The sequence below is a fragment of the Fundulus heteroclitus genome, chromosome 18 (assembly GCF_011125445.2).
Source record: "Fundulus heteroclitus isolate FHET01 chromosome 18, MU-UCD_Fhet_4.1, whole genome shotgun sequence".
Classification (NCBI taxonomy): Eukaryota; Metazoa; Chordata; class Actinopteri; order Cyprinodontiformes; family Fundulidae; genus Fundulus; species Fundulus heteroclitus.
In genome coordinates this window covers 23,981,331-24,045,267 of record NC_046378.1, presented here as the reverse complement: position 1 = coordinate 24,045,267, position 63,937 = coordinate 23,981,331, and the positions used below count along the sequence as shown (strand labels likewise).

The 63,937-nt window shown below is 38.6% G+C and overlaps 3 protein-coding genes across 4 annotated transcripts; 2 read left to right on the top strand and 1 right to left on the bottom strand.

Moving 5' to 3' along the window:
• Positions 1-3,932: 3,932 nt before the first annotated feature.
• Positions 3,933-10,015, top strand: LOC118566724 (schwannomin-interacting protein 1-like). Its single transcript, XM_036149956.1, has 3 exons — positions 3,933-4,176; positions 5,867-5,960; positions 9,077-10,015. The coding sequence occupies exons 1-3, from the start codon at positions 4,062-4,064 to the stop codon at positions 9,126-9,128; spliced, it is 261 nt and encodes an 86-aa protein (XP_036005849.1). The 5' UTR covers positions 3,933-4,061; the 3' UTR covers positions 9,129-10,015.
• A 3,134-nt stretch (positions 10,016-13,149) lies between these two features.
• Positions 13,150-16,175, top strand: LOC118566767 (interleukin-12 subunit alpha-like). Its single transcript, XM_036150156.1, has 7 exons — positions 13,150-13,158; positions 13,954-14,226; positions 14,345-14,434; positions 15,101-15,142; positions 15,242-15,385; positions 15,494-15,535; positions 15,724-16,175. The coding sequence occupies exons 1-7, from the start codon at positions 13,150-13,152 to the stop codon at positions 15,859-15,861; spliced, it is 738 nt and encodes a 245-aa protein (XP_036006049.1). The 3' UTR covers positions 15,862-16,175.
• Positions 16,176-28,455: 12,280 nt separating this feature from the next.
• Positions 28,456-63,507, bottom strand: si:dkeyp-97b10.3. 2 transcript variants are annotated; one of them, XM_012871818.3, is made up of 17 exons: positions 62,939-63,507; positions 50,559-50,590; positions 44,120-44,152; positions 43,956-44,027; positions 41,805-41,840; positions 41,663-41,698; positions 41,035-41,094; positions 40,895-40,941; positions 40,294-40,346; positions 39,988-40,214; positions 39,636-39,889; positions 36,051-36,176; positions 33,950-34,085; positions 33,404-33,451; positions 33,231-33,305; positions 30,929-31,216; positions 28,456-30,130 (listed from the first exon to the last, which is right to left on the bottom strand). In XM_012871818.3, the coding sequence occupies exons 1-17, from the start codon at positions 62,986-62,988 to the stop codon at positions 30,102-30,104; spliced, it is 1,602 nt and encodes a 533-aa protein (XP_012727272.3). In that variant the 5' UTR covers positions 62,989-63,507; the 3' UTR covers positions 28,456-30,101. The 2 variants fall into 2 exon arrangements, with proteins under 2 accessions (XP_012727272.3, XP_021176793.2); XM_021321118.2 differs by having other exon boundaries at positions 41,805-41,837.
• Positions 63,508-63,937: the final 430 nt, after the last annotated feature.

Below are 63,937 nucleotides of genomic sequence, written 5' to 3'. Positions count from 1 at the left end.
GCTGCAAGGGTGCTAAATCTGAACGACAGCATTTTAGATGGGGGACATATGGGACTGAACAAAATGATAGTTAAAAGAACTGCTGCTTACGCTGATCCACCTTCTGATATGGAAATTGTAATATGGTCAAATGGTTTAAAAGGTCACTCCATCTCGCAACAAAAATGTTTAATAATAATTTCCTGATCACTTATCATTTATTCAGAAACAGAGACGACAATAAGCTGTGTCCATGAGAGGTTCAGAGAAAAAAAAAAACTTGTGAAGTTGGACTGACTAATCATATATGAAGGTGTTAACCAAATGAAGACGTCATTCTCTGAATCGTGTTAAGCATATTTTGTTAGCACTATTAAGCTAACTATAACAAAGGGCTACTTACCTAAATGTAAATATGTGTAAATATTCTTACATTTTGTTAAAATCCTTCCAATATTTCCTGTTGGTTCTACATATAACATCTGAGATAGAGATTGAAAGATCAAAAGTTAAACAACATTTTAGTATCCAGTTAGCCTTCCTGTTGTCTACTAGAACACCTTAAAGTGCAGAACATTCCCAGGATGTAGTTCTCTCCCCAGTTATTTTTACTGTAACAATTCAGCACAACTTTTAAGATTGTAATAGTTTACATTCATCAATTAGCAGAGAAGTATGACTTGTATTTTCCTAACTCTTGTCATTAAAATATCTCCAGAGATGTCGATACCAAGAAGGTTGATGACTCACTCTGACGAGCAGATTGTCATCTGACATTTGAAATAAGTTGGCTAATCTGACATGTAGAATAATTCGACTGCAGTATCTTGTTTAATTAGAACTCTTGACATTGCTTTGTATATTTCAATATCTAAGTGGGCAGCAACTTTTTAGCTAAAAGCTTAAATGTAAAGTAAAACACCGAATTCTGTCCAAATATGACCCGCAGCAGCACAGTACTGTGGAGTCTGAATCATGAATCATGCTGGCTTAGCCTGATATCAGACCGATAATGATGTTATCGCTCTGATATTGCACCGGCTCAGTCCCATATCTAGCATTCTGGCCTCACATGAAAAAAAAAGTCTTTAACACATATGGATCACATTAGATTCTTTAATTGTCCTAATCCAAATGAGCAGATCAATGAAAAGCTAAGGTTTTCTGAAGGACTTTACTCATTTCCTGAGCCATCGACTATCATTAAATCTAAACAACTTTTAAGTAATATTTTAATGAAAAAGGTACCTTTTTATAATTTGCAGTTTGTTTAAAGAAGAGGCGAACACCCAAGCACACAATTTGATTATTAAACCTCTGCAACTTTATTAAAGGAACCTGATTGCACAAAAACAACATAATTAGCTTTTGGACCCAGATTTAGTCTTGTTTCTAAACTCATCTTTGAGATAATGGTTTCAAGTTTGTTTCTTAGAAAAGCATGTTTTATTGACCTTATCACTTGTTTTGACTTTTATTTTGATGGATAAAGCCTTCAACCTAAATTATGTCTCAGTATCTTTGTCTAAGATTTTAAAAAGCTTTGTAGCTCCTCAAAGTGGCTTTCTGTGTTATATTCAGTCAGCCTCATGACACCAGATTTTACTGACGCATTCCGCTCACATTTTACCTTGTTACCAAGGTGTTGGAAATACGTGTATCATGCAGTCGAAGTCATCCTCCCGCTCTTTTATTCCTTATTCATCCAGCTCCATTTAGAGTAAGGAAGGTGACTACGACCCTGCTCGTCATTATTCCTCCATTTTTATCTTCCCCCCACTGCCTCCTGCTCTGGAGCACATTTACCAAGAGACGCCCCACATACGCTTCGCCCCCGCGGTGTCACACCGGGGCACGCAATATTTCCAGAACCGATTTACTTATTCAGAGGAGAGCAGGGCAGCTCGACCAGGTCCATCTATAATTCATGCGCCGGAAAGCAATGGTTCTGGTGTTCAGGGACGTTAACTGGGCTCCGCAGTCGGAGGACATCACTGTCACATCTGAACGCGTCACGGAGTGAATGCTGTTTTTTTTTTTTGTTTTTTTTAGCAGCAAGAGAGATTTGTTAAATTGATGCTTTTGAGTACATCTGCAGACGCTGGGGTGATCTGAGAAAAAAGAAAAACTAAATTTGAAAAAAATCCAGCTGGTGATCCTATTGGGGGTGTTTTTTTTTGTTGTTGTTGTTGTTATTGTTTTTATACGGAAAGCTTTTGTGGAAAATTGGTGGATGTTTTACATTACATAAATAAGGGTTTGGGAGCCTTCGTTTAGCTTTCTGTTCTAATTTTCCCAGTTTAATGACAACACACCTGGATTTTCCAATCTTCTTTTCAGTGACAAAAAATGAGAATGTCTCCAACAGGTTCAACTTTAACCTATGTGGTCAGAATTTGGGTTTCCCTAAAAATAAAAAAAATAAATCACTGATAGAAAATGAGAGGATATAACATACAAAGAGCATTGCTAAAACCTCTTGCGCCAGCTTCATTCAGATATGAGCAAGCTTCCTCAATCTGATATCTGCTGTTTATCTTTGTAGTATCGAGTGCTAAAAGGGTGGTTTTGATTATGATTTGTCCACCACAGAAACTAACACTGCAGTCAGCGGCGAGTCAACGCTAATCGCTCTGCCGTGTTTCCCATAACCCACTCACTCTGGGCTCTGATGTCCCAGCTCTTCCGATGTCACCCTCCCACGGCCAGTTCCCCGAAACTGAAACTAAGACATAGTGGCCTTGCGCTAAAGTGCCTTTAACAATACTTGTGAAACTGAAAGAGCTCAGAAAAATATGCCTGTGTAAATTTTCAGTGATCCGGGTCATCGCAACAGCAAACAGGCATAAATCACAGGCGACAGGTCTTTCGCTCAGTCCTTTCTGAAAATGTTCCGACACCTCTCCAGGAGTCTTTGCCCAGTTTTATCCAGTTCGGGGCAAAATTCAGCAGTCCACTTGCACCGATAGAATGAATGGCACACTTTTGACGACAATGACGTCCAGATTTTGGACAGGGAGAACAGATGGTTTGAAGGAGAGGTGAAAGAAGTCATCTTGGTCAAAAGAGAAAAGCCATCACTAAGCAGAGGGAGAGGATTGCGCTTCCAACTCCTCAGTGTTTACAGCTCGGTCTTCCAACAGCAGCAGTCTCATCATGATTCAGGTGACCAAGTACTCCGCTCACACCAAGCAATAGCTTCTAATGACCCAGGATGGTGGTGGGTGGGTCGCTGATTTGTATCCGGTTTAGAAGGTGCTGAGGAGGATGGCCCTCCATGTCCTTTAAAAACTGCAGGTTGCTCAAGTGCGAGCCACCAGAATTGACAAAGACTCCTGGATAGGCGTCGAACCGTTTCCAGAGAGAACTGAGCGAAAGTCCGGTTGCCTCCGATTTAAGCCTGTTTGCTCATAGAGAAATGCTTATGCACAAAGGAAAACTGAAGACATGTTTTCCCGCTCGCTCTTTGTGTTTGTCCAGACTGTAGGTTGAATGAAAAGTGAGAGACTTTCAGCCCGTTTTGTGAGAGCGACGACAGCAACAGGGTTCAAAGATGAATTATTTTTTCATGAATTTCTGAGATAACGCTGTCATTTTGGTAAATGTTTATTCCATATGTCCTTTCACTCTGGACATGACTCCAAACATGAGACAAACTGTTAGACGCACACAAAGCCGCCTTCAGAAGCCCTTTTGGAATATTTTTGACCATAAAACCAAGAAGTTAATACTTTGTTTCTTTACTCGGGCCACTTTTATTTTTGCTCAACTGTATTTTCTAGCCATGTTTACTTTAGTACTGTCAAAAGAAATAACAAATTTGTCAGCAATGTACAAGAAAAGCTAGAAATTAATTACAAAGGCATCACAGATTGACAGTTTTCCTGTCTTTTTCTGCTTTTTCATCCAATATTGTTCATGTAATAAGTGTCCTTTTCATCTATTTAACTTTTCATTTGGTTTATTTTCGGTTTACATTTTTGCTTTATTTTTTATTTGTATTTGTATCAAATGTCCTATGGTCTACTGCATAAAGGAATAGCCTAACAAGTGTTTTTTCCCCCCCCTATCAGCTTCCCCACATGCCTCATATCAGCGAGTGTCTAATGAAACGAAATCTGAAACCTACCGACTTGAGAGACATGACGCTGGGCCAGCTTCAAGTTATAGTCAACGACCTGCACTCCCAGATTGAGAGTAAGTCAAACGGACAAGGGCTCGCTGACCTCTCCTTTCACTAGCAGAAATGAGCAAGAGAGCAAATGGGGGAAACACACGTACATACATTCTGACCCCTGTGCCTTCCTCAGTGGATGTGAAAGTACAGTCACTTTGGAGCTGTACAGTACCAGTCAGCAGCTTCCCCTGAGTATTTACTGTTACCGCTCTGTGCAGCTTATTGATCCTGGTACTCATAGATGAATAATCTTGCGTTTTAAAGTCAAGACATTTGAAAAAACCCCATGAGTCCTAAATCACAAAAAAGGTTTTTGTGTGCTAAATCAGCGTTCCCCTTTTAAGAACTGTTCGGGGGGGAGGGGGGAGGAGGGGAGGAGGGGTGCAGCTGAGGTATGTGATGTGAAGATGAGGGCATGGCACTGATGCATCAACAGTTTGTTTCCGTGGCTCATGGGTTGTTTAAAAGTAACGCAAATGTCACAGGGTTTCTGCGAAGCCTTGAAAGGCTTAAAAAGCCTTTAAAGGTGTTATATACACCCAAGTGTTACATTCTAAAACCTAAATTACATTTAAATACTTCTGGTGTATAAATTGGCATTTTCATTTTGGGATTTTTCCATTGCTTTGAGAAATTAGCTTACTTTGCAATTTGGGTATTATTGCTTTATTTTTATTTTATTTTTTAACTACAAACCCCATGATGCACAGCAGCAGACAGACCTCTCATCAGGAATTATCCTTGGACACTTAGGTTTCTGTATAACCATTTAAAAACAGTTCTGCTCCTAAAAACGACTTATTGCAAAAATAAGTACAAACTGATTCATAACCCCCCACCCCGGCAGATTTGGGTTTAAAGTAATCTTTTAATTTTGCCAACATGTTTCTTTTGACAAGTCATAATAGTCAAGGCTTGGACCTGACAGAGTATCAGTGAAGAAAGCCAGGGGTTAGGGTGATGGCATGGAGGCATTCCAAACCTCAAACATTTGGAGCTCATTACTAAAGATGAATGGAAACAAGCAAATGCTGGTGAGAAATTATAAGATTGTAAATAAAATTGTATTGCTTTTTTTACAGTAGTGATTTTTAAAATCACTACTTGTTTTATTATCTTTTGAGTGATGCTTGTCTTATTTCGAATCAGAAACAAATTTCTTGGTTAGATGAAAAACATTTTAAATCTAAACCGGCCGGAGGGTATGAATAGTTTTGGCACTTAAGTGTATATTTAGGTGATTTTGTTCATAACAGCTTTGTCGCTTTATCTGTCACCAACTCCATCTTTGAAAATTGCATTTTTAAAGAGGCTTTGCCTGAAAACTGGTTCTTCAATAGTCACCTGTTACCTGTTATGAAGCTTGCAAAATACTATAGAACGTCTTATAATGTAGGAGACCTATGCTCAAAAGCAATGGAGTCCCCAGTCAAACTCAAACTTGCATATTTAAGTGAACATATTTACATGTACTGGTAATTAAGTTATAAAATAAGGTAAATGAGAACATTTAGTGAATAAGTACACTCATTCATGAAGATCTTAAGTCATAAATGCCATAAAGAGTCTTGAAAGTAACACTAATCCTTGCATCCACACCATTTCATCCACATTGTTAACTAATTCAGAGGATTTTTGACTATTTCCAAATCATACAATTTGGAGTTACTGCTTTATCACACGCGTACATCTCTCTATATATCACTGCAGGTCTGAATGAGGAGCTTGTACAATTGCTACTGATTCGGGATGAACTACACATGGAGCAAGACGCCATGCTGGTTGACATTGAGGACCTCACCAGGTAAGGAAATTATATACTGGACTTTTTCACAGTTCACACCCAGATCTGACTACCCAAAAAGCCCATTAAAAAGAACCTACACGAAGTAGGAAAACGATTTGAATACGGAACCAATCCAAAGGACCGTTATAACATTTGAAAAACAAAGTGAAGGAAATCCGTCAGCCTGAAAAGGAGGTTAAAAAGAACCCAGAGCAACATCTAAATCACTGCAGGCTAGTTATAATCAGATAGAGACTAGACAAAAATGGTATCCATGGAAGGGTTTCAGTGTGATATAAACAGCTGAACAAAAAGGAGAACATAGGTCTGTCACATTTGAGAAAAAATACTTTGGGGAAAATACTCTCTGAACTGCAGACCCAAAAGTGGAACTTTTTGTCCTTAACATCTGGCATTAAATGAACAGTCTTGTGACGCTTTAGGGCTGCTATGCTTGCTCCGGACCTGGACAACTTGGCGTAAATTATGGAACCATGATTTTTACTCTCTGGCAGATAATCCTGAAGGAGAATGTCCACCCATCAATTTGAGACATTAAAATGAAGCATACTTGGATTATGCAAGAGGGCAATTATTGCAAAGCCCACCAGCACATCAACATCTTAACTGGTTCAAAGAAAATGAAGGTTTTGGAGTGGCCTATTCAAAGTCTGGCAGCAGACAGCCTAAATGCTGTAGTGTGTCCTTGAATACGCCATTTATGCTCAAAAATCCCCCAATATGGAAATTCAATTGCCAGTTAGTGCAGTCGTTTCTTCAATCAATTTCTCATTATTGCTAAAAAGAAAAAAAAACTGTCAGTTTTAAGAAAGACATAAATATCTTTTTGCGAGATTTCTCACATATGCGTTAAGCGTCCCCAAACTTGTAAAACTCTCATTAAGTCTGACTGGTAAGTCTGTGGACTTCCCCTAAATATGATATGTGGTCGTTACAACTGTCACCAAACAGACCAACTGCACCAGCCTGCTGCTTATTAGACTTAATCAAAACAAAATCCACTTTCCACATGATCTAGGTTGTTTCCAGACTCTGGTGTTTCCCAGTTAAAGCCCATTGAGCTGCCTATTGCGTTGGTGCAGGTTGTTGGATACCTTAGATCTGGTACTCTATTGCATAATTTAGTTTAGTTTAGTTTTTTAATAATAAATTGTAGCTAATGTCAACTCAAGACAGTTTGCATAAAGACAATAAACAGCCACTTTAAGTCCAGTTACATTATTTTCAGTCAAAGGTTAGTTGATTTTCCGTTTAAAGGTTCCAGTTGAAATTATTTTTCACAGAGTGCTATTCAGGAAATGGGAAAAAAAAAAAACGTTGCAAGATCTGTCATAAACCAATTAGTCTTTTTTATGCAGACAGAGTTGGTATATTCTGTTTGGGTCATCTTTTTCAATCTGTTCAGTTTTCTCTATTCCCTATTGCAATTTTTGAACAGTTACATCACAGTATTTGGTGCAGAGCTGCTAAACAAGGTCATGAACTTCCATCTTACCAGTTTTGCAAATCCGCAATTTTTTATGCTTTTCACTGTGATTTTGTAGTTCAAACGCAGGGATGCCAAAGATACAAATGGATAAGTGAAAACGTTCGTTTTTTGGGAGCATTTACCCACATGCTTTCATTACACTGTCCCCCAGCATACTAAAAAAATGGCCGAACGGGGCGGAATGGACTGCAACGTGGAAGGGGGCAAGGTGTGAAGCACCTCATTTGCATTAAGAAAGGCTGCACCAAAACGCTTTGCTCTCAGATGCGCCTCAGAACTGCAGCAAAATAGGCTGCAACAATAACGAGGAATTCAGACCAAATCATTGCAGTTCCGCTTTATATAGACCACAATTGAATGATTTCAATGCTTGTAATATCAAAAATTTGTCACATTCTTGTTAAATTTCAATTGCGTGTCTGCAGTTGCATAATATCAACTGAAGCATCCCCAGTTCTCGAACAGTGACCTTTTTTTAGTTCCTTGACCTAACCCTACAAACACAATAAACAAGTTAATAAAAAAACGCATTCAATGAAAAGAACATTGTTGACCAGGTTTAATTGAAAATTGTAAGTTAAAAAAACACATTACACAGTATCATACTGTCATGATTAGAAAAAAACTGAAGGAACCCACGAAAACAAGAGGTAGGGATAAGTGTTGAGTCGGCAAATTCTGTTAAAAACAATTATTTCTTAAAATGGGATATTTTAATCCAACTGGATAAATGTGCTCAGATTAAAGGTTTGACTTTAATAAATCTTTAAGAGAGAGGTAACTCTCTAAAAGTAAAAGGTGAAACTATTTTAACAGGGTTTTTTTTTACGCAGCTCTCCTAAGGAGCTAATGAATTTGAAAAGTGCTGTACTGTATGATTTTCAAACCATACCATTTTTTTATTTTTGGGTTTTATAATTCTGGGGAACCTAATCTGAGAAGATAGGAATGTTTCTCACGTATATACTGTCCATGACTATATAAATCAACATCCATCTGTTATTTTTTTGTATGTTATGTTTATGTTTAGATTTGAATTTATTTTTCATTCAGCCGAGAAGTTTCTCTGTGATTGGAAATGACACAGGTTTCTTCCAAAAGAAAATATAAATAATGTACAGAGGGAGCCATTTTTGAAAAACATAAAGGTTTTAATTGCTTTTTAACAAAATAATGTCATGTCAAAATGATTTAGACCCATCTCAACAATCAGTGGAAAAGTCTTTATTGGCATTACAGTGATCAAACCCTCCCTGAACGAGCTGGCCAGGTTTGTGTTCATTTCCAGCGGTTTTTCTGATGCTCAATCTGTTCTGATGAGCTCAAATCGTTGAGTTTGGAAGGACTCCTTTCCGCCGCCCTCTTTAGCTTTGAGAAGGGCTTAAAAGCGTTTGGGTTTAATTTTCTAATTATTTCGCTTATGATGTTATGTCCAAACCTTGGATAGTGCTTTGTGACTACCTCTGTGAAAAGTGCTGTATAAAAAAACAACAATTTTTAACATTGTTAATTTGATAGGTTTAAGTTTCTGCATGTTTAGCTATTTCTAGATGCTTTTCAGAAACCAGGAGAGTATGCATTGCAGCCTGCAGAAAATCATTTATTTCTACTTTCTTGTTCCCAGGCATGCCGAGAGCCAGCAGAAACATTTGGCTGAGAGGACCCTATCCAAATAAGATGCCCGTCCCATCCAGTCCCTGCTCAGATCTGTTGCCCCTCTGCAAACTTTAACCCCTGCTCCAAGACAAACTTTTCCTCTCCGGATCATTTCCTCTGCTCCCCGTGTCTATCCGAAACTTCCCCGCTTGTCCCAAGTATTTTTGCTCCCACCCCACTTCCCCCACCCCTGTTTCCTGCCGTTTCCCACCCTGCCAACTCACTGACTTCACCGGTAGCAACAGCACAGAAGAAAAGACACTCTCTCAAACTGCTTCTCCCAGCACCGAAGGACGGAGCAGCGCTTCCTACTTCCCGGGAGAAGAGGGAAGCTGATTGTGTGTCGTCATAGATTCTGTCCCCCAGGCTTCCTGTGCAGTAATCGGCCTTGCTTTGCTGCTGTTTCTTTTCAACTTTCTACATTTGCCACTAAATTATAACTGTTCAAATGCAAAAAAATAAAAAAAAAATGTGGAAAAGAATAAAATAATAGTTAAAACTTTAGTAGAAAGTCAGTCATGAGAAGAAGAAAAAAAGAAAAAAAAACTGTATGACAAGAAAACTTCAAACTAACTTCTTCAGATCATTTTAAGTTGGACTCAACGATGAACCGTTTTTATTCTGCACAAAAGGTAGTTTTCAACTGAGAAATGTTTGTCCGAAGGTGTTAAAACGAGTGTAAAAGGAAACATGCCTGCTTTGTAGTGGAGTTGTAGACTTTGGTAATACGTTCACTCTGAACTGCTCTCTCAGCATTTTGTGAATGTTGAATCTTTCTGACACGAGTCATTTCAAATGAATAAGTGTGTTAATATAATTTTCATCCTGCTGTATTCAGATGCTTTATTTGAGGGAAGAAATGTTTATGTACAGATATGTAAAATAAAGAATAAACTTGGTTTCGTAATTGTTGGCTTGTGCAGTTCATTCCCTAATCAGCCGAGCTAAGATGCTTCCTCTTTCTAAGAAGCGTAGGAAGTGTAATCTTGCGTACTGTGACTCAGCTGCTATTTTCAACTTGCTTCATCATGTCATTTCTTGAGGTAGCCTGTTTTTTTCATCTTTGTCATCTTAAGGGGACTGCAAATTAATTTGGGCAACCCCTTTAAAGTCATAATCAGGAAATTTTCTTTCAACAAAATGACAAGCAGTGAGCAGAGAACTAATAATAAGGTTCACGTGTGGTGAGGGGCAAAGACATAACGAGACGACTCTATGACTAAGAGTTGAATGTTTTAAGCTGAATAAAAAAAGATTTCTCAGGTAACCCGGTATCTCCTGGTGGGACATACTCCTGAACCAATTCTGTAACTCGCACAGGGACAGTGAGTTTCGTTTTTTGACGGTGCTGTGGTCAATGTGCACAAAGAGCAGGAAACTCCTGCAGCCACACAGCTACTGCTACAGTTTCAAAGAAATGCACTTCCCTTCAAATACGGTGTGTGACACAGAACGGAAACATGTGTGAAGAGAGCCACCCAAGTCTAATTTTCATATATATATATATATATATATATATATATATATATATATATATATATATATATATATATATATATATATATATATATATAGACAGTGCCTTGCGAAAGTATTCCGCCCCTAAAACTTTTCGACCTTTTGCCACATTTCAGGCTTCATAAAATAAAGATATAAAAGTAATTTCTTTTTGAAGAATTAACAACAACAAGTGGGACAAAATCATGAAGTGGAACGAAATGTATTGGATATTTCAAACTCTTTTAACAAATAAAAAACTGAAAAATTGGGCATGCAAAATTATCCATCCCCCTTTAGTTAATACTTTGTAGAACTCCTTTTCAGCTGCAAGTCGCTTGGGGTATGCCTCTATCAGTGTTGCACATCGAGAGACTGAAATTTTTACCCATTCCTTAGACTTAGACTTAGACCTTCTTTATTGTCATTTTGTATGCACAGAGTGCATACAGAACGAAATTTCGTTTTCATACAGCTCAAAAAAATTGCAGTAACTCTACAGGATTCCTTGCAGTGAATTACAGTACAGGATAAAAATGCAGTAATAAATCGCAGTTCAGTTACAGGATAAGTTCCAATTGACTTCCGGGTAAAGTGCAGCAGTGAACAGTAGGCAGTTGAAATGTAAACAAATGTGAACATGCAGTAACTTTCCAATAAAGTGCAGGAGTGATTCAACAGTTGCATTGTAAACAATTATGTAGTAATTCCGGATAAAGTGCAGCAGTGATATTGGAGACTAAGAGTTGAGCAGCATTTATAATGCTGGATAAGGATACGATACACATGTGCAAATCAGCGAGTGTGGTACACAGTCCATTTTATACTTCAGCAGTTCAACAGTCTGATGGCAAAAAATTCCTCCTTTCAAAACCGCTCGAGCTCAGTGAGGTTGGATGCAGAGCGTTTGTGAACCACAGTTTTCAGTTCTTTCCACAGATTCTCGATTGGATTCAGGTCTGGACTTAAACTTGGCCATTCTAACATCTGGATATGTTTATTTGTGAACCATTCCATAGCTGATTTTGCTTTATGTTTTGGATCATTGTCTTGGTGGAAGATAAATCTTCGTCCCAGTCACAGGTCTTTTGTAGACTCCAACAGGTTTTCTTCCAGAATGGTCCTGTATTAAGCTCCATTCATATTCCCATCAATTTTAATCATCTTCTCTGTCCCTGTTGAAGAAAAGCAGGCCCACACCGTGTTGCTTTTACACCAATCATAACGTTTTGCATTGTTGCCAAAAAGTTTGATTTTGGTTTCATGTGACCAGAGCACCTTCTTCCACATGTCTCCCAGATGGCTTGTGGAAAACATTAAATGAGACTTTTTATGGATATCTTTAAGAAATGGCTTTCTTCTTGCCACTCTTCCATAAAGGCCATATTTGTGCAGTTTACTGATTGTTGTCCTATGGATAGAGTCTCACACCTCAGCTGTAGATCTCTGCAGTTCATCCAGAATGATCTTGGGCCTCTTGGCTGCAGCTGTGATCAGTCTTCTCCTTGTATGAGCTGAAAGTTTAGAGGTACAGCTGGGTGCAATTATAGTTGTTGTTGATTGTTCACAAAACAATTACAGTCTTATAAGCTAGATAGATAGATAGATAGATAGATAGATAGATAGATAGATAGATAGATAGATAGATAGATAGATGTGTGTGTAATTAAGAAGTTTACAATGTGTATTTTAATAATTGCTGTTTTGGAAGTGAACCTTTTGATACTGAACTAAAATAGCGTCTGACAGCGAGTTGTTTTTTTTTTTATTTAAAGCTGTATTTGTTTGTCTGATTGTATGTAGGGATAAATATATTGGCAAAAAAGTTTTAAATACTTTTTAATCACGTTTATCTTTAGTCTGTATTACAAAGCACTGGAACCGCCTTGATGGAAAATCCCTGTCAGGTTATTGTTGGCTCCCCCATCTGGCCATCTCTGAGAAGACGTAATTAAGGAGCCTGTTGCTCCCCTCTGACGTCTTCTAGGAAAGCCTGGGAATTCTCCAGAACAAGTTTGGGGAGAAAGATGCTGGATTTCCGTCCTGGATATAACTCCCCATCATGGATGGATTTTTTTTTATTATTATTTTTTTATTTCAACACTTTTTCAGATATGTAAAGCACCATTCCAAGACGAATTAATTAATGAATTTATTATTTGTTCTGTCTGATTAGTTCCATGTTTATTAAATAAGTCCTGCTGTTAAAAACAAGTGTGAGATGATTTGTGTACTACGTCATAATCTACAGGGGTGCGTGAGGTGAGAACATGCTGCTAAAACGGGACATTTTTTTTTTTTTGATCTCTATTAACCATTTGGTTTGCTCATCGATTTCCGTTCCCGATTTTGACATCTTTGAAATGAGCAAATAATGATAACGGTTCCCTCCTGCTTTGGTGGGGCCCACGCAGACCTCGGCTGACCCCAGCTGGAACCTTGATGCAGTTATTGTTACTCTGATTCATTTCACTATCAAAGTTATCCCACCTAACTTTTCCTGGCATCGTGGATTTTTACCGTGTTGCATTACTCATAGCGCCGATGACCGCGGTGTGGGTCTAGGCAGACTTTCCAATTACCGCACAAGAGATCGCGTCACAATTAGAACAATTAGTTGCAGCGATTTAATGTGTCTCTAATTAGAAGTGCGACCCAGGTCCCTCCCTGGTTGAATGGCTGCTGCTATATTTTGCTTTGAGTTCAGAGTGAAGACTCTTCGTTGATCCCTGGATCATGGTCCTAGGAACAAAATACATCTCAGGTCTCCAAGTCCACTCTGAAACAACCAGAACCCCTGAGGTCGTTGGTACCCTGAGTTAGAACCAAACACGGCGAGGCAGAGTTTTGCTTCTCCACTGTGGAACAAGCTCCCTGATTGCATCAGTCGTTTCAAGACTGAAGTCATTTTATTTACTGCTGCCTATCAGCGATCTACCAACGAGCACTGCAACCTTTGTTTTTTGTATATGTGTTTTAATGTCTGTTTTTACACTTTTATCATTTTACATAAAGAACTGTCGTGTCGCGTGCGTGAGATGTCCTTTGGACCTGCCTTTCCTTCATCCCCGCACGCCTGCTAATTAGAGTGCGGTCAGAGTTGTAACACTCTATATATTAAATCTCTTTTGACATTTATTGACAGGTGGATTTACAAGGAGTGCGACCAAGAAAGTGGAATTTACGACATTACGTTTCAGTGTTTTTCGCCTTGCATGGGAATCCCCCGCTTACTTGTATAAAACCCAGAGATGGACGCAGAATAGTAGTGTTACCGTTTCACCAAGTGCTATAACAGATCTCCATCAGACAAAAAAAAAATGCGACTCGTTCATCTCTGTAAGTTAGTGTGAATCAAGTGATCAAATAAGAGGTTTTATTGTTCCTTTTCGGCTGACAGCTGGGAGGGTGTCGGAGGCGTCTTTTGTAGAAGCGTGTGCTGACGTTTGTGGTTCTCCTGCAGGCTTCTCCAGCTGCGCGACGCTGCTGCTGCTGCAGCTGCTCGCCCTGAACTGGCGCACATCTGTGGCGCTGCCGCTGCCGGGGAGCGCAGACAAGAGCGCACAGTGCGCGTCGCTCTTCAAGAACCTCCTGCTGAACATCAAGGACCTTCTTAAAAGTGTGAGTTAACGTAAATAATCTTCTTCTTTTTTTATACCGTCTATGTAATGCTCATAAACATTTCCTCTAGGACAAAAAAAAAATGACCAAAAAGAAAATGTCCATGTTTGTGTTGCAGGAATTTATGTGTTATCGCTTGATGAAATCCATGGAAGTGACAGTGAGGAGCCCTGAAACAGTGCAGGCCTGCGCACCCACTTCACCTCAGGTAAAAACATGAACTGTATATATATATATATATATATATATATATATATATATATATATATATATATATATATATATATATATATATATATATATATATATACAGACAGACAGACAGACAGACAGACAGACAGATAGATAGATAGATAGATAGATAGATAGATAGATAGATAGATAGATAGATAGATAGATAGATAGATAGATAGATAGATAGATAGATAGATAGATAGATAGATAGATAGATAGATAGATAGATAGATAGATAGATAGATAGATAAGATGATCAGGGTTAGAAGGTAGCATTTGCCCTGGACGTAAATCCTGCCACAGGCTTGTACATTTTCTATTTAAAAGAACCGTAAAACACACTTTTAAGGTGTTAATAAAAGAGCCTATACAATTTACTAAACAATAAAACAGAAAAGTAACCATGTGTTACTTGAAAATATCTGGTAAAAAAATGTCGAAAAAAAGAAGACAGTTTTTTTGTCAGAATCAATTATGTCTTAAACGATTTTCAGTGGTATTGCTTTAAAATAAGGACAGAAAATGAAACTGTGAGCTCGGCTTACAGTTTCATTTGATTAACTGTGGTATCTGTTATGACCAGAAATGCAAACGCCACCAAAACAACAGCAAATACCTCATGTGTGTACTTTCCCCGCAGAACTCCGGCTGTGCGATACTGGTCAATTCGTCCTTCAGCGAGGTATGTCGGTGCTGCAATTTGATTTCCAACTGTCATTTGTTTGGACACAGTAAAGTAAAGGTGAGTCACGTTTTCTGTCTTTGGTTTTTGCCCTGGCAGAGTGAGTGTGTGACGAACATCATGAAGGATTTGGCCTACTATGATGCTGCTTTGGAATCCTACCTCGAGTCCCCACTCCACATGCCTGAGAAGGAAGTTCCACTTCTGAGACCAACTCTGGGAATCATTCAGAACCTGAGGAAGGTGAGGAAAAATTGTAGGGCGTGTAGTGAGAGAAACATGTGATGTTCAGGAAATCTGTGGGGAAATTTGGACCTTGCATGACAAAATCCTTTTTCTTGGTTTGGACAGAATTGCTCCTCGGTGGCAAATGAAGGGCAATACTCCTTTGAGGTAATTTTCAAGTCCTGCTTTTGTCTTTGTTCCCTATTTACACCACCGTTTTTGGTCAGGGTTTTGTTTCCCCGATCCTTGTAAGGAATCGTTTTTTGTTTTGTTTTGTTGTTTGATTATCATTTCTGAGGAAATTACTGTCGTTAAAAATGATCACGATTCACGATTCTACCTGTGCTGCATTTAAGGACGCAGCCAACCTGTGGAAAAACAACTCCTACGCAAACCGACAGAAGATGTGCAAGATGATGAGAGGCTTCCATGTCCGCGCCATCACCATCAACCGGGCCATGGGCTACATCTCCTCCGGGGAGCACAGGAAGTAAACCCAACCGGAGCTTCAACAACATCACCATCAACATCACTGTCAATATCGCAGTATTTCCCCCCCTCATCAAGATTTACCACAGCAAATCCGTAACAGTCGTTCACTACCCTTGGAAGCTATTTAAAATGTGGTGCTTCACACCAAACAAAGCTGCTCAGGCATAAGCTAGCTGTGTGGACCCTCTTCTCTTTGTGAGAGCAAAAGGTCCGTCAATCTTTTTTTAAGGTTGGTCAAAAGTAAAGGTCACGTTGGCCTGTTTCAGTATTTGAATGTATCCCACTATAATGGATATTTATTTATTTATTTATTTATTTGATATTTATTTATTGAATAATAATATTTATTTGATGGCCTGTGATGTTATTTGTTCTTATTTATAATAAACGTGTTTTTCTCAGCAAAATCCAAAGCGGTGTTTTGTGAGGCTGTTGCTTTAGATACACAGAAAACATATAATCTGATATGTACATTTAAAAATAAGAAATTCCCACCTGTTTTTAACTCCAGACTTTTCCAGACACAAAATTCTCCGGTTCCTTGGCTCATTTTAATGTCTGCAGTACTATGAAAAATTATTTGCCCATTTATATTTGTCCTCATTTTGCCTACAATATGCAAAATTTCACCAATACATACTCTACAAGTATATAAAACAGATTTCTGAGTGGAATACTAGACCACAAAACCTGCTGGAAACTATTATGGACCACAGAGTAATGAACATGCTGTGTAATTAAATTGTGCCACACTTTCTCCCTTATTGTATAAATGTCTGGGGTAATAATTATTCAGCAAGCCTTCAACTGTTATACAAATCAGACGCAAAACAAACAAACAAACAAAACAAAAAAACAGGAAGGTAAATAATGCGGGAAAGACGGAATGCAGAAACTCACTGTTTCCAAAGTCACAAACATTGAAACTGGCCAATTACATCAAATGTTTGAAACCCTGAATGTGGAAAAGCCCCAGTCTTGAGATAGATATTTTATCTACAGAGATGGTTTGTTGACATTTTTGGTGTCTCTTCAGCCTAAAGAGTGAAACTTCCAGAAATTACAGAATCCACATTTTCTTGGCTTTGCAACACGATATCCTACTGATTGGTTAATTACCAGCCAAACTGATAATGTTTAGCACTCCAGTTCTGCACATTATGTGTTTGTGAACACAGGAATTCATCTTGCAGACAAAGTTAATAGAGAGTGCTCAGTCGATCAGAACAGAAATCCTCCTTCAGATTGTTTACCACAAGATTAAAAAACTGATTTATTTATGAACGATGACGTAGTTTACCACATCTCTATTGCGGCTACTCTCGGTGCCCACAAAACCTTGACTGCTGTTTGGTGTCCTCAATCACGCTATCACCCATTTAAAAAAGCGATGCTTTATACTGGCAATGCAGAATCAAAGCAAAGGTAGCACCCGTTTTCTAGTTCTTGCGCCAGTGTTTTAGGTTGTCATTATATTATTTTTTGTTGCTTGTTGTTTGTTTCCAAATTAGTGAAAAAACAGCCCAGATTTGCAGAGCTATGAGCATACATTCTTGCACAACTCTACAGTCAGTGATCTGCAGATAACCTAACATATTTACCTGCTTTGGACAGAGAAAATTATATATTTTCAAAGATGAGTATAACATCTGCAGGATGAGTAAGAAAGATTCTTAATCTCAACTAGATTTTTCTGGTGGAATAAAGGTTAGTAATAAATGAATGAGTGGAGTCAAGTATTACTAATTTTACTACATCACTGATGTATAAAGGCTGAACCACGGCTCTGTTGCCTTGCAGCACAAAGGTCCTGGGGTCTTTCTCAATAGAGTTTGCATGTTCTCACCGTGCGTGTGTAGGTTCTCTCAGTCCAAAAACATGGTTGTCAGGTTAAATGGTTTCTCTAGATTGCTAATTTGTGTGTGTGTGTGTGTGTGTGTGTGTGTGTGTGTGTGTGTGTGTGTGTGTGTGTGTGTGTGTGTGTGTGTGTGTGTGTGTGTGTGTGTGTTTTATGATAGGTGAATTTGGACTTCCTCTGTGTATCTCTGTTACAGTAATCATAAGGAAAGTCAAAGATTAAGTGTTTTGGGGTTTGCTTGTCAGTGTGTACACTGTAACAAGATGTGTGACTGACATGACAGAATGCATTTTTATGTACAAAATTGTTTGCTTTACGTTTTACTTTTGCAGTCAACTGGGGTATTCTGGTAACTGGGTGTCTAGTTCTGTTAATTGTATATGTGTGAAAAAAGTCTTGTTTTTTTTTTTTAAATTGCAAGTAAGTAAAGCAAACAAAACTTAAATGTCTGAAAATGAAATAGAATAAGTTTGGCAATAGAATAAGTTTGAGCCTTTTCAGCTCTTTTATACCAGGGCGTACATATGAGAGAAAAGCATTATTTCATGAAATGTAACAAAAAAATTCTGCAGTGTTTACAGTAAAGTCTATTTTTCTAATTGATAGTTCCTCCACAACAGATTTCTCAATTTAAATTTCTCCAGATTTGAGCTGCACCGACAGACAAACAAAACGTTCACGTTAAGCCTTAAATTAAAACTTGTCAAACATTATTTTTACACAGTAAGATATGAAATACACAAAAATGGTTTATATTTTGCACAATACAAGAGTTTATTGTCTGGTCCATATTTTAGAAACATAAAATAAAATGTTTTCCGAAAAAATCTTTTGCTTGTAACTCTTTAGTTCTTCCAGTCATACATTAATAGGTGTAGAGTTAAAACACGTAGAAAAATAGACAAGTTAAAAAAAATGTTTGTAATAAAATATATAAATTATACATACAGAAGAGGGTGCACTGTCCCTTTAAGATCATTTTAAGAGCCATCCTGATCATCTGGGAATGTCTGAAGGGGAAGATCTGGGCACAAACAAAAGTAGCAGAGGTGTAAATGACTTTCAAGCCTGGACCACCTTGAAAAGGTTCAGTCAAGTCTTTCTATTTGGGAGATAAATGTCAAGAAATTAAGAGTTGATGAAATTGTAGACTGTACCCATCAGCATCTCCCGAACCTCAAATGACAAGTCCTATATACGTAACTGTCTAACTACCAACAGGTAGTGCACCGTAGCTTCTCCTTGCTTACTTCCATTCTTCCACTTAACTAGCATTCAATGTTTCTGCATGATTCCATCCTTCTCTATCTCCTGGATATCATCCAGATCTTTGGACAATAATCCCAAGATAATGGCCGCTTGTTTCCACTGTGACCCAAACTTCTGGGCAACCTGCAGGAGCTGCCTCTCCGACAGGTCCTGGCCCTGAGAGATTCTTGCTCTCCCTCCATTTGTTGAAAAGAACAAGGTTGCTAAAAAAGTTTAACTTAGTAACTCAATGCAACCATGCTTAACAGACTTCCAATAAGTAGCCAGAAAATCAGCAAATTCACAAAACAATTGCAATTTTTTTACAGTCATCTTCCTCATCTGTGCTGCTTCTGCTCCTCACTCTCCTACCTGCAGGACAGAGATCGACATGATGTTAGTTGAATTTAAGCTTAAAATAAGAGTTTCTGCCAGGTCTGAATTGAATTGAAAAACATTTGTTTAGGATTGCCTTTGACTGTTCTAGTTAAACTTTTACTGAAACATCATTATGTCAAGTTTGTTGTCCAACTGTTTTTAATATTTGCTGTTAGTTTCCATTTTGCCATGTTTTATATTGTTTAAGTTTTTCTACATTTTATTCCAACTTGCTTTTATTATGTTTTTATTTTCCTGTGTTTTAATCATGTAAAGCACTTTGCATTGACCTTGTACTGAAACTGCTGTACAAATAAATTAGCCCCGCCCTCTTAGCTTAATTACACCATTGTTTACTCATCTAAGTACAGTGCGTGTCTGTGATTCAGTGGGAAATGTAGCCATTTTGCAAATTGAATGCTAAGGGTTTGGTTCTTGCTGCCTCCTGTCGCAGGTTGAGCCCTGAGCAATGCACTTAACCCCAAGTTTACTACCCATCAGTGTATGAATGTGTGACTTTTGTGAGCGCAATGGGTGAATTTGGCTCCAGTGTAAAGCGCTCTGAGGGATTGGTTGGTATGATTTGAAAGGGCTATAGAAATGTGTCTACATTGTTTACAATTTATATGCACCCTCTTCTGTATGTATAATTTATATATTTTATTACAAACATTTTTTTTAACTTGTCTATTTTTCTACCTGTTTTAACTCTACACCTATTAATGTATGACTGGAAGAACTAAAGAGTTACAAGCAAAAGATTTTTTCGGAAAACATTTTATTTTATGTTTCTAAAATATGGACCAGACAATAAACTCTTGTATTGTGCAAAATATAAACCAAGAGTATATTTGTATCCAACTAAAACCTAAAGAAGAAACATACACTTTTTTTCCTTTCTCTGGCTTTGTTTTTAAATTGACCAGCCAGTCATCTAGAAAAAAAGCAAAAGATGGACATTAACCAAACACAAAATCCAAGTGGACAGTTTGTTTGATTTCCCTGAATGATGGCAGTTAAACTAACAAGATGAGTAGCCCCTATCAGCCACAATGAAACATAAATTTAAAAAAGGTCAATTTCAGAAGACAGTTTTTAGGGGGAAAAATTATTCTTCAGATGTAAAGCGTCAAAGTGGGTTAAAAGAAGGGATGTAATTTATCTAGTGATTAAATTAAAACTTGATCTATGGATCAGTATGAACATAAGACTGATTTCAGCAAGGCTTCACAGCTTTAAATTTACCATTCCTGCCAGAAAACACTCCAATAGCACAGATTTTTTTTTTTTTTTTTTTTTTTTTTTTTTTGCAAAAGTATGTGGACTAAAAATCCTAACCAGTTATCACAAATGATTGATGGCACTTGTTGGCACATCCGGTATTACGTTTAGAGGACAGTTACAAATTAAATTGCTTAAAATAGATTTTTCTCTTAATAAATATCATTACTTGAACCCTGCATTTTATGTTGTTTAAGAGCTGAAACATTTAGGTGCAAAGAATCTAAGGAGCAAATACTTTTTACAGCAATCTACCGACTATATCTTACCTATACATTTACAAGGTCACAATATGCTCAGAAAAAAAGACTTTACAGGAAGAGGGGTTGAGTCCAGGTCACTTTTTTAAGGGAACCAGCTTTATTTTGTGTCTAAGTAGACTCTTTAGCAAAACACACCCCACAGAGTAGAACACCAGTAACATATTTAATCTTTATTTAATAATTTTGTCTTTAGTGAGGTGGCCTAACATGTATGGTTTGTGTTATTCTTTTTTCTTTTCTTTTTTTTAAACACATATTGCTTTGACTCCCATGCAATTATAGTAATATGCAACAAGTTCTTTCATTCCATCTACATAACACCAAGCTGTTGTGTTATTGTCAAAATAATGTCCATCATGCTTCACTTAAACACATAAACTTAAATAATCAAATATATACATTTTAAGTTACTTCACTGTTTCTCATGGATTTAGAACATTTATTTTTTTTTGCATTTAAAAGTTACAAGAAGAGTTTTATAGTTGCCATTTATCCAACCAAAAGATAATGACAGCAATAACAAAACTTGTGATCATCTAACCCTCAAGCTACTTTTTACAATAATAAACATGCTCAGCTTTTTGATTTAAAATAAAATAAGACATTTATGTGATAAAAATGTCTAGAAATTAATGTAACCCATTAAAAGTGTTGGCGAGGGACTAAATGTGCTAGTACCTTTTCTGATGACGGCAGACCAAACCGCCTCATCCGTGGTCGTCTTCATTAGACACCATTTAAAAGAAGGCAGCTGCTCAAGGACGGCTTCAAAGAAGCCTTTTAATCTTGAGAAAATCCATTGTGAATTCCAGTTTCTGCAATGAGACGCAAAACGTGGTTTATTAGCTGGATGAGCAGAATTATTCTTGTTGTTGTAGGCAAATGTTACAAGAAAGACAAAAAGATATATAATTGGAAGCCAGGAGGAATTTTGATAAGGATAAAGTTAAAAATATTTCAAGAGAGTCTAACTTCACAAGACTTGATGCATCAGTATTTTTACACTTGGCAGCATGATCCCATCTTAATGGTGCTTTGTGCAAACGGACACACCTTAGGGTTGATCTCTCCCTCTGGCTCGCTCAAGAGACGAAATGCCCCCTCAGCCAGTTTACATGTAGCAGGCTTATTGATCTGTATGTATCGATTCTTGTTTTTCCAAAACTGTTTGCTGTTATTGTTCAGGATATACACAAAGAAGGATGACAGGACAAAGCAGGAAGTTAGTCTGTTTCCTGGCAATAACAACAAGGAGGATTAACATCAAAACATGACAGCTGAGATACCACATGAAAAAAAAAAAATGCAACATATTAAAAGAAGTGGTACGGTTCATCTTGTATAGTTATTCATCAGCTGCATCCTCCCAGGCCACATGTTCCTGCAACCACATTCACACTTCCCGAACGACTCCACAGCTGCTCTGTGTACCGTCATGAAGCTGTCAGACGTGTGTGGGGCACTTTGGCTGTTTTAAAATATATACTGACCTATTTACACCTCACCTCCTGCTCGACGTCATTATCAGGCAGGGGGTGGGGGGGTTGATACCAGGAGCTACTGTATTATACAAAAATGGAACTGCAAACCATGACAATGTCAAAACCACAATGGCCGCGAAAACATGAACAAAAGTGAAAGTTACCTTCAGTTCAAAGTCTGTTCTTACCGTTTCCACACACGGTTTCAAAGATGAGGCATTTTGCTGGAGTTTTAGCCAAGAACAGCTGAGCTGATCAAAAGTCTCAAATTATGATAATTTTAAGGAAGGATTTTTTCCTACTTTTGTTTTTGTTTGCACACTAATGGAAAAGTTTTTTATAGACTTAGAATCAGAAAACCTTTATTCTGATTTAAAAACAAAATATCTTAGGTTATCAGTCCATCCATCCATGTGATAATGATAATCCATATCTCACTTTAAAAAATGACTTTGGCCTTCAGCCTACAGAGGAACAGTGCCAGTTAAAACTTTCCATTGCTGATAATCAAGGCAACAGCACTTACTTTAATGGAAGATTTGTTATTTATAGCCAGGTAGACATGAAAGGTGTAAATGTTGGTGTCACCGAAGTGCCATTTGTGGACCAGAACCACCCCGTGGTGCTCAACTGGGCAGTCTAGTGGAATAATGGGGCCCACGGGGGACAGAGACGTTACGTTCCACTTAACGTGGCTACCCGAGTAGTCTGCAGATGGCTCAGTGACATAGTTTTTCCTAATATGCAGGATGCTGAATGGCACGACATTGTCAGAAGATTCTACATAACTTTGCTTCTAGATAACTTTCACATGATGAAAGGTGTCCTTACTAGAGTGGGGGAAATGGATAGAAGTGAGGGCCGATAAGTTCTTGTTGGCCGTGTAGATGTTGAAAATTGGTCCAGCAAATTTCCAGCTGTTTGAAAGGAAGAGGCCAAACTTGGACCAAGATAAAACCGAGCACCGCACAAAAACCGTCTGGCTTGCTTCAAACACAAGACCGGTGACTGAACACTCATATGTTCCTTGTCCTTCCAGCTGCAATCTATAACACACACACAGAATGAGTGATTGTGCTCATTAATAAGTATAAATCTGTGGCAGAGACACTGTGGGTCACTGGATCACTCACTGAAAATGTCCCATTGAGAGCCTCTGAGGAGTAACAACCTCTGTGCCGTGGGTCTGTCAAAAGTACACACAACAATTTGAATAATCATAAATAATAAAAAAAAGTACAATAACGATGACTAAAAGAGGGAGGAAATCAGGCTTCTACAGGTTATTTGCAAAATAGAGAAAATTTAAGCTACACAGGCAGAAAACATCTGGATTCAGACCTCACCTGAGGGATGTCTTTGCATGTTTCACAGCAAAACTTTAATCTGTGAGCTGTCAGGAAGAATGATGATCAAAAATGTTAAAACAAAGTTGCACTACTTACAATCCAAGTTCTGATCCAGATTTAGCTGTTTCCAAAATATATAAGTTTTTTGATATTACCAATTTCTAGGCATTTTTCTTCACATGGAGTTAGAATCATTGCACCCTTCAGGAATACCTGAAACTAACTTCTTCTGTAAATATCCCGCTGAAACATCTAGTCTGTCTTGTTTGCTGCCTCTAGAGAAATCCAATATCATGCTGATGCTACATCAGTTCAGTGTACTCCTCTATGTCTACGGGAAAATAAAATTCTGTAAAGGAATTTGAGTTTGTTAAAGAAGAAGTTTACAAAAATTGTTTCTTGTTAACTTCCTGTATTGTGTTTATTTAAAAAAAACACAACAGAAAAAAATGTAGGTAGAAAAATCTGGTAAGTGATGGCGCAACTGGACAAATCAGTAGATTTTACTGGTTTAAACCTTGGCCTTTAAATAAGGCCAAGTATACAAAAGACAGAAGGGAGGAGGAGACGAGGGCTGTCTGACTTGCTCTAAAATTTTCCTCATGGATTTCAAATTTACAGCTTTATAAGATTTTTGCCTCAGCCATGGCGGGAGCGACATGAATATGTTAAAAGAGCGAAAGCTTTTTACCTGCGTTAAAATAATTTTTATTTTTTGGATTTCACGATTTTTCCTTCAGGCATAGCTCATGGTTTGTAAATAGTAAAATTATACTTTGGTTTGACCTAAGGCTGGACAATATAAATAAAAAGCATGTTGATCAATCTTGATAATTATCAACTAATTAAAAACATATAAGTGCAGCCCTGGCCATTTTATGCTGTTGTTTAGCGATATATTTTTAAATACAGAACACACAAACACTGAATTCAAACTCAACCAACTTTTTACCAAATTGCAAGTTTTTAAAAAAGAAAAAATAACATGTGCTCTCTGAACTCTGTGAAGGGGGCGGAGCTTGGTGACGGAGCGTTCCTGGGTCTGTGTTTGTGATTGGTTGGGAAGATGTAATGACTGTAATATTAAACTATACGGCTAGAATACAACCATTTTTTTCTATCATCGACATACGTCTATAGATCGATATACATTGTTATTGAATTATCGTCCAGCCCTAGTTTTACCCTCTTCATTCATATTTGTCCTAAATATTAACATCATCACTCTTCAGTTTTTCTGGACTTTGGAGAAAAACCTTCTCAATTCTCCTTCCTCCTCGGTCAATTAGTGAAAAGCAGTGCGCTCACATCAAAGCTCGAGTCCACTCGGTTTGACCCTGCTCTTGAGCAGGGCCAGAGAAACCCGAGCTGGCCCTGAAAAAAAAAACGGCTCCTGAAGCAAGTGGTGCGTGGCCAAAATCAGGCGGTGGGAATGGGGCTTAAGACACAAAGCCTTTTGCCTTTGCCATCAGGGGGTACTGACATCGTTATTAGCTCCTTGGTCGTAATGGTTTGATCAAGAATTTAAATGTTTCTGCAAGCAGCAATAAGAATGTATTTTGAATACATTTATCCTAGATTTAAGACCAAAATGTATTCTTTCCATGGTAGATTTAGATTTGTAATCCTTACATTTTACCAACGTATTTCTTCTGACAGGAAGTAGGCCTAATACTAACATTTTGGAGCAGCCGACCTGGAGTCCCGACTTGAATCTGATCTGGGGAGGGAGCAAAAGATTAGGGTGACGGCAAGGAGGCCCTCCAACATCAAAGATTGGAAGCTAATTACAAAAGATAAGCTTTCAAAATGTTTCCACTGGTATTTTAGTATAAAAATAAATTTCTTTTACAGGTGATTCTACTTTAGCGATTAACATTATTAAGGTTGACCATTATGTGAGGTTAGATTTTTGAAAATACGTGATTTTATGAAGTGACAGTCCAATCTTCTTTCGCTCTATCACCTTCTGCACAGCCTCCCAGTGAAACCCCAGAAGAAGCTGATCATAATATTATACAAACTTAAAAAAGTTATGTTAAATTCAGCTGACAATAGTCAAGGTCTTATATTTGTAAGTGATTTAAATCTATCTGGTTCAGTGGTGTCAAAAGTACACACATTTGTTATTTAAGTAGAAGTATAGATACTGCAGTTTAAAAACACTCTGGTAAAAGTTGAAGTATCAACTTGACCTCTTTACTCAAGTAAAAGTGAAAAAGTATGTGCTCCAAAAACTACTTAAAGTATGAAAGTATAAAGTAACCTTTAAAAAAAATGCCACTATATGAATTGAAAGCTTAATTTAAACACTGATTAGTTCTACATGTGGCCCAAGACACAACATAATCATTAACCCATTAGTCAAAGACAAAGTCACTCAAGGAGCATGTTCTCTCTCAAACTTTATTGGAATTTAATTCCAAACAGAGGTAGTATTCAAGCCTGCAGAACAGCCAGAACATGAATGTGTGAGTTCCATCAAATATGTAAGGTAAACTATACCCTTTGGTGCAAAAACATTCTATGTAGTTTGTGTGTGGAGGGAGAGAGAGAGAAAGAAAGAGAGAGACAGAGAAAAAGAGAATAGCTATAGAATAGCTAACCAATGAGTGTTTGCGTTATATGACTCATCCAATTACACTAGTTCTCACTAGGTGTTGATGGCGCCAATGATCTGCATTAGATGGCGCACATTGCGTGAAATAAATATTTATAAATTTTAAACTGAAGCCAAGAGTAACGAGTAACGTTTGTTTTAAAAATGTAAGGAATAGAAAGTACAGATACTTATGTGAAAATGTAACGAGTAGAAGTAAGATGTAGGAAGAAAAATAAGTAATGGAGTAAAGTATAGATACCTAAAAAGTGTACTTAAGTACAGTAACAAAGTATTTGTACTTCGTTACTTGACACCTCTGATCTGGTTAGATGGGAAGTATGAAAACTCAGAACTGCAATCGCTGTGAACCCTCAGTAAACTGGAGCAAAGGCAGCAACATGCTCATCACATTCTTTGGGGTTACTGCATTTGTTTTTATACATTTCATAAAGACAATATATGCTAAATTGTTAAATTTCCAGACCAAAAGAAAATCAAATAATTCCTTTTAATGTCTTTATTTTTATGTCGCATATTTTAAGCGGACAGGAAAAACAACGTGTTTGAATTATTGTCCAGCCCTAGATAAATGTTCAATCTTTTGCTGTTTTTAATATTATTGAAACAATTTTCACAACTATGGCTACGTTCACACTGCAGGTCCTGATGCTAAATTCTGATTTTTTGCTGAAATCGTTTTTTGGTGTTTTTTTATTGTTTTGTTTTTTGTTGGGGGGGGGGGGGGGGAGTGGGTTAGGTCATCATTCATACTACTATTAAATGCAACCGCCATTGTTCTTCTGTCTGAATGCTTCAAGACAAGAAAGTGACCCACATGCACAGGTAACAGAAGGAGACGTCACACAGCAGTGCCCTGTTTACAGAAGTAAAACTTTTCCTAATAAAGCCATACACAAACTATTAACGCTGCACAGCACAGGCGGTGTCAGCAGCTCAGGGCAATATTCTGCAGACAACTTGCACTTCAAAAACAAAGGACACACTTTTGATGGCAATGAATAATTTGGCAGAGTTTATTCTGGATAAAAGTACAAATGATGACGATCCAGCAGGGAAGAGCTGGCCGAGGAGGTTTATATTAGGGAGATTGGCACGTGGACTGAGTCTGACTTGATTACTGCGGCAGGTTGAATTGATCAGGCATGGAGTGGAGACTGGAAGCAACTGGGCTGGATGAGAGGTAGAAAGTGCTGGAAACGTCCATGGGGAGACAGGCAAAGCTGAGCCCTGACACTATCTATATCTATATAGATAAAGATATTGATACACACACATACTAATAATGAAGACAGCTGATATTGAAATGAACAATACTTCAAATTAGAAAGAGCAACAGAAATTAAACAGTCTTAAAGTGCTTAGACTTATTGTAACTCCCAATATAATCCATAACCCAGAATGTAGTTTAGATATAACCACTAGGCTGTATTTAGTTATTATTACAAATACTAATAGGTGTAGTCGTAGTAGTAAGAGGACAAAGAAAATCGAAAGTTTTACTTAAACACTGACAGTATTTGGACAGTACATAAGAAAAAACAAATTGCAGGTATAGAAGTGGATGTAATCCAACAATGAGACAGGAAGAAGTCTGGAAATACAAATATTTTTGAACACTCCATTTTCTTTTTCAGTATACCTCCTACATGAAATAAACCTAAATCAATTTCCATTTTTCTAGACTTCTTTGACAGTTTGAGGCATTTTCTAACATAGCCTACCAGTAATCAAATGACTGAAAAAACATACCTTTTCCTATTAAAAAGGGTATTTTGATTTGAGCGCGATTTGAAATGTTAACAGGACGTATTAATTTACTCATCTGTAACGCAACCATTAAAAGGTGAACAAAACCCATTTATATGCGCCGTTAAAATTTTTATCCTAAAAATAGAAACCATTTATTTTTTAACTGGGAGACTCTCTTGTTTTAGCAGAAATCTGGTTCAAAACATTTTATGCATGTGTCAAAGCTTTGTAGTATGATGCCAGATAGTGATCCAGATCTTGTGACCAATGGAAAATAATTAGGGCTAACAGGAAAGGAAACAAGCAACTGAAAGGCTTAATCGTACTACACGAACACCAAAATAGAAAACAAAGATCGTCAAAGAATTAAATGTATGTGTTTTAAATGTTTATTGTATGTTCCACATTTATTTCAAAGTACCAGCTACTGTTCTCATTTAACATATTGCGGCAACTTTTTTTTATTTACTTTTTTAAACAGCATTGTGATAACACAAAAAACGGAATCAATTAAAACAAAAATCCATCTGATGTTGTTTTTTCCCCCCACTTTGTCACAAATTATGAGATAACAGAGACAAGGGCTGCGAAAGACAGACCCAAGGACGTCTGGCATGCAAACACATGGACAGTTATCTTCCCTGAAGCCAAGCTCTCAGTCTTATGGTGACATGGATCTCTGAAGACAACATGGAGTAATCGACCAATCCTGAGCAGGCTTTGCTCTATAAGCTGAAGATGCTGAGGGTTGGACACTCTGACGTCCAAAAATCTGCCCATCGTGCACTGTAATGTATGAGAGGTCCAGTACTGAAGCTGTAAACATCCCTCTGCCTTTTAGATTTAATATGTTAAAATATAGTGTCTGTTTCAAGAGTCCACATTTTTCAAGCAAAGAATCTCGGGTAACCGCAACCAGGTCAATTCAACTTTAATGGTTCACTTCTATTCCAAAAATATTTAGAGGGATTTAGACTCTACAAAAACAAGATGGACAAATGAAAGCATCAGCTGGAAATTCTGTAAAGCTGCTTCTTTGAAAGTTAACATATCCAGATGAGAAATAACAAAAAGATTCTGTTTTACAAACATGGCCGGTTCAGTTATTGTCTAATAGTGTCTACTCATCGTAATATAGTAGTATTTCAAGTCATGTAACTAAAAAAGTGTTTACAGTCAAGTTTGTTTATTGATCTTAAAGGTTCTAAATCCGAGCAACTAATTTCTGAAAGCAGATTCAGAAAAAATATTAGCAGGTTTCAGCTACACTCACACAAGCAGAAAACTCAAAACTGGACAAAGATGCGAGGAACTGTTTTTTCACAGTACCCGTCTGAAATACACAATCTAGCCAAAATGTTCATAACACAATATGTGCGTTTTCATCTGAGGAAGACAGCAAATAAACCCTGAATCACATTAAAACATAACATTTTGGACCTGTTGCATTTCTGCAGTTTCAAACAGTCATTGAAAAAAATAAAATACAACACTAATAGACACAGTCAAAACAAATGTAGAAAAATAAATCAAAACTCTGCAAATAGTTGGTAAAAAAAAAACTTTCTAAGATAATTTCAAAATTCAGTCTGTAAATCTTAAAACAGACACACAGATCTGTTTTTCCACAGTATTCAACAAGGTTTTACCCTAAACTTAAACATTACATGTTAATTGAAATTTTTTTCTCATTTCTGAAATTGCAGCATCAACATTTTCAACTGCTACAGGCTACATAATTAGCTACCAAACCACTTAATGACCTCTGTGTCGTTATTAAACATTGTTACATTAAAAACACCTTCATTAATCTGTACTCCTTACAGAAAAAAAAGGCCCACATTTGAATGTATTTACATGCAGTTTAAAAAAAATGTCTGTTTTAGGTGCAGAAAACAACAATGAAAAAGTTTGGTCCTCGAGTCGACTCTGCTTCGGTGCACACCTGAGATCCTTGCTGCATCCATTTGATGGTGCAACAGATATTTCTGTCTGCTGAACACATATCTGCTTTATTTAGCAGCTTGGTCGTTCATCATACCTAAAAACAGACAAAAAAAATAACAATCATTTGGCTAAGTTGATCCATATAGCAGCTCTTTTTTTTTTTTTTTTTTTTTTTACAACAGAGCCTTGCAAAAGTATTAATGCTCTCTAAACTATTTCATACATTAGTAGATATGATGTGAAGTGGAAAACATTATACTTGGTACATAAAAAATTTTTGTGCATGCAATTATTTTAGCCCAATCTAATCTGAGATCCTCAAATAAAATCCAGCGCAACTGATAGCATTCAAAAGTCACCTTAATATTGTCGTGTGTCAAGGGTTAATTTCTTTATATTCTTTAAAAGCCAAACCCTTTTAAAAATCTTTTAAATACACCTTGTTTAGCAGTTCTCCAGGTTTTGCTTTTTCAAATCATTTTGCATCTGAAATGCAAAATTTCTAAACTCTAAATTATTCTTATTTAAAAAAGGCTAACCTCAAAGACTGAACTAGTATGCCGTTAACATGCAACACAAAACTTGAACCAGTTTTACAAAAGTTGTTGCCAACTAACTCACAAAAGGCACAGTTTTTACACTTTTTTAATATACATCTGCCACTTTTAGGTTTCACAATTCTTTTGTTCTATTATTGTCTTGATCATTTTAAGCACATGCTGCACGCATCGTTATAACGGCCAGGCACAATGACTGGACAGAAAATCAGTGAAAAAGCTTTTAAAGTCCAAAGACCTTCAGAGAGCTCAAAGAACAGGACTACCTTAACAGCTTACGAGAAAGATTTTCTATTCGAAAGGACAAAAAAAGTGGATTCTTTATTTGACCATACCTTCCAGTTTCTGATGAACCTCGTTCGGCAAGAAGTCCAGATCCTTCAAACTGTTCCACAAGTGGTATGCCGTAGCTTTTCCTGAATGCCTTTTCTTCCACTCCACCAGCATTTTCAGCTTCTGCATGTGCACACAGTTTTCTACTGCCTGGATGTCATCCAGACACTTGGTCTCTATCCCCACAAAGATGGCCACCTGCTTCCACTCTTTTCCAAGATGGTGTGCGATCTGCAGGAGCTGCTTCTCTGATAAGTCCTGTCCCTGAGTCTTCCCTGATTTCACTCCATCTAGTGCAGAAAACAAACAAAAAAAACACATGCACTTTATTTTAAACTTAAATGTGGACATTTTCTGGACAGCGTTTCATAACCCAACATTGTTATAACCCAGCTTTTTCTTTTAGAAAAAGGTATATAGCCACGTTATACGCTTTAAAAAGACCAAAAACTGTTTGATTATGATAAAATAAGGTCATATACACCAAGCGTCCATCCTGATAGTGTTTTGATGGTCCTTTTTGAGGCTAAATAAAATCCAGGACAGGCGGATGAGCAGATGTAAACAGATGTGGCGCCATCTACGGACAGAATCGCAGCACTATCATAATGCCGGTTTGCTTAATTATTAAATCCATTGTAAATATGCCGGACTGAACCTGACCTTCTGCAATGCCTCACAGTAAAGCGGCAGCTCGGTGTAATCGAAGACCAACCATTATAAAATACACCAATCTACAGAAACTTTAAGAGCCTCATATCAAAACATTTGCTCACGTCAATCAACTCTGACTGCAGAGTTGATTGTCGTGAGCAATCGGCAGGTATAGCATCCGGATCAGTGAACACCAACGTTTATACTGTATTCCCAGCATCATTCCAGTCTTTTTCCTTTTGGAATGACACATTTTATTTTTGTTTTGTTTTTTGTTTTTCACTGGATCTTGGACCGTTTGTCATTGTTTTGCTAGGAGATGCTAATAGCCGTTAGCTGCTTCCTTGTTTTATCCCCTGCGGCGCAAGCTCAATGTCGTACTTCCGTTTTAATAAGAAATAAACACAATGGCTTTATTTACTAACAAACTGAGCAAAATCAAAGCATAAAACACCAAAATAACAACTAATATGCCAGCAATACATAATCTTTCATAAAAAGTTGTATGCAACCAGAGTAAGTTACTGACATATGAATTAAAAACAAAAAAAGTCAAATAACGTGGCTATGTACCTTTAACAATTGGTAAAATGTTACATTTCCCTCCACTTAGCGACACACAAGCTCTCTATAGTCAAATGTGGTATTAGAGACACTAGCAGCCACAATCAAGGTTATTCATAGGACGGTGTGGGTGACATCAAATCCCATCAGAAATTAATTATTGACCAAATAAAGGTGTAAATACAGTAAGATTCTGGCAGCAAGGACACCCAGTGGCCCAATCAGAGGCCCTTAAAAAATAAATGTGCTTCGTTGTGAACCTTTGACAAAACAAATATCGGACTCTATATTGGAAGCAGTTGTAGTTTCCTATAGTTCTCAGCAGCTTATTTACTGTAACCCAACTATTACATTAGTCATTTCTCGTCCATCAGACCCTTTCAGATGAGTTATCCGACATAGTTTTCTACATTTTTAAGGTAACGGGAACAGGGATTCTAACATTCACGATACCAGTGAAAAAGCAAATGCAATTTTTAATTCTCTTAGATTAACTTGGCTTTTCTCAAAACAGTTGCAAATGTACTCTCTCCCATCTTAACAATCTGGATCTTGTGCCGATATCTTTGAATAAATACAGCATTCCATAAAAAAACCTGTCTTGTCTGACCATTTTTAAATAACTTTTGAGTTCAATTCAACCACGCACATGGCACTTCAGAGCTAGGTAGACTGCAGGCAAGTCTTGGAAGACACAAAAACTTGGATGGCTTAATTTTGTACTTTTAAATTCAGACAGAACAGAGAACAAAACAAAAGCCTCTCAAAAACAAATTGCTTAATGTGTCACTTTCTCTGAAAAGCATTAAATTGGCCTCCGGTAATAATGTAAAAACCCTCGGGGTTGCAGGACATGTTATTTAAATGCCATGTTAAACAAGCTTTTCAGTCACCCGAGACGATCAGTTGCATTTACTTAGAGAGCTGAGATTGTCGGGTAGACTATTTTATAACCAGGACTGAAATGGAATCTATGAATCAATCTGTCTATATCTGTTTCTCTTGTAAAGTTCCTTGAGACAACATCTCTCGTGAATTGGCAGCATATAAATTTAATTGAAATTAATTGATGATGAGCAAATTCACCTGACACGTCGTGAAATTTTGGTCTTTTGCAGCCGATTTCTTCCTCTGAGTGGCTGCTGCTTCTCTGTCTGCCAGCTGCAAAAAGAGAGATCGATACGATGTGAGTCACACTGCAGAGGCCAAAAGCGCGAAGGAAAATCTGTTTCTCGCTGAAAATATGAGGAGAAGCGTACAATCTGTCCGCTTCCTTGGCTTTTTTTCTGAGCTGTCCACACAGTCACCTGAAAAAGCAAAAGATAGACCTCAACAGCAAGGTAATAAAAAAAATTAAAAACAAGCATAAATCTCAGCACACAGCTCAAACTTGCTTTCAACAAAAAAGGCACAGGAAGCCATCTGCCTCCCACATAATTAAAGATTGACGAATAAAAGCAACCAAGTAAACTTGATTTTCGTTTAACCTAAACCGTTACAGACTGCTAAGATACAGGGAAAATAACACTGGATGGAATAACCAAATGTAGATTTTATAACTCACTATGCCGTCATTTGGCATACTCATTTACAACGTTATATGTTATAAAACCACTGTTTAAGATTATAAACAAAATCCAATAAATTAAGATTCATATGAATCTAAAAAATGAATCACATTAAAATTAATTGTAATTCAGACTTCTGATGCCAAACTTCAAACTACTACTCAAAATGTTTAAAAAAAATTTTCAGTATAATGTAGCATGATAAAAATGCTGGTGGCGAACTAAACGAGCTGTTACCTTCTCTGATGGTGGCAGACCAGACAGTCTCATCCGTGTTAATCTCTATTAGAGACAATTGAAAAGGAGGCCGCTCCTCAAAGAAGGCTTCAAAGTAGCCTTTCATCTTGGTCACCGCGAGCGTGAACTTCAGCTCCTGCAATGAGACATAAACATGATTTAGTTGCTGTGAGTCACAAAAGCCTAAAGGGTTTTTATTTTTAGCTTGATGATGGTGATTCACTCAGTTTCAGGCAAGATGCACAGGATAATAAACAGAGAGACCTTCATTGTCTGCAGAAATATTGATTAAAAAAAACAAAGAAAAACACCATGTTCAGAAATTCAAAAGGCAATGTGCATTATTTATCAGTCTCATGAAATATTATCAGTGTCAAATCTGTTAAAAATCAGTCTGAAACAAACATCTGAAGAAAAAAAAAACATGAAACCAACTCTACTTATGTATAGAACGTTTTTAGGGGAAATGAAAATACTATTCAAGCTGATTAAAATCTAATTTTATCCAAAGTTCTACCAATGTCGCTCTCTGAAGTGTAAATCAAAAGGGTTTTTGCAGTGTTAAAGATTATGAGATTACAGCTGCTGGAACCACAGAAAGCAGTTACTGGGAAACAACAGATAACTCACGGACATTGAGGACGTCACAGATGCGGCACACATAAACAAATGGACAGTAATCTCGGGACAGCATGGACATGTGGATGGAACCTGGAGTCAGGCCATTTCACAGACCAACAGTGACACGAATCCCAAAGACGACATGGGAGGGATCGACCACTACCGCAGGGTTAACCAAGAGTTTGGCTCTCTCACTTCCTAATTTTACCCTTTCCAACATCGTGATCAACATGAGAGTCCAGTACTGAAGCTGTACTGTTCCTCTCGCTTGTTCAGATTAAATGTGTTAAAGTTTCTGCCTCAAGAGTCTTATTCTTAATTAAGAAGTCAACAATAAAGGCAGACCACTTCTCCAGGGTAAAGAACTGGGAGGACCGCAACAGGGGGTTAAGTATTTTACAGATAATTTGGATTAATTTAACCCAACTTAAATCTGTGGGAACCTTTGTTAAAGAGTAAAATATCCAAGTTTAGGATTCAAATAACAAGGTTGTTGGCTTTCTTCTCAGGCACCACCTTGAATGTCTAGTGCCCAATGAAAAAATTCTGTACATACAAATGGTTTTTAAAAATACTCACCTGTACACTGTGACTTTCTCCTGCATTGTTTACATTTCAATTGTTTAACTTTTAAAATCACTGCTGCACCTTATACTGTATTGTAAATCTACTGTAATTTACAATTGACGAGTAAATTATTATTTTTATGACAATTACTGCTTGTTCTAACTTTGGGGTGTCATCTAAGGATTAAAAAAAATTAGCAAATTCTACGTTCTTGGTGAAATCTCTCAACAGGCAAGAAGAGCAAACTTGAGAGGTTCATTTGCAAGTGGCTAGTTCATGATAGATGTTTTCAGCGAACCACTGCCTCATTAATAAAATTTGTATTTTTCTCAAACACAGCCAAAATGCACTTTAATACAAGCTGTTTATGTTTTTAAGGCATACAGAATACTGTAGATCTACTTGGCTGGTAAAATCTGCATGTTTTGACTATAAACAACCAATGCATTAATTATGATACAACAAAAACAGACAAATGGGGACAACATATCAAAATATTGTTTTGTTTGTAGAGCTAGAAGCCTCCAATACACAACTGTAAACTATTTTGTATGACTGTTTCAGGCTTAAAAATGGTTAAGCTTAAGACAAAGATTCTGACTCATTAAAACCTAAATATAGGCTTGCTGCTTTTTATATATATATATATATATATATATATATATATATATATATATATATATATATATATATATATATATATATATATATATATATATATATATATATATATATATTTTTTTTTTTTTTTTATTTTTTTTTTATTTTTTATTTTTTTTTTTTAATGGAGGATAACTTAAGAGCTTCACAAGATGCTTGATACACGTTTGTTTTTTTTACTACGTATATACACAGTATGATCCAGTCTAAATGATGCTTTATGAACTCGACTCATCCACATGCAGAGACACACCTCAGGTTTGATGTCTCCCTCTGGCTGGCTGACGAGGCGGTACGTCCCCTCCTCCAATTTACACGTGGGCGGCTTATCGATCTTGATGTATCGGTTCTTGTAGCCCCGAACTTGTTTGCTTATATCCTGAACGACAGCAGAATAGCAGGTAAACAAGACGAAGCAGAGACCTGGTTTCTTAGCACAACAACTACTGGCGGGATAAAAATGACCAAGAAAACGCGAGTATTACAAGAAAGGGTCACTCCAAGTTCAGCTCAGTGCACAAAAACATCACGAGAGGTGCGAAACCACATGGGAAAACTAACAAATCTAAACATATTTAAATGAAATGGCAAGTTTAATGTGGTACAGCTATTCATCGGCTCAATCCTCCCAGGCCCACATGTTCCTGCGACCATGTCCAAGCTTCCAAATGACTCTGCAGCCGCACTGTTTATGTGTCAGATGCGTGCGGTGTACTTTGGATTTTTAAAAAACATCACACTGACCAATTTACTCCTCAGCTCCTGCTCAACAATACCAGCAGGAAGGAAGTTAAACCCAATATTAGCAGCGAGCACTGCATTACACAACCCTGGAAATGAGAAGGCCGACCACACGAAGACCAGCAAACATGATCAAAAGTGAAAGTCACCATCAGATCGCAGTCTGCTCTTACTGTTTGCACACACAGTTTCAAAAGGTGAGGTATTTTGCTGGAGTTTTAGCCAAGAACATTCGAGCCGATCAAAAGTCTCAAATGACTCGAATATTTCTCTCTGAGAAGAAGGTGTTTTTCCTTCACCTGTTTTGTTTTTGCTTGCACAGAAATGAAAAAATTCCTCAAACACTAATTTGTCACCAAAGAAAGTTTTCTAAACTTCAACAGATTTTGACTGGAAATCAAGTTCTCCGGAGACCAGAACAGTGTGTACCTGCCTTGCAAAGGTTCACACCCCTTAAGCCTTTCCACATTTTGTCCCGCTAAAACCAAAAACATCAGCGTTTATTGTGAAAAACCTGAACCAAGCGGCCCACAGCTACGAAGTGGTAAATCTATTTAAAAATATGTTTTTAAGCAAAAAGGTAAAAAGTGGAGCGTGCATTTGTATTAGGCCTCCTTTACCCCAAGACCCCTAAAACAATCTCCATCTCTACCAGTTGCTTTCAGAAAAACAATAGTCAACCTGTGTGTAACTAAATCTCAATAGAAGGACGGCTGATCTGTGAAGTTAGCGAACATTAGACAAACATTTGTGAGATGAAAAGCTAACACCACACGTCCCCCTGAATATGCTGTCCCCAAAGTGGACCGTGGCTGCGGCAGCACTATGGGGTACTGATGCTGGTCATAACTGATAAGACAGATGGAGCTATATGATACAACTGAGAATTAGTAGAATGACTTGGAAATTGACATTCACAGACACTTCAATCCAATCTGACGAAATTTCCTGTCATAGCATTTGTTCACTAACGACCTCTAGCAAATCTCTGAGGCCTTCAGAGAACAGCTGATTCTTACTGAGACTGAAATACACACAGGTAGACTCCATTTATTAAATGGGTGACTTCTGAAGTTGCACTGGTGTCAAGGTAAAAGGGGTTGTATAAAAAGGAATGGCATACTTATGACATTTTTATTTGTAAAAGATGTTAAAAAAACATGCATATTACTTCTACTTACAAAACTAACATTTTGTATCACTTTGTGTTTTCTCTATAACAAAGCCCCCACAAAATATGCAGTGACTTTTGAGTGTGTGAGGTCATAAGACCTGAAGACGTTCAACTACTGTGAGAGCTTTCACAAAGGACTTTAAGTTTAATTGAAATTGTGCTTGCACAGTATCTAATCCTGTAACAGAAAGGTTTTCTTTCCGTCACCACAGAAATGTTGAGGCAAGATGACAAGCCCCACTTTTTTTCTTAGTTTCTAGTTTTGATTTACAACTAATTTGCAACTTTCTTCTTGAGTATGAATTTCCGCCGTTGTTTTACCTCCAAACATTTACTTGAACTGGGTTTATATCCAGGGTGGAATTACTATAAAACAATATCTCTAAAAACAACTTCAATGAGTTTCGAAAAACCAGAGATGAGTTTTGAATTCATCATAAAAAAATACCCACACCCTGTCTGTGGCCTTACTCCAGTGCTTCTCGAATAGTGGAGCTCCCCCTAGGGGTGGATGTGGGGTTATTACAGCAGGGAGACTAAAAACCTTTTATATTGTTGGTAATATCACATAGTTAAAATAGAGTGGCAATGTTGAAAAAATTAAGTTGTTAGAAACCATTGTCATGTAATATATTGAACTGTTAGATTTGAAAAGGGATTCTGGGTCATATTCAACGTGACGGTTTTAATGCATTAAAACAGAAAACAATAAAAGTTACATTTTTGACCGATTCTGTTGGGATGGGGGCGCCTGAAAATGCTTCTGTTGTGCTCCCTTACTTCAAAAGGGAGCACAACAGAAAACCCTAACCCTGAAAAAAAGTGACGACCAAAAACGGGTCCTACTTTGCTAGTAAAATGAGCCAGAAAGTTCTCACTCAACTGCAAGTACAAGTACCCAAAAACTTCCTAATATTCTGGTAAATGTGTCTCAGGAACTTGCAAGCTTCTTGTAGCCGTCAACAAGCTTTGGGATACTTGACCACACTTCTCTGTAAACCTGGTAGAGCTCATGGATGTTTTGGTTTCCTGCCATAGACAAGCATGGCTTTTAAGCATAGAGTGCAAATTTTCAATGCAGACCATTCAAAAACCAGTTTTAATGTATGTTTGGAATCATCCTTATATTAGAGCATCCAGCTGTGTCCAAACTTCAACTCTGATCCAAACTGCCCCAATCAAATCTGCCAAATATCCGCAGGAGAAAACTTTTACTGTCTGTTTGGCAAAAATGATAAAGTGTATATTTAAAGGAGTTATAACTTGAGACATTCAAACCTTCAAATACTCAAAGGATGGGAGTGGCAGCATCACCCTAAGGGGCTGTTCTGATGGCAGTTGTACTGGTGAATTTCACAATGTCAAAGGAATAATAAAGAAGGGGAACCTTGTTAATCATCACCTAAAATTAACAGATAGAGTTGAATTTGGACTCAAACATGTGTTCCAACTGCAAAATAATCTTAAACATCACATGGCTCAGTGGCAACAGTCTTCAACGTGGCGACCCCTGGCTTGTTTCCCACCCACCCGGACAATTAGCAACATGTCTTCTCTTTCTCTCTCTGCGCTTCTTCCTGTCTGGCTATGAAAGAATAAAGACCAAAATACCTTTAGAAAAACTGGAATTTTTTAATTCACAAAAAAGGTTGAAGCTCGACCAGGTTTAAATCTGGGTATGTGTCAGAAAACCCGTTTTAAACACTTATCTGTGTTGTTTGTTGCGTCGTCGTCCCACTATGGCGAAATAACGATTCACATTTATCATTAAAATACCAAAATTGATGAGACACACTGATGAAGAGTATATATATATAATAATCTCACTTGAACACTAAGCCTGATGTCTGCTACAACCTCCACCTAATCCCTCTGTTTCTATCCTAGAGGGGACTCACTGATATTAAGGTGCCTAGTACTTACTTTAATGTCGGATGCGCTGTTTGTAGCTAGGTAGACGTGGAAGCTGTAGTTGTTGGTGTCACCGCCCAGCTGCTTGTAGACCAGAACCACCCCGTGGTGCTCCACAGAACCCGTCTTCTGAATGATTGGGCCGACGGGAGACAGGGACGTCACGTTCCACTTCACGTGGCTTCCTGTGTGGTCCGCTGTCGGCTCAACGAGCGGACGGTTATCCTTAATGTGCAGGACGTTGAAGGTCAGGTCCTCTTCTGGATCTTTCGGGAACACATCGGCTTTACGTCAGCTCTTTCAAACTGTGCTCTTTATTAAATATATTAGATAACAGACTACAGAAAGTGCTCTGCGTTCTTACGGGCTAAGCAGATTGAGTGGGGGAACTGGATCGAGGTAAGGACGGACGCGTCCTTGTTGACAGTTTCGACGTTGAAGATTGGTCCAGCGAATTTCCAGGAGCTTGGCAGGAACGAACTGAACTTGGACCAGGATAGGACCGAATACCGCACCAGAACCCGCTCGCTCGCTTCAAAGACCAGACCAGTGACCGAACACTCGTACGTGCCTTCTCCTTCCAGCTGCAACCTAAAACAAACACACAGAGTGAGTGACGGGGCTCATTAAAGAGTATAAATGTACTGCAGAGACACCGTGTCTCACTCACTGGAAACGTCCCTTTGACATCCTCTGAGGTCTAACAAGCTCCGTGCCATGGGTCTGCCAAAAGAGAGCATATAAGGTGTGTTATAAGAGTTACCAGCAAAATATGATTAAAAGTATTGGGCCCTTACAGATCTCTTCTATTTTTTTCCCGCTTTTTTTTTGTAACACTTAAATGTTTCATATTGTAATAAACTTTAAAATCAGTTAGAAAAATTCATCTGAAATGTATCTTTGTCAAAATGGGGGAAAAAGCTGTCCAAAACCAACCTGGCCCTCTGTGGAAAAGTAATTTCCTCCCTGTCATTAATTAACTGTGATTAACCACATTTAAATCCAGGCCTGACCCTTAGAATTAGGAAATCGCCTGATCCGAACCTGTCCGACAACATTAACGAGTAGGCTAAAAGGTCTCAAAAAGCAACACACGCTGCGTCTTTTTGAAGACGTTCAAAAACACATGAGATGATTCTCGGAAACACTCGATGCTGTTAAAAATGACGAAACCAAAGAAATCTGTAAGGGAACAAATACTTTTTTCACAGCGCTGTAATCAGCCAATCTAAGCAGTATGCGTGTGGGACACGTCTGGTTTCTGAGCTCACCTGACGGACGGCTTTACATTTTTCACAGCATAACTTAAATGGTTCATCTGTCGGGAAGAACAGCAACAACCAATAGTGTTTAAAACAGAGTTGGCGACGCGACTTTGACGGCAGTTACAAGCAACATACGATATCCTCACCTCTCCCGTTTACAGCGGCGGCTTGAGGTTCAGCTTCTGCCCCTTCAGATCCCGAAATCCCTGTCGTCCACAAGACACGCATCACATTAGGGTTGTTGCAAAAGGCTGGATTGTGTGCTTGTCCCTTAGGATCAAGGTATTTTTCTTTATAAGTTGGACAGAAAACGTACAACTTGGCGAGCTCATTCATTTTTGTATTCCATCAAGAATCTGCAAGTAAAAATCCTGCTGCAACATCTACTTTGTCATGTTTCCTAATGCGTCAATACAGAGTATCTCCATCTCTACGGCGCACGTAAGTTAAGAACGCTTTACCCAGCGTAATTAGGGATCATTCAAGAAACGATTTGCAACCCGTTTTGCTTGGTGATAAGACACATTATGGGTTATTAAATCTGGTTAGTGACAGCGCAACGCAACAAGATCAATTAAGTTTTAATGGGGGGGGGGGGGCTGTAATAAATATAGCTATATATGATGTTGCTTTTTGATAAAGCTAAGGTTTTCATCTGACTTGCTGTTTCCTCTTCAGTGCTAAAATAATAGGTGAATTCATCATTCTGATGATAAATAGACAGCACTTAAACGACAAATGGTTAAAAAAAATGTGATTCATCACGCATCTTACCATTTTTAGATTCCTCTGGTTTGACCTCTTTACTGTCTGCAGAGAGAAAAAGAAAGGAAAATGTTGGTAAGTCCAACCGTGCTCCCAGTAGTTAAGGTACAACATAAAACGTTTAATTGCTCAAAAGAAGGGAACGTCATACCAGCCCCCCGTTCATCATCTTCAGCACCACATTCTGCTGAAAAGTTGAAATGCAATAAATAAAGGAGGTCACACAGGAGCAATAAGCTACCAAGAATACATCTGTTTTATACAGCCGAGTTCAAAATGTAGCAGTCCAAATCCCTAAACAGATCAACCACTCCTTCTGGTTGAAATTAGATTTCAACATGGAAAATTATTTACTAGTAGGAGAAGCAGAGTCTAGTCCAGTCATGACAGGTATGGCGCTGGTTCTGTGTATCAATATTTTTAAAAAGGGGCCAGTTCAAAATAATAGCACAGAATGCAGTCGGTGATTAAATTCAATTTGAGAACAACCCGGCGTCAAACAGGAAGATGATGTGTAAAAACGTAGGCAAACTAAATCGGAGTAAATGCGTCGTTGCAGAAATCAGCAACGACCCAAGATCAGCATATCTTGATAAAAATGATTGAAGGAGAGGAAAAGTACTGTAAAAGGCTGACCAGTTGAAATTTTATCAGAATCAAGTTTAATCGCCAAGTAGGTTTGCACTTACAAGGAATTTGACTTGGTATTGATTGTGCAGACAAAAAATAAGAATACAGTATATATTATATATTATATTTCTGAAATTAACAAATAATAAGAGTTACTAATAGTATGATTCATCTGAAGATGAATATAAATGTCTGAAGTTAAAACGAGAGATGAACAGTAAAGCAAGGAAGTATAGTCCTAAAAATAGTCACATAAAAAGAGGCAACCGTCAGCTCCAGGAATTGTTTGCGGTAAAAAAAAATTTTAAATATTCGTACTGCATTTTAAATGTTGATAATAGATTTAAAATGATCAGAATGCTTCGAAGCAACATGTATTCACTTTAGACATATTGTCTAGTGTTCTCAGCCAGTGTGTCAAAGTTTACATTCAGAGTAGCCATCATGTTCTTCTTTTATTTTGGTTTTTGAAGAAAGTGTGAAAAGCTGATTAACATTTCATAGAAATAAGAAGCAATGGGAGAGAAAAGGTCAGCCTAGGTTCCTAAGAGCACAACAAACACAGCTTCTCAGCATCACTAAATGTAGAAATGTACTGCATTTGTTCCTGGAAGAATGACTAAGCAGGAGGAAATTGAATCTCGTTGGTTTCAATGCCATAAAGATGTATTCTTGGTAAAGACCTATAAAAGCCTTATGACAAATATGTTGTTTTTTACTTGAGTAGCACAATCTCATACTGAAACATCTAGAAAAATCCATTCTGACGCTCTCTTTTCTTCAGCTCAAGCCAGAGTTTTCCTGCAGGCTTTCAGATCAATTAAGGTTGATTTTGTGCCAGGTGAAACATTTCTATGTTAATTTGGGTCACTGTCCTGCTGAAAGACTCAATGATGAGCCATCTTGAGTTTTCTGGTAAAGGCCATCTGGTATTTATTAAAATATCTGAAGGTGCTGAGAGAGTTTACGAAGCAATGCATTCTAACAAGGTCTATCTACATTGTTTTGCTTCCTGTTCATCAAGCAACTGGCATCACAAAAGCTATCTTTATCTTATCTGCAGTGCCCTAACGGTAAGCTATTCTTTTTTTACATCCCCCCCTCACTGTATGTGGTGTCAAAAGAAATAATGGGTCCTCATCCAGTTTAGTGTTGAATGGCTAAAGAAATCGCCCTTTGTGTCAAGACCACATTTACACCACAGGGACACAGGAAGTCAAGGATTACCAATTAGAAATACTTTGATCAACCTCAAAAAGCACATTATTAATTGGAAAAATACCCTTCAGTTACATTTATGTTACAGGAACTCTTGTCTCAGAAGATTGTTATGCATTTTTGTCTGATTAAATTAACATTTCATGATCCCCCACATTCAAAATTTTTGTTTTTCTAAAGCATTCAAGACAGTCTACAGATCTTCACCTGGATTGCTAAAACATACAGCTAACGTCGTATAATCCCATGGTAATTTATTAAATCTAGATGGAAAAGGAGAACAACTTGTATTTCATGCTTCATTCATCCGAAGCAAACCACATATTTATTTCCTGTGATATGTTTTCCATATAAATTGATTCTGGTTTAAAATTTTGTATCATCATCGTGCTGGGAATTTGGCAAAGTATTTCTTTACAGACAGAGTCTAAGTGAGTAGTTTATAGAGTCTCACCTGAATTCTCCTCCTCTTCTTCTTCTTCATCCTCCTCCTCCGAGCTGTCCTCAGTGGATGTTCCCGTATTCTCTATTAGATAATACCATGTAATGAACAGGTTACACAGGAAAAGGTTTAATACTATCAAAGGCTTAAACCTGCAAGCTCATACTGGTGCTCACCTGAAATGCTACCGTCGGTCTCTGACAGGTTATCTGTTAAAACAAACAGATTTAAGGTTAAAACCTTTTATCCTACACAAACGGATGCAAAACCCTCAAATTCTAATAAAGTATAGATAAGAGCTCATTATATATTTATAACCTTACATTTACAACCAATGTGGTTTGCCTATTTATGAACGTCACTCAAAAATCTCTTCAGAGTCTCTTTGTCATAACCAGAAAAGGCCCAGTCCTGCAGAAAAACAGGAAAACACTTGTCCTAATTAAGACGTCTTCTTCTTTTTTACAGATTACAGTCCATTTAAAGCTGCAAAGACCTCAGCTGCCAAACATTTAAGCAGTTTTCTTACATAAGTACATCAATGAGGTGCAGCCCTAAAGACACTTCTAAGTTTTAATTTCTTACTCTTGGGGGGGCGCGGGGACAAAGAATGGTTAAATTACGTCATCTTGTTTTATACATATGCAGAGTTACCTGCAGCTAAACTGTGACGTGGGATGCCCAGAAGACATAAAAACATTGGTGTCAGGATATTTCCTGCTTTCTAAATTCAGGTTGTCATCTTTGAACCAGCTGCTGGAGAAATTGCTTAGTCAATCACTTAATCTGAAGTGCATGAAATTGGCCTCCAGTAATAAACTAATCAGGAACTATCAGGAAGTCCACAAAATGCAGTCAAAAGCCTTCAGCTGACCCAAAATGCTGCAGCAAGAGTTCTGGTGAAAATTAAAAAAAAAAAGAAATACCGTATTTCTCTTATTTTAGCTTCCCTTCATTCCTGTTAAATCCAGAATATAATTTAAAATTGTCCTCCTCACATATAAACGCTCTTAATAAACAAATATTTCCCTTTACAGTCCCACAGAGGGGAAATTTGTCTCTGCGTTTACTACACCCCTTAGGGAGCAGTGTGCTGCCACAATGATTGCCGCATGGGGAGCAATCTGTGGCCAAGGGGTGTTGATCAGGCACCCAGAGTGACAGAGTTTTGAACAAGCAACCTTTGCAGCCTCTCCACTAGGCCACTACTCTCACAAGGAGTACCATTGCCCTAGATGTTCCTAACAGAGCACTTCACTCTCAGACTGCAGGTCTGCTGGTGGTTCCTAGAGTCTCTAAAAGTAGAATGGGAGGCAGATCCTTTAGCTATCAGCCTCCTCTCCTGTGGAACCAACTCCCAGTTTTAGTCCGTGAAGCAGATACCCTGTCTACTTTTAACTTTTAATTTTATGGTCTCTCTCTCTATTTTTTTTTTCTCCTTATACTAGCTACATCTGCCGTGACGTTCTGGTTAGCTATGAGATCATCCTAGAGGAGGTCATCAACTGAGCTACTGCTGCCAAAAACTTAATGTTTTCCTACCATATATGATACTTTTGGCTGAGCTTTTACTCCAGCTAACTGTATACGCTCTTTCATCTTGTACACATGAAAACTGGCTCAGACCCGATCTGTTTCTCTCCTAGATGAAGCCACTATAGGAGCTAGTTCAGCTACATTTCTCTCACTTAGAAATACCCCTGAATCAATGTTTCTGTGTTATTTTTGCGCCTCTGTCTTCTCAAACCCTCAGCCAGGTTCTGCTGGAGGGTTCTTCCCATTAAAAGGGAGTTTTCCTCCCCACTGCTGCTGTATGCACGCTCGGTATGAGTAAATGCTGCAGAGTCAACAACATGATGCAAGCAACTGTCCACTGTCACTACATGCTGATTTAGGAGGAGTGAATGCTGCAAGTCGGTTACTCGATGCCATCTGCTGGGATTCCTTAGTGAGAAAACCTCTGTAGGATTCGATTGCATTGACTTTGTAAAGTGCCTTGAGATGACGTATTGTGAACCGGTGCTATATAAATATACAGAATTGAATTGAATATTAAAAAAGTGCCAAGAATTAACATTCTGGCACTTATTTATTGATGGGCCCAGAGGAGTCTCCGCTGCAGCAGGGAATGTCAGCAGACGGCCCATCTGGCTGAGAGCCTCGCCGCCTAATGGATGGGGCCCATCCTCTTCAGCCCACAGAGTTTTATCCTGGACTAACAAGCAGATGCTGCCATCAGTGCTCTACCCACAGCACCACCCTCATCAATCTCCCTCCTTCCCTTTGCTCCGACTGCCTGCTTCACCTCTCTCTGCACTCTCCCACAGCCTCTGCCTTTCCCGTGTCCTCATATGGCTCATGGGTCCCGTGTTCTGCGCCACTGCCGCCTCACAGCAGAGCCAACATGAAGCCATCCCTCTTTTTAACCCGAGCACACATTTTCTTCTCTATTAAACAAACCAACCAAGTGGAGACCATACATTCTGAAAATACATGCATGAGGCTGTGAACGGCTGCATAGAGCTGGAAATGCATGGGTGTAGCCTGCCATCTGCTGGTCAATAACATCATAGTACAACACATGCCAAAAAACGATCTGTGTGACCTCAGCGTCCTCCAGAGTCATTTATACCCCTTTAACCTTTTCAGATTTTGTCACAACTACAAAGTCTAGAGTATTTTTTTTGGATTTAATGCGAAATATCAACACAAACTGGCACCTACACAACCAGTCAAATGTTTGGACTCACCTTCTCATTCAATGTTTTAATTTTTATTACTATCTCTGGGAACTCTTTCAAGACAGAAAACCATTTAAGGTGACTAACCTCATGAAACTCATCGAGAGAAGGGCAAGAGTGACCATCAGTAATCAAAATGGGGGAAGGGGGTATTTAGAAAAAGTTATTTATTTATAATTATATCACAATTTTGTGTTTGATACCTAATTCTGTGTACTTTTCAGTGTTTTCATGTCCTCAACATGTATCTGCAAAGTAGAAAGTCAAACAAAAAAAAAGGAAACGCCATTGGATGACAAAGGTTAGTCCAAAGTTTTGACTGGTAGTGTAATTGTAAAGTGGGACGCAAAAATACAGGGTTTTTCAGACTCTTTTGCAATTTGAAATCTGAAGAGTGCGGCATGCATTTGCATTTAGTCCTCATAAGATAAGCCAATATTTTGTAGAACAAGGTTTCACCACAGTTGAAGATGTGTGTTTTCCATGCATGTTGCTACCAGCTTTGCGCATCCAGAAACTGAAATTATGGATCATGTTTGAAAGCTCAAGATGAGTCAGATGGCTGAAAGTGTGTGTAAAAACATAAAAATGCTTTGATCTAAAAATCATTCAATTGTAGGTCTGGTTAAGGGCCATTGTTCCACTGGAAGGTGAACCTCTACCCGAGACTTAAGTCTTAGCAGCCTAAAATCAGTTCTCTTCCAGGATTGCCCTGTATTTAGCTCCATCTATCTTCCCATCAGCCTTGGCCAACTTCTTCTCACTGATAAGAAAAAGCCTCCCCACAGCATGATGCTTCATGTTTCAGCATAGCACAGTGTTAACTTTCTACTACACAGTGCTTTGTAGTTAGGCCACAAAGTTTCCTTTTGGTCTCATCCTACCAGACAACCTTCAATCAAGGGTTTCCTGTGTCCCCTACATGACTTGTGACAACATAGAAACTGGACTATTTAGAGCATCCTTTCAACAATGGCTTTCTTTTCGCCACCCTTCAATGAAGGGCAGATTTAGATGTCCTGTCAACAGATCCCTGCACCTGAGCTGTGCATCTCTCCAGCTCTTCCAGAGTTAAAATGGGCCTCTTGGCAGCTTCTCTGATTAATGCTCTCCAGCACTAAGTTTAGATGAACAGTACGTCTGAAGTTATGCCATATTCTTTCTATTTTCAGATGATGAATTGAACAGAGCTTTGCGAGATGTCCAAAGCTTGGGAGCTTGTTTTATTCCCCGCTTTAAATTTATCTACAACTTTCTTGCTGTGTTCTTTGGACGTCATGCTGCCGTTTATTCACCGACGTTTTCTAGCAAACAGAACAGATGCGTTTATACCAAGATTAAATTACATGCAGGTGGACTCTGTTTACTAAACAAGTGACTTCTCAGTGCAGCTGCTTGCACTGGGATTATCTTAAGAGGGTGAACAAAAATGCACACCACAATTTCAGATTTTCCATTGTAAACAACAAAAAAAAAGTAAAATAAAAAAGTAAAACCATTTTTTCCACCCATAGTCGCCCCATACTTTTCATTGCTGGGACAAAATGCTAAACGAGTGGAAGGGACAGGACTTCTGTGTTCCCCCTCGAATGCATTTAAGAATTTCTGCTATTTCTGATTCCATAATAGACCTGAAAAAAGTGGCAAGGGTTGAATCTAAACATAAATAACCCTTTATATGTAGAACCAACTTGCATGAACAAGCTTGAGAAACGTCGATCCAAGTCATTTCTTTTCTCTGATCTGAATCATCACTGGCTTGAATGCAAACAGAAAAAGACTATAATCATAAAAGAGAAAGAGAATATGTATATTATTACTTTTATATGTCATTCTTGAAATGGTTGAACTTCTGTCCAAGGGTTTAATTTTGTTAAATGTCCGTAAATATGGTGGCGTCTGTGATTGTCGAGTTATGATAATAAAAAAAGTCAACTGTAGACCTGTGAGACAGGATTTAGGAAAGCCACGCAGTTGGTAAACAACTTTCTAGAACTGGATGCTCTATTACGTAAGCAGAGATGAAAGGTCTTTGTAATAAACCACAGAGACAATGGTCGGACTTGTTTCATACTGATAGCGGAACACTTTTAAAGAAGGAATATTAATGGTTCAGGTTGACAAAAGTTTATGGTCAAATAATTGAACTGAAGCCATAAAGTTAAGGACAAAAACACAATGCAATCCTGAATGAAAACCTTTCAGTTGGTGGCTCTTTTCCAAGATGACCTACCATTGAAGTCAAATTTCCTTTGAGTACCAAATGAATATCTGACATGCAACTACGCCAACAAATATCTACCAATTTAGGTCATTTCAAATAATTTCCTTCTTGCTTTAGTTTGAGCTTGTGGAGAAATGTAGTAAATGCACCACACAGCTGAAAACAAATGTATTTACATGGGTGCGTGCAAGCATAGTGCAGCCCTTTCAGGCAAATTGTATGAAAAGCAGCCTGGAGGGTAGTGAGAACAAAAAGGAAGTATAGCCCCATTTCCACCGCCTCGGTTTGGCCGCGCTCTTCTCAGCTCCGCCCGCTCGCAAACATTTCAGCAACAGTTTTTTTTTCCCAGGGCTAGCCTGAGTTGATCCGGCCCTGCTCAGGAACAGGATCTAAACGAGAGGTCTCAAGCGGAGTTTTGACGTGAACACACCGCTTTTCATTTATTGGCCAAAGGCGAGGAGAAACAAGCTTGTTTTCTCTAGGGAAGTCCAGGAAAAACAGAAGAGCGACAACGTTAATATTAAGAACCACCATAAACACAGTTGGTCAAAACGAAATATAATTTTACAAACCATGAACCATGCCTGAAGAAAACAATAGAAAGAAAAACGACACTTCCGCTTCCTATATGCAGACGTGCCGTATCTGCAGATTTGGCAGATTAATGGATCAATGTGTGCTTCTGTGTTTGTCTTTTTTTTGTGTCTCTGCTCTGTCTTCTCTAACACCCAGTCAGTCGAGGCAGATGACAGTTCATACAGAGCCTGGTTCTGCTGGAGGTTTTTCCTCCCTGTTAAAGGGGAATTTTCCTTTCCACTGTCGCTTCATGCTTGCTCAGTATGAGAGATTGCTGCAAAGCCATCAACAATGCAGATGGCGGTCCCTGTGGCTCTACGCTCTTTAAGGAGGAGTTAATGCTGCTTGTCAAGAATTGATGCAATCTACTTGGGTTCCTTAGAGAGGAAACTTTTTGACCAATCTGTATAATGTGATTAAAATTGACTTTGGAAAGTGCCTTGAGATGTATCATGAATTGGCGCTATATAAATAAAATTCTATTTATCAAGGCTTTCTCTCGTTTTACACGCTGAAAGCTGTTACGTTTTGTTTCTAAAATGTGTTCACGGCTGCTGATCCATCCACTATGTGCGGTAAGAGGAGCTCCTCTGAACAAAGATCACTCAGCGCGAATATGCAATATCCAACCGATAAAAATAAAAATCTGCGGTTTTACATTTACGTCTTCTCATCACTCCTGCTATGGCTGAGCCAAAAGCATTCTCGTAAAGCTCTAAATTTTAACTCTAAGGCAAACTTTGGAGCAGGTCAGACAGTCTCGTCGCACCTCTCCACTTTTTATTCTTTACACTTTCTCGCAGATTTCTTTATTGTGTCAATGTGGCAAACAAGACATGGAGTGGGGGACGGGGGCTAAAGCTGCCCCCAGGAGGAGTTTCCTTCTTCCAGGCATTTTTTGGCTGGTCCAAACACAAACCGCGCCGAGTAAAATCGAGCGGGGCCAAATCGAGTATGGTTGGTGGAAAAGGGGCTTATGGCAGAAGTAGCAGCACATGTGCCCCATGACAAAGTGAAAATAAACAAAGAAGCTTACGGCATTTACAAAAAAAGAGGGGCTTAAAGTGACCCTACCTTTCTTCTGCAGGTCAGGGACATCCCTGTCTCTGTAAGACAAAAGAGATGCAGTTAAGAACATATAAATGGAAAATAATTTAAAACATCTCCGAATAATGAACATTATAATGACGCTTAATATTGTCCAGATGCAGGATCCTTTTGTCTCCACTCCAGCTTACGAACAGTAATGTGAGATGTGGAGTAAGAAAAACAAGAATCTCCAAAAGAGGTTGAAAAATAAAACAGGACATCAGTTCCGTGGTTGAAGACATTTTGCGCTCAGAGAATCTTAGAAGTCTTCATGTAAAAAAAAGGCTTATTCCCACCCAAATCTTTAATCTGGTTTGTCCTGATAAATGTACTAAAATGTGAATGTACAGGAAATAAAATCCTTTGGAAACCTCAAAAAGGTCAAGTCTTTCTTATTAGGAAAACCAACATCATATTTGACATTAATAGATCCTTATTTCTCCTTTTAGTTATTAAAAGCAAGCGCTGTGATAAGGAAACAAAATATCTTGGGTGATTGAAATCATCCCATTTTCAAATGAGCACATTATTGTGTTCTTCTTTTGTCAACTTCAAACACATCGCTGTAAAAACCAAAGCGTCCGTCAGGACGTAGAAGAGGAAGGTTTTAGGTCTGGGAAAGGGAAAGAAAGCAAAAGCTCCACAAAGTGACACCGCAATGGACTGAAAGTCAAAGGTGGACTGTCCCCTCTGGGTTTGGGGGGGGGGGGGGGGGGGGGGGGGGTCAGTTTCTGCCTCAAGCGGAGGAGTTAGTATCTTGGGGTCTTGCTCACGAGTGATGATGGGATGGAACGAGAGATGGACAGACGGATTGTGGGAGCTGCTCTGGTCTGTTGTGGTGAAGAAAGACCTGAGCCAAAAGCTCAGATGAGCTCTGGCAATCTGTTCTTCGCACGGTGCACTCTTCTTCTATATGCATCAGACATGGGCTTCTTCAATTCAGGGTCCTGCACCGGTTACACATTTCAAAAGAAAAGCTGGCTAAGTGTTATCCAGGGACTGAGCCCCGGTGTAATCGATGCAAGGCAGGAACGGGTTTCATTATTCACACTTTCTGAGCACGCTCAAAACGTAATACCTATTGGACTTCTATATTGAACATGCTTTCAAAAATATACAATGTTAAATTTGGCAATTCTGCTCTGACTGTTATTTTTGGAGTCATACCTCCAGATGTTTAACTTTCCAAACATAATTCAGATACAATAGCTTTTGCAATACTGATTGTCCCCTCCTCCACATGAACAATGGCTTGCAAAGCTCATGATCTTTTTGAATTTAGAAAAGATGAAATGTACATTAGCAGGTTCAACTGCTACATTTTTCAAGGCCATTTTGCAATTTTACAATACATGGAAACATACAGGATGAGTACCTCATCACAACCAAATCACTGCTATATTTTAGTAGTTATGTTCACTGTAATGTGAATAGATTTCTGTATTTTCCTTTATCATTATATTTTTTGTGTATGTTTGCTCGTTTGTTTTTGCATGTAAGATTTTTTTCTGTTTTATCTGCCGGTTTTGTATATTAAAATGAACAGCATTATATAAAACTTGAATGCTGTAATGAATGTGCGGCTGAAAATTAATAAGTTATTTATTTATTTATTTTTATTTTTTTAACGCTTACTGGCCCTCATTGGGTCTGAAACTGGGCAATGTAGAATTAATCACAGGGTGTTTTTGTAGTTTTCCCAAAATCTAGCATTTTATAATGTAAATGAGTACTAAACTTATGTATGTGGAAGAAAGCCAAACTAAATGCATACTCTTACATGGTTATGGCATTTATGTGACACTAAAGTGTAAAAAGAACCTGCTCTGTGTTCCTGATAGTTGGGTTATTTAAAAATAAAAGTACATCTGATTAGTTTAATGGTGCACAGAGGATTTTTTTGGTGAAGAGGAACCGGACAACCTGCTGGAGCTTCAACAAGAGGCAACATGTCGTCGATTTTCTATCAGGAGGAAGAGGCAGGGTGCCAAATAACCCACAGGGAGGAGTGGTGAACCAGTTCATCTGTCTCTTTTCCTGTTTCTCTCCCTCGGCTGTAAAATGTTAGAACTCCCCGATCGTGAGCCAAATGGTGAAATAGGAGATGGGGATATTTCATCTGGCATCTGTTTATCCTGATAATATCCTGTTACTTCCTTTCTTTTACAACAAATGTCCTGTTTTGTCTCCCCCTCTCTTTCTCTCTGTTTGTCAAGGTCGTCTCACGCCTCTGCCAAATAGTAACACCACAACTGTAGCTCTGAGCTCATTGGCTGCTTCCATAATCATCACTTCCTCTGAGAGATGTGGGCATCGGGGTTGCTCAAATGTTTTCAGACAAACAAACTTCTTGAGTAAGTTCTCAGATTTCTCTGCTGCAATTTATTTCAGAAACTTTCCCCGCAGTGCATCGTTCCACGCTGAATATCAGACAGCAAACTTCACCCGATTAGTAGCAGGTTGCCTTTATTTGGTTTGTTGCTGGTGAATGTTGTCCCTAGTTACCTTCTGGGCAAACTGTTCAGATGCCACATTTAATGATCTTTTGAATTTCTCCACATTTCTGGTTATGTTACAACCACAACCAACAGTGCAATGGGATTTTATGTCAGGGAGCAACACAGATTATCACGTAAACCCGTAAAAAGTAGGGTTGTCAAAAAAAAGTATCAATACTCAAACGTTGTATCCGGATACAATACTAATTTGGCATGGCAGCGATACTAAATATTTTGCATGCGAGGCAAACAAAGAAGGGAAACCCAAAGATCTTGACAAGCCTGAGTGCAAACAGTGCTTTAAAGTGGCGGCAACAAAAGGCCCGTTTACACTACACCTAAAAACCAAGCCATGCCGAGACCGGTCCGAGCTTGGTCCAGTTAACTGAGATAAAAGCAGCCGTTTACACACAAGAGTTATCTCGGTTATGGTTCCTTGGTTGCTCCTCGCCTCCTAGTGGCGATCTGCGGTACTGCAGCTCTCTGGGATTGAAGGCGGGACGGAGCAAATCAAAATGGCGGCACCCGCAACATTCAGCATGTTATTGTTTGACAGAGTCGGCTTTTGGGACGTGGATAAGACAAATGAACGTCTAATAAGGATTTACAGACGCAGGAAACAACAACAGACGCCGAGGTTCATAAGCAGAGTCATCACTGGAAACCGTGTGGCATGGTAAGGAAGCTAGTATTATTATGAATGTCTGAAATTTGTCTGAATGGAGTGTGAATCGGGACGTGCAGCCAGACACGCCGGGAAACCCGCTGACAGCTGACTGTAAGGGCATGACGCGGTCTGCGTCTCCGCGTGCTTGCAGGTGGGAGGTCTCTGTTCTGTCGTTGGTGTTTCGTAGCACACATGCAGGCTCGCACAGGTGGAATGAATTAAAAAACACGTTGGATACAATTTTTTTTTGCCTCTCTTCACCCGTGTGTGAAGCTAATAGTTTCGTAACTTTCTGCTAAAGATTGGAATCAGTTTACACAAACAGGAGGACTGAGACTTTTTTTTTTTTTTTTGCTTAAAAGGCCTACTTTTGCTGCCTCTCAGCCTGTTCGGACGCTTTTTTCTCTGCTCTCTGCTTGCTTGCATTTTCCTGCCTTTTACTTTTTATCTCCTTTTTATCTCCTAACCTAAACCACAGAAAGTTGGATTTAGTTTTTATTTATTTATTTTCTTTTTATTTTCTTTTACTTATTTTTTGATTTGGATTTTGAAAAGATGCCCTCCTTCAACACAATGGACTTTGACAAGCTTTTACAGAAGATAGCTGTTATGGAACTGAAAATCTGTCGACTTGAAGTGAATTATGATGTAAACGCCGCGAATGGAAATGATACGACCCTGCCCGTGATTCCGAGCGGTGACCACCAGCCCAGCGACTCAGCGAACAAACAGTTCCCTGAGGAAAATGAGAATCCCTGGACCACTCTGGGTGCAAGACCAAAGGACCAACGAACCCCACGCCTAGACAAAGAAAACTGGCCGAGACTACAGAGAGATGTCCCAGGACAAGTAAAACAACAGCGGACTGTTCCCACAACAAATGATAGGAGTAAACCTGCTGGAAATGCTGGAATTCCTTTACGAAACAGATTCGCTCCGCTCCAAAATGTGACCCAGGAGGACAAAAACCAGAGGTATGTCAACGATTTTCGTTCTAAGACATCAGAGAAAAGACATGCCACAGGGCCAAGGACCCTGATATTATGCAATGGTTCTGTAAGGGGGATTAAACATTTCTGTAACAAGAAAAATACAGAGGTGTTGATTTATAACGACGGGAACTGTGGCCTGGTGTCTGATTTAACAGACATCCTTCAGACAGACCTTCCAAGGATCTTGAGAAAACGTCCGACCTTGGAAAACCTCATAATACAAGCTGAAGCCCTGACGGACGTCAACAGGATAAGAAAATCAGAAGTATTAAAAGAGGATTACATTCGTTTGTTGAAACTTGTTGATGGCCTGAATGTCAAGGTTCTTCTTAGCGGGCCTCACTCACCCGCTAACTGCGGAGACGAGATTTTTTCCAGAATTCTGATGCTAAACAAATGGCTGGAAAAAACATGCAAAGAAACAACTGTAACCTTCATAGACAACTTTAACATATTTTGGGAAAGAAGACATCTGTTCAACAGAGATTGTTTCTCTCTAAATAGGTCAGGTGCAAAACGGCTGATTTCAAACATCTTCTATTCTGTGAACCATGCGTCATCAGCTCTGTCCCAAAACAAGGAACATCCAGTGCCAAAACAAATGATAAGCCCAGTGCAGCCCGAACAAGCCAAGATAAAGATGGCCAGAAAGATGACACAGAATGAGGCGTTGTCAGAGCTACAGGACGATTCATCCCAGATCTCAGCAGGACAACGAAAGGACCAAGAACCTCCATCTTCACAAACACCGGTCCAGACTGGACCCGCCTCCCCTTCTTCTCCACAAAGTCTAGAAGTTCCTTTTCTGGAATTTTCTCATAACATGAACAAAGTATTTAAGATTGGCCTACAGATGACATCCTCTCCACATAGCCATTCTGCTGTGAATAAACCAGGATTCTCCAAAGGCCTCAGAGCCTCAGATCCTCCTCCTCCACGTATCACAGAACACTCTGGTACTGAGGAACTCCAAATTACTTCGCTGTGATACAGATTGGGCCCTGGCCACACGTTTATCAGACATGAGAGTTCCCAGCATCAGCCGGGGCCTTTCGCCGGAGATTATGGAATATCTGTGATAATACGTGGCAGAAATAAGAAAAACAAAAGGATAAACAGGAACAAATACTTAAAAATCATAAACTGTCAGATGCAACCTGTCACAGAGACATCATCAACCACTAAGTCATATAAACTGGGTTTATTAAATATTAGATCTCTGTCAGGAAAATCCCTTTTAATTAATGACTTCATTATTGACAATGATCTTGATGTAATGTTTTTAACAGAAACATGGCTGCATGAATTTAGTGAAGCAGCTATACTGATGGAGTCGACTCCTCCAAACTACAGTTTTCTTTGTGAGAGCAGACAGCAAAGGAAAGGTGGAGGAGTAGCAACATTGTTTAATGATTCACTAAAGTGTAAAAAGGTGTTTTTAGGAAAATTTGACTCTTTTGAACATTTGGCTCTCCAGGTAAAGGGCCCGGTACGAACTATGTTTCTGAATGTGTACAGGCCTCCTAAGTCCACATCAAACTTTTTTAATGATTTTAGTGACCTGCTGTCTGTGATATGTGTTGATTATGACTGTTTAATTATTGTTGGAGACTTCAACTTTCACGTTGACAACCCTGAAGACAGAAGTGCAAAAGAACTGTGTGACACACTTAGAAACTTTGGTTTAAGTCAACACGTTAAACAGCCAACACACAAACAGGGACATATTTTAGACTTGATCATCACTAAAGGTCTAAAGATTTCACAGGTCAATGTAACTGATGTTGCCTTATCCGATCACTTTTCTGTTACCTTTGAAAGCATAATTACCAGCGACTCATTTAGCCAAAGGGACATCGTAAGAAAACGCACCTTTAAGGACAATGCCGCGGAAACTTTTATTCAAGCTTACTCTGATACTTCAACCTTGGGCTGCAACTCAGTAGATGAGCTAGTAGATAACTTTCAGTCTAAAGTCTCAGACATCATTAACTGCATTGCTCCAGTCAAAGTGAAGTTTTTTCCCGGGAAGAAAAAATCTCCTTGGAGAAATGCTCCATCAGTTAGAAGTGAAAAAAGGGAATGTCGAAAAGCTGAACGCAGGTGGAGAAAGAATAGACTCCTAGTTCACTACGACATCTATAAAGAGAGACTTTACAGATATAACTTACAACTGAAAAATGCAAGAGAATCTTTCTTCTCTGAGATCATCAAGAAAAACATTAATAATACTCATGTCTTATTTTCCACAGTTGACAGGCTAACAAATCCTCCTGTGTCCGTGACTTCCGAACTCCACTCCACCAGGGCCTGCAACGAATTTGCTAACTTCTTTACTGAAAAAATCCTAAAAATTAGAGGATCACTTTGTACTACCATATCAACACCAGAACCAATGCTTTATTCAGCTGGAACTATTTCTGACAAAATGTCCCATTTCAGCGAAATAAACCACAAAAGCTTAGAGCAGATCATTCAGCAGTTAAGTTCCTCCTCCAGCTGCCTTGATGTTCTACCCACAGCTTTCTTTAAAAAAGTTTTACCTGTAATAGCGTCTGATTTGACTCAGATAATAAACGCGTCCCTTCTGTCAGGTGTTTTCCCCCAGTCCCTAAAAACAGCAATTATCAAACCACTGCTGAAAAAGAACAATTTAGACAAACTTCTACTCCAGAACTACAGGCCCATCTCAAACCTCCCCTTTATCAGTAAGATTATTGAAAAAGTTGTATTTCAACAATTAAACACCTTCTTAACAACGACCAGCCGCTTTGATGGTTTCCAGTCAGGTTTCCGTGCTCACCACAGTACAGAGACCGCCCTTATCAAGGTTTTTAATGACATCCATATAAATACAGACTGTGGAAGAACCACCGTGCTGGTTCTATTGGACCTCAGTGCAGCATTTGATACTGTTGATCACTCCATTCTGTTAGAGCGCCTGGAGAACTGGGTCGGCCTTTCTGGTACAGCTCTCCACTGGTTTAAATCTTACTTAAAGGACAGGGACTTTTTTGTATCAGTAGGTAATTTTACATCGAAGATTACAAAAATCACATGTGGGGTTCCCCAAGGGTCCATCCTGGGTCCCCTCCTCTTCAATATCTACATGCTCCCTCTAGCCCAGATAATAAAAAATAACAACATCAGCTACCATAACTATGCAGACGACACACAGCTCTACATCACCATGTCACCAGGTGACTATGAACCAGTTCAGGCACTGAGTAAATGCCTAGAAGAAATCAATGCATGGATGTGTCAAAATTTTCTTCAGTTGAACAAAAACAAAACAGAAGTAATAATATTTGGACCAATAGAGGAGAGATCAAAAGTTAGCACACAGCTTCAGTCGCTTCAGCTAAAAACCACTGATCAGGCCCGAAATCTGGGAGTAGTGATGGACTCAGACCTGAACCTCCAAAAGCATCTAAAGACAATTACAAGGTCAGCTTTCTACCACCTGAAGAACATTTCTAGGATTAAAGGACTGATGTCTCAGCAGGATCTGGAAAAACTAATCCATGCGTTTATTTTTAGTAGAATTGATTACTGCAACGGTGTTTTTACAGGTCTGCCTAAAAAGTGGATCAGACAGCTGCAGCTGATCCAGAACGCTGCTGCCCGCGTTCTCACTAAGACTAAGAAAGTAGAGCACATAACCCCCGTTCTAAAGTCCTTACACTGGCTCCCTGTATCTCAGAGAATAGACTTTAAAATACTTCTGTTAGTCTATAAATCTCTAAATGGCTTAGCACCTAAATACATCACAGACTTGTTATCAGCGTATAAACCCTCCAGACCACTCAGGTCTTCTGGCTCCAGCCTACTCTGCATACCTAGAACCAGAACTAAACAAGGAGAAGCAGCATTTAGTTCCTATGCTCCACTTATCTGGAACAAACTTCCAGAAAACTGTAAAAGTGCAGAAAGCCTGAGTTCCTTTAAATCAAGATTAAAAACACATTTGTTTAGAATTGCCTTTGAATGTTCAAGTTAAAATGTTTTACTGTTTTCAAATGTTCTTTTTTGTTTCTACACTATCCCTACTTGCTTTTATTCTGTTTTATTTTCCAATATTTTAATCATGTAAAGCACTTTGCATTGTCTCTGTACTGAATTGTGCTATATAAATAAATTTGCCTTGCCTTGCCTTGCCTTGCTCATGCGCTCCTCGTTATCAGGGAACCGGGCCAAAAAAAACCAGTCCGAGACCTGCTCAGGAACTGGTCTGCAGTTAGCGCGGTCCGGTTATGGTTAGCGCGGTCTGGTTCAGTCTGCTGACCGTTTACACACAACAGTTATCTCGGTTACAGAGCTCGGACTGGTCTTGGCTCGGTTAAAAAAGTGTAGTGTAAACGGGCCTAAAGTCAAGCAATAGACCAGGCCAAACATCTCAAGGACCGACACCCTGGTCTTCATGATGAACTCCGACCGGTTAATAAATTAAAGTTCCGGTTCATAATTTCATTTAATACATTAAACGTATTTCTGATGTTAACGCAGCCAGTGTTGTGATTAGCTGTGGCTAGCATGCTACTAGGCATGTGTTATATTTGGGTTATTTATTTAGCATTTATTTGCACACTTATTTAACTAGCATTTGTGATTCTGTTTAGAAAGCATGTTCCATGTTTAGATTGGAAAAGGTGAGTTTTTCCATGTTTCAAAAAGCCTATAATTGTCTTTTCTTTTTTTTTACTACCGTAGAATCGAAAATGGTGTTGAGTATTAGGGCTGGACGAGAAAAAAAAGCATATTGATAAAATAGAAATTATATTGTTCGATATCTATAATTATGAATAAATTCAAAACATATATTTTAAAATGCAGCCCTGGCCCTTTTATGCGGTTTCTTAGCAACCTAATTTAGATTTGGATAGTATAGTCACTATATGTTGACAGTAACATATTAGTTAACTCTCTCTGTTACAGAGAGTAACGCATGCGTCACTGCCACTCGGTTCCCACCAACATCAATGAACCCCCGTGGATCCCCTGCAGGTAATTTGTTAAAACCTTTTTTGCTTTTGTAAGTGAAGTTTGAGCATTTCATATTCCGCTATTGATGCCTTTTTACAGGACAATGCAGCCAGCCTACAATGGATTCTTATTCCAGTGTTCTTATCTGGACATTGGATACTCTGTGTAAACACATTTATATTTTCCTCCATTATGTCCATACACAACAAAGTTTGTTATTGGGATTTTAATTTGTTGCTCTTTTAGTGGCTAACTGTTGTTTTGTTAGTGTCGATTTCTATAGAAACATTTAATAACTCAATGTATCTTGTAATAATTTAACTCATTTAACAGATACTGAGGCCACAGGCTAGAGAGATTTTCTTTCTTGATTCTCTCTAGGGCAGCATCTGGAGAGATGAGAGTAGAACCCATCTATTCAGGTTTTTAGGGCACCTTTCACTATCCAATCTGGACAGTGGTAGTTTTGTTTTAAAGAAAATATATATTTTTTGCTTTTGATCAATGGTCTTGTTTTCATTTGATCATACATATTCCATGTATCAACTATTTTGATTCATTAAACGCATGAAAACAGAACCATATATCTTGTTTGAGTAGGTAAGTTCTGTTCAAGCCCATGAAAAAAACTTTTATTTGAGGTTCCAACCTCTTCCTTATTCAGTTTCAACTTTGTTCCAATTTATCCATGCTTACAAAAAGTTGATGGTACTTTTATTTACTTACTCTTTGTTCAGACACATTGCTTCTGGCCCCTGGAGGAAGCTTGGTTTCAATTATGTTCAGGTGAGACATTACTTCTTTGCATTTGCTAACAATCACTATTTTTTCCCCCATTCTTTTATTAAAATAACCTTGCGCACACACCATAGCCTAACAAATGAAGGGTATTCCAACAACAGTGGCGTGTTTGTTTTGATGGTAAGACCTATTCAGTATGTTATATTGTTGCTGTCATCTATAAAATGTTTGCTTGCAACATTCAAAACACTATTTAACAACCGTTTTCTGGGGAATACGCAAGATATTATATTCACCAGTACCTATTGACTTACAGCACGTTCTGTACATTGTAATGGGGGCCAGTTGCAATTACAGAGTGGTATGTGTAAATTGTGACGCATTACACTTAGTATACAAGGTATTATTTTTCAAAACACATTTGAATCTTCTTGCATCCTGTTTTACTGTTTTCACTGTCAACTGACTAATGTGAATCTTTTCATCACGAATGCATGTTTTGATGAAATCGCAAAGGTCAGAAGAAGACCGATTGCAGGAAAGAAAAAAGGCGACGTGATCAAAAACGACTACAGGTGAGAGAGAGGTCATGGGTTGAATTATTACGTAGTCAAAACAATCGCTTGAAAACGAAAGCTTAACCCCTCCGCTTACTTCAGGATGTGGAAGAGGTCGCTCTTAAAAAAGTTCAGGCACTCTGTCTCTGACTCATCGGGTAATGTTCAAAGCAGCATTGTTGTGCACACATCCACCAAAGTGGTAGAGGTGGGTTGTCAGTTTGCGTTGCAGTTTCATTAAACCAGTATACTTAAAATCAGTTGATCACTTTTGCAGGATATACTAAACGAGATAACCCTTCTGTTTACAGTCAGGGGTATTTGGGTGAGGAGAACGGCTTTGTGACATGGCGTGTCACATCAAATTAATTATGAAATCCGTTGCCAGCGCTTTTAGTTGTCGCTTTTTATCGATTTTATCGATTCGTTGTTGCAGCCCTAAGATAAACCACTGTCCATTACGCTGTACCCATACAAACACAAAAGCAAAAAGAAAATGAGACATCTTGGCCAAAGAACCTTCAGATTATTCGTTTTAATCATTTTTAAATAATCTGCAACATTAAACAAAAAAAACATGTGTTGTTCCTGCTGTTAGTAAGCATGTCCGTGAAGTTTAATTACGGTAAAACGGGAACAAAGCAAGAATAAAATGATTAAAAACAAAAATGGGGCGTGGGGGGGTTGGTGGTTGACAAGACTGATTAATCTAAACAGGTAAAAAGATTCTATACAGGTAAAAAGCCGAAACAAAATAATGGATAATTGTTTCCACCTGCCTTTGACACCAGCAGTCTGAGCTCTGAAATACACCCAAAAAAGAGGAGCCTAAAATAATAAGGTTGCCCACTTTTATCAGGGGAGTGATGAAAGCTAGTTTAGCTAGAGGGGGGTGGGGGCTTTAATAAAAGTGGATAATTCATTAATTTGAGATGACTTAGAAGAACAGTATGGAAGTCATCAGCAAGAAAAGAATGAGGCCCAGAACAAAGCTTTGAGGAACCCCAAGAAAGAGTTGCTGATGTAACCTGATTCACACATACCCTAAAAGATTTGCATGATGCAAACCATTTTAAAACAAGAGTATCTCAACTGAATCCCTTTATTCTGCTGTCGACACGCTGATCAGCTGTACTGAGAGCAGAGAAAGTGATTTCTACTGTATCTGAATCACATTTCAGAAAACTCAACTGAAACTTTCTCTGGGAGATGAGCAAGTTGCTGAACTTGTAGCCATTATTTGGGGTCCCATGTGGGGTCTTTCCCATCCAGTCCATCCTACTAACAAAACCTAGTCAGCATCATATTTCACTGAAGAGAATGAGTCATCGGTATCAGCTCACCTGCTTCTGGTTCAACAATAACATAACCTGGGTAACAATGATACAGGAAGCGACACAGTTAAACGTTTAGTTTCTAAAGATAACATCAGTGGCACATCTAGCAGCCTATTTTCTAATTTCATTTTAATTTTAAAAACCTACCACAAAAATATGAAACTGGTGGGCGTTATCAGTCCTCGATTTTACTCTCTTTGTTTTAAATTTACGAAAGTCGCAAACATCTTACTCATTAGTTGCAACTTTCTCTTCACGCAATCGTGATGACACCGTTTTTTTTTTTTTTTTTTTCGGTGACTCATCCCAATGTAACAACACAACACAACAGCATGCTCGCCAGAGACGCCGACAAAGAAATAATCATAATCATAAAAAAACGCTCCCTTTGTAGCTGGAACCGCTTTCAGTTTTAGATTATATTTTCACAACAAGGAAGCGCAAACTGTTTGCCCTCGCTGGTCTGTTTTAATCATGCACAAAGAGGCTGGCTCGATAACAAACAAAAGACACCACTTCCTGTGCTCGACGGCGGCGCGGATCTCCACGTTTCTCTGCGTTATTTCGCTAATTTAGAGGGGGGAACTCACCCGTCGTCCAGGTCGCAAGCTGCTCCACAGCTCGCCATCTCCGCCACCATCCCTCCGACTACAACCTAACACCGACCGCGCTGCAGTTTATCCAGTGACGCTGCAGCGCTGCACGTAAAAGCCACCTGAGAGGAGGCGACGTCTCCGCTCATCTACATTAAAGGCGTAAAGATGGTGCGTAAACAGGCTCCTTACATCGCATGGCACTTTGAGCGCAACGCGTCCATTACTTTACTTCAAGGAAGCGTCCAAAACAATGTGCGTGGAAAGAAAAAAACAGCAAATGCAGCAGTTCGAGCCTGCACATGAGATCTGAAGCAGTCTGCTTTCAGTTTGCAACAAAAACGTCAATGCATTGCCCTCCCTCCCTCCTTTCGCAAAAAACAGAGTCCGTGCGCTTTTCCCGCGTATAGACCGCAGATCTCCTCCCTATCCGCGGCCATGCGCTGATCTAGACATGGCGCAGTCGGACGGAGATCTGCAGCGGCGCAGCGTTTGGACAAAAGGCCCGTTTACACTACACTTTTTTTAACCGAGCCGAGACCGAGATGAAGCTGCCAGCACTGTTTGGTACAACGTTTCAATGAAAGCGGGAAAATATGAGTGCTGCATTACACAGAGACCACCACTAGAGGTCCCTGCAGACAACAACGACGAGACGATGGCACTGTGCAAACATTTTAAACCACTTCTACTGTATTAATAATTGTTTTTCAAAGAGCCAGAGTTTCTTTTAACCTCTAAAGGTTGTCTAAATTGAGTGTTTTACTTTCTTTCCGTTTCAAAATTTTAATTCATAATATGCATTTTTTTAAAAAGTGTGTAAAAACGCCATACCTTGCACTGGATTTTACTAGAGCATATAAAAACAGAAACAAAAATAAATAAACTATATTAGTAAATAAAAAATAAATAAATAAACAACAATACGTGATACAGTTAGAGCATAAATATGTTTCTTTCTTCCTCTTATATTTTTAGGACTGGCTTTGTTGATGC

Coding starts and splice junctions, on each gene's coding strand:
- LOC118566724 (XM_036149956.1), top strand. CDS start 4,062: ATGCCTCATATCAGCGAGTGTCTAATGAAACGAAATCTGAAACCTACC. Junction 4,177..5,866: donor CCTGCACTCCCAGATTGAGA/GTAAGTCAAACG, acceptor ATATCACTGCAG/GTCTGAATGAGGAGCTTGTA. Junction 5,961..9,076: donor GACATTGAGGACCTCACCAG/GTAAGGAAATTA, acceptor TCTTGTTCCCAG/GCATGCCGAGAGCCAGCAGA.
- LOC118566767 (XM_036150156.1), top strand. Junction 14,227..14,344: donor TCAAGGACCTTCTTAAAAGT/GTGAGTTAACGT, acceptor TTTGTGTTGCAG/GAATTTATGTGTTATCGCTT. Junction 15,386..15,493: donor TCATTCAGAACCTGAGGAAG/GTGAGGAAAAAT, acceptor TGGTTTGGACAG/AATTGCTCCTCGGTGGCAAA.
- si:dkeyp-97b10.3 (XM_012871818.3), bottom strand. CDS start 62,988: ATGGTGGCGGAGATGGCGAGCTGTGGAGCAGCTTGCGACCTGGACGAC. Junction 50,591..62,938: donor GCTTGCGACCTGGACGACGG/GTGAGTTCCCCC, acceptor TTTGTCTTACAG/AGACAGGGATGTCCCTGACC. Junction 31,217..33,230: donor AAAATTTCACGACGTGTCAG/GTGAATTTGCTC, acceptor TTTCTGCACTAG/ATGGAGTGAAATCAGGGAAG.